Source organism: Natator depressus, chromosome 25 (assembly GCF_965152275.1).
Source record: "Natator depressus isolate rNatDep1 chromosome 25, rNatDep2.hap1, whole genome shotgun sequence".
Classification (NCBI taxonomy): domain Eukaryota; kingdom Metazoa; phylum Chordata; order Testudines; family Cheloniidae; genus Natator; species Natator depressus.
In genome coordinates this window covers 5889965-5953040 of record NC_134258.1, presented here as the reverse complement: position 1 = coordinate 5953040, position 63076 = coordinate 5889965, and the positions used below count along the sequence as shown (strand labels likewise).

General features: G+C 50.9%; 1 protein-coding gene across 2 annotated transcripts; it reads left to right on the top strand.

Moving 5' to 3' along the window:
• The first annotated feature begins 3980 nt into the window (after nucleotides 1–3980).
• MOB3A (MOB kinase activator 3A) lies at nucleotides 3981–28053 on the top strand. Of its 2 annotated transcripts, none has more exons than XM_074939201.1 (4): nucleotides 3981–4101; nucleotides 19653–20224; nucleotides 25785–25987; nucleotides 27046–28053. In XM_074939201.1, exons 2-4 carry the CDS (start codon nucleotides 19807–19809, stop codon nucleotides 27073–27075), a joined length of 651 nt encoding a protein of 216 aa, XP_074795302.1. In that variant the 5' UTR covers nucleotides 3981–4101; nucleotides 19653–19806; the 3' UTR covers nucleotides 27076–28053. The 2 variants fall into 2 exon arrangements, with proteins under 2 accessions (XP_074795302.1, XP_074795301.1); XM_074939200.1 differs by having other exon boundaries at nucleotides 3999–4135.
• Nucleotides 28054–63076: the final 35023 nt, after the last annotated feature.

Below are 63076 nucleotides of genomic sequence, written 5' to 3'. Positions count from 1 at the left end.
AGCAGTCCTACTGCTCCGTCCGCTGAAAGCAGTATGGCGCCCGCACGGAAAAAAGGCGCGAAACGATTGTCTGCCGTTGCTTTCACGGAGGGAGGAGCGACTGACGACATGTACCCAAAACCATCCGCGACAATGTTTTTGCCCCATCAGGCGTTGGGAACTTAACCCAGAATTCCAATGGGCGGCGGAGACTGCGGGAACTGTGGGATAGCTACCCACAGTGCAGCACTCCGAAAGTCGACGCTAGCCTCGGTACTGTGGATGCACTCCGCCGACTTAATGTGCTTAGTGCATTAGTGTGGGGACACACACAATTGACTAAAAAGAAAAGGAGAACTTGTGGCACCTTAGAGACTAACACATTTATTTGAGCACAAGCGAGCTGTAGCTCACGAAAGCTTATGCTCAAATAAATTTGTTAGTCTCTAAGGTGCCACAAGTCCTCCTTCTCTTTTTGCGGATACAGACTAACACGGCTGCTACTCTGAAACAACACAATTGACTGTATAAAATCGTTTTCTAAAAAACTGACTTCTATACATTCAACCTAATTTCGTAGTGTAGACATACCCTCAGTTCCAAAGAGACTAAGCCCCAGATCCATAAAGGTATTTAGGCTCCTAACTTCTATTGAAATCAATGAAAGTTAGGAGCTTAAATACTTTTGCAGATCCGGGCTAAAGTCTCCTTCCCAGGGTGTTCTTTCCTGAGACATTCTCCTCAAAAAAGAATGCTTTTGCTTATTTTGCTTATGTGCACCATCTGCTGGCCACAAGATAAATCTAAAAGGTACCCTGCAAGAATGTTTGAAAGCCTGCATGTAAACTCCTAGGCTGCTAAGGTGGAAGCACACGTCACACGTCTCCGGAAGTATAATTTTCTCGGGACTGGACTTCCAAAGATGTCTGGGATTTGATGTCACAAGGTGTTAATCAGAGATCAGGCTGCGACCAAGTCCTGTCACGTGTGGATTATGCTGCAATCTCAACTCTTTTCACACAGACATTCATTCCCCACCTTATAGTGAAAGAGAAACTCAGCAACATTCATAGGGAGATGACAACATCTGTCTGGAATCATTTAAAAACCCACCGCTACTTGTTATATTGTATCTAGTGCTGTTTATTCCTAGATAGCAAAGTTCTTTACAAAACCGGCTGGGTTATTATCTCCATTTTATAGGTGGGCAAACTGAGTGTGGAGAGAAGTTAGAATGACACCAAGTTCACACAGCTTGTCAGTGGCAGAGCAGGAATAGAGCCTAGGTCTAGCCACTGGGACATGTTGCCCCTTGGATGTCCTGGTAGAAAGTAGGTTTATGGTGTTTACTGTACTTTGGTCAGAACCCAAAGTAGTTCATAATCATGAAACAGAATCTCGGATGGGTGCGTTCGCAGTGCTGATGTTCTGTACAATACCAGTACAGCCTCTGTGGATGCAGTTATCCTGGTCTGGAAGTGCAGTATAGCTTATTCCTCTTCGTCTACAGGAACGGCTACAGAGTATAAGCACATTTATAACAATATAACTGCATCCACACAAGGGGAGGTGAACTGCTTTAACTATATGATATAGTGAAGTGGTACAATTTTTGTGAGTAGACAAGGTCTTAGAACAGACGTGGGCAAACTACGGCCCACGGAGGCCTGCCCTTGAGCCCCCGGCCAGGGGGGCTAGCCTCCGGCCCCGCCCCCACTTTCCCCCCTCCCCCACAGCTACGCCGCCGTGCGGGCAGTGCTCTGGGCCACGGGGCCACGAGCTCCTGCAGGGCAGCACGGTAGCGTGTCTGGCTCCGGCCGAGCGGCACGGCTGCCAGACATGCTGCTCTGAGCGGCATGGTAAGGGAGGTCGGGAGGAGGTTGGATAAGGGGCAGGAGGTCCCGGGGGGGCAGTCAGGGGACAGAGAGCAGAGGGCGGTTGGATGGGGCGGAGGTTATGGGGGTGGGGGTCGGTCAGGGGATGAGGAACAGGGTGGGGGTTGGATAAGCGTGGGAGTCTCAGGGGGTGGGGGTGTGGATGGGGGCGGGGCAGTCAAGGGATTGGGGGGTTGGATAGGGGGTGGGGTCCCGGGGGAGCAGTTAGGGTCAGGGGGTCTCGGGAGGAAGTGGTCAGGGGACGGGGGGGCGGCTGGATAGGTGGTGGGATCCTGGGGAGCAGGGGTGTGGATAGGGGTCGGGGCAGTCAGGGGACAGGGAGCGGGAGGGTTGGATAGGGGTTGGGGTCCCGGGGGAATGGTTAGGGTCGGGGGAGTCTCGGGAGGAGGTGGTCAGGGGACAAGGAGCAGGGGGAGATTGGATGGGTCAGGGGTTCTGGGGGGGGCAGACAGGGGGGAGGGGAAGTGGGAGGGGTTGGATAGGGGGCGGGGGCCAGGCTGTTTGGGGAGGCACAGCCTTCCCTACCTGGCCCTCCATACAGTTTTGCAACCCCGATGTGGCCCTCAGGCCAAAAAGTTTGCCCACCTGTGTCTTAGAAGGACAGAGGCCTGGTCTGCATTTAGAAATTATGCCAGCAATAGTTATTTTGGTTAAGAGTGTGAAAAAATCACACTGCTAATTGACATAGCTAAGCCAGCTAAAGTCCCAGTGTAGGCAAAAAAGTCCGTTTGCTGGAATACTTTATTACATTTAGGGAACTCACGGCTGCTACTCTGAAACCTGGTATAAGCAAAGGAACTCTTTTGCTCTTATAAGCTGCGTCTCCACTAGGAGAGTTTGTCGGAATAGTTATACTGGGGCATAGCTATATTGGCAAACCCTTCCTAGGGTAGACAAGACCAGATTCAGATTTCAGTGACACTGGTGCAAATCCCAATGCACTGGAGTCATCAGGTTTACAGCTAAATTAGAATGTGGACCAGGATCTTTACTGAGCCTTGTGAGATTGTTTCACAGAAGATGATATACAATGCTGAAAATCTCCTAAAAACTTCCACACACACCCCTTCTCCTCCTGGATTAGCAGTGCAGTTAGGGATTTGGAATGAACACAGGAGCTGCTTGGATTCTTTCCTCCAGGCGCCACCTTGGTGAGTTTATCCAAGGCCCCAGACACTGCAGTGACAATGTCACAATGTTGCATTGGTGGGGCACCACCCGGCATGGCAAGGGTTTCACGCCATGTCGTCCTCCATGAGAAAAGCGAGGCGATTGCACCCCTTTGCAATGCAGCGAGGGTCTGCGACGCGATTGCACCCCAGGGTAGGGTAACCATACGTCCCGTTTTGGCGGGGACGGTCCTGTTTTTAGGCCCTGTCCTGGCCGTCCCGACTTTTTTGACAAAACTGGTCGTTTGTCCCATTTGTTCCTGTCAACTGATCGTCAGCTGACAAGAGCAAACGGGACAAAGGCACAGTCTTGACAAAAGAGTGGGGTGGGCCCGTGGGACCCCTAGCGAGGTGCGGAGGAATGTGCCGGGGGTTGGGGGGCAAGAGTCAGCGCCAGCCCTGTGCTGGAGGGAGGGCTAGGGACAGCAGCTCAGGCCTGTCGACCTGCCCCACATGCAGGGGAGAGAGGGGGGGCCCCGGGCGGCCCCACGCGTGTGGGGGGGGGATGGCGGTGGCGGGGGGGGGGATGGGGCTGGCTCTGGGCACCGGGGGGGAGGGGACCTCAGCCTGGCCCAGTTGTGGGTGGGAGGCAGGGAGGGCTTGGGTTGGCCCTGCATCGGGGGGGGGGGCCTCGGGCCAGCTCGGGGGTGACCCCAAAGGGACCCCCCTGGCCATCACCCAGGAGAGGAGGGCAGGGGGATCCCCGCACAGGGGGCTGCCCGGGGAAGGGGCACAGAGCGTGAGGAAAGGGGGTGACATGGGGAGTGGGGCAGGGCAGGGCAGGCCAGGGGGGATCCAGTAGCTGCGGCCTCCCGAGCTGGAGGCGGTCAGCTGCCCCCCAGAGGGGGCCGCCCGGCTCCACGCCCCGGCAGCAGCAGGGGGAGGAGCCCGCGGGCGCAGAGGCGAGTGGGGCGGCCCGGTCCCTTTAAGAGGAAGTAGGGCCGGCCGGGCGCGCGGAGCCGGGCAGGGGAGTGGTGTGCGCGCGGCGGAGGCGAGTGCCGGAAAGTTACCGAGAGCCGAAGGAGAGAGCGGGACGGTGACCCCTCCGCCGGGGACAGGTGCGGGGGTCTCGGCGGAGGGATAATACGGAAGGTGGGAGCGGTAATGGGGTTGGGGAGGCTGGGGTCTCGGCGGAGGGATAATGGGGGGGGGGCTCTGAGTGGAGGTTGGGAGGGGACCTCTGGGGGGGGGCTCCTCCTGGGAGCTGAAAGAGGGGGCTTGGCAGAGGGGCCTGGAGGGAGGTAGCGAGGAGTCTGGGGACAAGGGACTGGGGGGGCTGGAGGGGAGTAATGGGGAGCTGGAGGTGGTGATGGGCAGCTGGGGGGTGAGGAGTGTGGGGAGAAGGGGCTGGAGGGGAGTAATGGGGAGCTGGGGCGTGAGGAGTGTGGGGAGAAAGGGCTGGAGGGGAGTAATGGGGAGCTGGGGGGTGGTGATGGGGAGCTGGGGCGTGAGGAGTGTGGGGAGAAGGGGCTGGAGGGGAGTAATGGGGAGCTGGGGCGTGAGGAGTGTGGGGAGAAAGGGCTGGAGGGGAGTAATGGGGAGCTGGGGGGAGGTGTTGGGGAGCTGGGGGGTGAGGAGTGTGGGGAGAAGGAGCTGGGGGGTGGTGATGGGGAGCTGGGGGGGTGAGGAGTGTGGGGAGAAGGAGCTGGGGGGTGGTGATGGGGAGCTGGGGGGGTGAGGAGTGTGGGGAGAAGGAGCTGGGGGGTGGTGATGGGGAGCTGGGGGGGTGAGGAGTGTGGGGAGAAGGAGCTGGGGGGTGGTGATGGGGAGTTGGGGGGGTGAGGAGTGTGGGGAGAAGGGGCTGGAGGGGAGTAATGGGGAGCTGGGGCGTGAGGAGTGTGGGGAGAAGGGGCTGGAGGGGAGTAATGGGGAGCTGGGGCGTGAGGAGTGTGGGGAGAAGGGGCTGGAGGGGAGTAATGGGGAGCTGGGGCGTGAGGAGTGTGGGGAGAAAGGGCTGGAGGGGAGTAATGGGGAGCTGGGGGGAGGTGTTGGGGAGCTGGGGGGTGAGGAGTGTGGGGAGAAGGAGCTGGGGGGTGGTGATGGGGAGCTGGGGGGGTGAGGAGTGTGGGGAGAAGGAGCTGGGGGGTGGTGATGGGGAGCTGGGGGGGTGAGGAGTGTGGGGAGAAGGAGCTGGGGGGTGGTGATGGGGAGCTGGGGGGGTGAGGAGTGTGGGGAGAAGGAGCTGGGGGGTGGTGATGGGGAGTTGGGGGGGTGAGGAGTGTGGGGAGAAGGAGCTGGGGGGTGGTGATGGGGAGCTGGGGGGGTGAGGAGTGTGGGGAGAAGGGGCTGGAGGGGAGTAATGGGGAGCTGGGGGGTGGTGATGGGGAGCTGGGGGGGTGAGGAGTCTGGGGAGAAGGAGCTGGGAGGATCCTGGAGAGGGTGATGAGGGGCTGGGAGGTGTTGTGGGGGGGGGTGAGGAGTCTGGAAAGGGGAAGCAGGGGAGTCCTGATGGCTGGGGGAAGGATTTAACCTTTCTGTGTGCAAAGCCCCCAGGGGTCAGTGCTGCCCAAGATGGGCTGGGGGTTGCTCTGCTGGGACTTCACTGGGCGGGCGGGGTGGGATAGCCAAGAGCTGCCAGTGTTTGAACTTTTGAGCAATCCCCTTTTTTGGGGAGCAAGAATAGGCTCTGGCTCACAGGTCTGCCAGGAAGGGAAGTGGGCGGGGTGGGCTGCATTACTGTCCTGTCTCGAGGAAGTGGGTGGGGGAGGGTGAATAATTCCCATCTGCACGCAGGTACCTGGAGGATAAGTAGCAGTAGGGGTAAGTGCACTGAAGTTAGGTTCTCCTTGTTTGAGCCAATTGTGGCTGTAGGCCTTGAGAGCCAACAGTATTTAAACGTACCCTAGGGGCTTCTGCCTGCACAGCTGGGTCAGTTAGGTGTACGAAGAAGTGTGATCCGTCACCTACGTAGCTGTGTAAGCAGAAGCCCCTAGTGTAGAGGTGGTTACACTAGGAAAAGCACAGGTTTGCCAGTATAAGCTGTGTCTGTGATAGGAGGGCTTTGCCACTCTAGTATACTGGTTTAGCTGTACCAGTAAAGCACTCCTAACGTATATGTGACCGTAAGTGATTGCTCCTGCCAACTTAAAGGCAGGTATTAACCACCTCCAAAGAAAATTCTTGCTGGATGTGGTATGGGATCTCTAGGCTAAAGGGTTTCTCAAAGCTTGAGGGGCTGAGGGGGTGTCCTCCACTGTCCAGCAAAGAAATTTGGGACAAGGCATGCTCTGTTGCCTTTCTCTTGAATGGGGTGAAGAAGGCAATGTGTTGAAAAGCTTCATTCCAGGCTGTGATGTCTTCTCTGCCAAGTTTCAGAGAAAGGGGGATTTTTATTGTAAGATAAAATTCCCCTGACCATCTGTTTTTCTTTATGATGGACCTAGTTGCTGCACGCACCCTGTCTTTCTTCTTCCTTGTGCAAGTTTCAGGCTCTATCTTGTTTATTAACCAGTTTCTTGGATACTGTAAATACCATATCTTAGTAGATTAATAAAACAGAAAGCGAATCCATCTCCTACTTGGTTGTGAGGAGTTGCAAACCTTTAAAGTAATAAAAAAGTGCCAAGTCTAAATTCCTGCCAAATTGGTTTGGGATCTGCCTTTTGTACTTTGGAGGGGCTCCAATCCCAGCTGGTGATTCTTGGCTTGCACTGAAAAGCTATGTCCGGATCCAGGCATAATACCAGTAAGCAGATCTGAACAGGAAGCCATTCCATCGCACTTGGAAATCAGATCGTAAGTGACTGACTTCATGCCAGAGTTGGGAATAGAACTCCGAATCCTCACTCCCTGCTTGTACCATAACTCACCTCAAACCTACTCACTTTTAGTGATGTCTGTCATAAACTTGTTCCGTAACTGGCTTGTGCTATCTACTAGTACAGAAATATCTTTTCCAGATGCTTTCTAGAGCCCATTTGGCTCCCTGACATTGATTCCTCCCTTCTGACCTGGGGCTTATCCCCAAACATTTAGAACAGATGTGGAGTACCTCACAGAAACTTGTTTGCCTGGCTTGTGCCGTTTCAAGGAAATCTGTGCTGTGCTGATATAGCCACTATTTTGTAACTACAGAAAAACTTCTCCATTAATCAGGCCAGAGATTTCTATGGCAACAGTATACAGAGAAAAAAGTTATCCTTGTTAGTGGTGGAAGTATACACTCCTGTCTATAGTTGTATCCATTTCTGCAATGATCCCAAGTTCTGTACTCCTGAAAATAAATCCCAGACTTTCAAGAAGATTAATTTGTCTTATAAGACAGTGATGCATTTTGTGATACTTGTGCCATAGATGCTGCTGTAACTGGTAATTAGTGAATTCATAACCAGCTTTGTTGGAGGTTTAGGAGATTATTTTAGAAATTTGTGATATCCAGCTAATGCTTTCACTAAAGAATGCACCTTAGGCTGGGTGTTTACCTTCTGTTCTCTAGATAACTCTGTCTCCATGGGACATCTGTGGCTTTTGTTTTCAGTTGTGTCTGTACCTCCTGCTGGAGCTGCTGCTGTGTTAAAAGAATCACCTTATTCATGATGGAAATGATAGCGGACTCTTGGTTGAATCTGATTTCTTTTAATGTGTCTGAGGTGGATTAGGGGCCTGTTGGGGGAACAATCCACTAGAAAGAACAGGCACAATGGAGGCCATAAGAACTCTTTCTACTTTGCAAAGGGATGCATAGTTAAGTCTTCAGAGCTGCAGCAGAGGAGCATACAGTGGCTCTGTCTTAAGTTGAGTGTTTTGGAAATCATGCTGCTGCTCTGGCTTCTGAGCCTATGGACTGGAGATAAGAGGCCTGAGTCTCCACTGCCTTGCACCTTGTGCAGCTACTTACACCTGTGCAAAGTGGGTGTAAAAGGCAGCCAAACTGGAATAGTGGTTCTTGCTTTGCAAAGATATACACGGCTGCAGTAAGTGCTGGATTCTCAGTTCCCTCAGGGCTTGTCTACAGTAAGAACTATATCAAGTTAGTTAAAATGGTGTAAATCCACAATGCAGACATCACTAGGATGTGCTGCACCCATCTTACCAAGGCAGACCTTACAGTGGTGTACTAAATTAAGCAATAACAATGTAAGCCCTACTTTGCACAAGTGCAGAGCATTTAAATGATAGGTTTGCAGTGGTGTAACTACACTGTACATTGGCAAACGCTAAAATCCTTTTACACCACTCTGGCAGCATAAAGAGGGCTTTAAGTGGGCCTAAATAGAGTCCCACGAATACCTCTTGTGCAGGTAGCCTCGCTGTCTGGAGTAGAGTTGGCGTAAGGGCTCTACATCATCCCTGCATCTAGCCCCTAACAGAGGGGGGTAAAGTGGTGGGTGGGGGGGTGTGTGTGTGTGTGGCTAGAGTGTGCTGCACTGTGGCTATTTTCCCCCACAGAGCTCATAGGGCAGCACAGAAGCACAGCATAATCTAGAGCTGCCCCAAAGCTGCTCTGACTTAATCAGAGTTGGGCAAGACCCATCTGGCTTTAGAATACACGGAGTGCAAGATGTCTGAAAGACACCTTTAATTCTTCTCTGTTCCAAATGCAGGAATAAAATACATGGGAATTGGGCCTTAGATGTGAGGCAATGGAGTATCGGTCACAAAAATGGAGCTTCTCCCATAAGCAGAAAGCAACATGTGGTCTACTGCAGCCTTGTTTACACTCGGAAATTTTCACAAAAACTTTCCCGCTGGTGCTACTGTTTTGGGGGACTTTTTTCATGTCAAACTGTATGATAGACAATCTTCAGCTCTTCACTGCTGCAAAGCCTGAGATCCCCTTAAGGCTAGGGTGACCAGATGTCCCTTTTTAAAGGGACAGTCCTGTTTTTTTGGAACTTTTTCTTATATAGGTGCCTATTACCCCCCCACCCGCACCCCCTGTTCCATTTTTTCACAGTTGCTATCTGGTCACCCTACTTAAGGCCTGTTACTTGTCACCAGGCAGATGAGAAAGGTTAATGCAGTGGTTTTCAACCTTTTTTTCGTTTGCGGACCCCTAAAAAAATTTCAAATGGCGGTGCAGACCCCCTTTGAAATCTTAGACATAGTCTGCATATCTCCAGGGGTCTGTGGACCCAACAGGTTGAAAACCACTGGGCTAATGCATATGATCACTGCCACACCTAGTTCTAAAGGGCAAGGAGAAGGGCTGGCTTCACAACTCTCTGTTATGGAGACATGAACCCTACTGCTTTGGCATCAAAAGCATTATATTAACATGAGAGAGAGAGAGAGAGGTGAGGCTCAAAGCCAGCCTTTCATTCTGAGCCTGGTGTCTGCTAAGGAAACTCTTGTAGAATTTCCCATAACCCTGGTTCCACTCCATTGACATTCACAATGTTTGAACTTGTAATATAGTCTGGCTCTCCACATAGTCCGAAGCATTGTGTTGATTAGACCAGCGTAGAATGAGAATTTTACACTGGAGAAGTGTCAGCCAAGTTCATTTTATTCTTTTTTTTTTTTTTTTGAAGAAAAAAACATTAGGTAGATACTACTTTGCTGTTTCCCTTTTTGCAAGGACAGTGCAGAGTGATTCATATCACTAGGAATAAATGGGCTGCTCTGACATTATTTTCTTTCCTCTTAAATCCCTTCAGTCGGGGACTAAGCCAGGCTGAAGGAGAAGAGGCATTGTTGCTGCACAGAACTTTTTGAAAAGCGGTGTCGTCATACCTTTAAGAGAAAAAAAAAAATCATTCTTATTGTACAGGAAGCCACCTGCCTGCTGCAGCTTGCCCTAGAAATACATGTCTACACAGTGAACCTAGAATAGCTTCTGGAGTCATGAACCAGCTCGTCAGTTTTATTCAGCATCTATGAAGCTAAAAGCCAATCAGCTCTGCCTTCACATGCAGTCGTGTCCCAGTCACTGTGCACAGAGCATTCTTACACATAAAGGGAGTTATACCTTCCAAAAGCCTCAGCAAGGGACTTCTGTGTCTATCTAAAGGAAACAAAGGTCACTTTAAAAAAATCCTCTTTCTACTTGGCCTTAAATAAATAACAATTGCAGTGTGAGCAATCATAACTTTGTGATGTTAGGGGGAGACTTTCAAAGGTCCATTTTAAGTCCTTTTGTGCCTTTTGAAAAATCTTCCCTTAAAGGCAGGAAATGTGGCTCGTCCTGTGGCACTGGGATCATCTTTGGTCACCAAATTGAACACCCTGGAGACTGAATTACTTTCTCTGCCCACCACTGGAGGGGGACAGCCTGAGTGGTGGAAGTACAAGCTTCCCCTTATGCCAGGGGTGGGCAAACTTTTTGGTCCGAGGGCCACATCTGAGTATAGAAATTGTATGGCGGGCCATGAATATTCATGAGGTTGGGGTGTGGGAGGGGGTGAGGGCTCTGGCTGGGGGTGTGGGCTCCAGGGTAGGGCCAGAAATGAGGAGTTCAGAGGGTGAGCGGGGGATCAGGGCTGAGGCAGGGGATTGGAGAAATGTCGGGGGAGGGCTCTAGCTGGAGGTGCAGGCTCTGGGGTGGGGCTGAGGATGAGGGGTTTGGGGTGCAGGAGGGTGCTCTGGGCTGGGACCAAGGGGTTCAGAGGGCAGGAGGGGGATCAGGGCTGGGGTTGGGGAATGGCGGGGTGGCTCAGGGGTGCAGGCTCCGAGCAGCGCTTACATCAAGCAGCTCCTGGAAGCAGCAGCATGTCCCCCCTCCGGCTCCTATGTGGAGGCGTAGCCAGGTGGCTCTGCTGCGCACTGCCCCATTCACAGGCGCTGCTCCTGCAGCACCCATTGGCCGTGGTTCCCGGCCAATGGGAGCTGCAGGGGCAGTGCTTGGGGCGGGGGCAGCAGGCAGAGCAGAGCCCCCTGGCTGCCCATATGCGTAGGAGCCGGAGGAGGGGACATGCCACTGCTTCTAGGAGCGCCCCCTGACCCTGCTTTCCTGCTGGAGCAGGGCAAGCTCCAGACCCCGCTCCCCAGCAGGAGCTCAAGGGACGGATTAAAATGACTGGCGGGCCGGATCCTGCCCCCGGGCTATAGTTTGCCCACCCCTGCCTTATGCTGTCACACCTGACAGTCCAGTCCCCATGGACCATTCTGTCCTTACCCTCTCTTCTGAGGGTACCAATTTGTGACGTGAAACCTGTTGTGCTAATAACTGAGCTGAGACCTCACCCAGCTCATTTCACATAGACCACTCAACATACACCAGATTGTAATTGCTTTGATTACTGTCAGCCTGGTCTGGATTCAAGCCAGGAATTTAGAATTGAATGGATGTGCTGTCTCATTACCGTCCCATGAACTGTCTTGTCTCTTCTCCCGCACTTTTGATAGCTTAACACTGAATTATTATTTGATGGGATTCCTACTGTCCATTCATGCTAGATCTAAATGCTGATAAATTGCATTTATTCTTCTGATGGGGTTTTCTGAAGCTGTTGCTCTTCGCTACAGTGTGCAGCTATGAAGTTCTGCCACAGGGTGTTAGTTACTAGTAGTCCTCCTAGCCCCTCTATGGGTTAATTGGTCAGATCTGACTTTTTTTCCCCTTCCCCTTGCTATTACCAAAACTAAATAGATTTTAAAAAATAGTTTGAATACATTGTTATTTGGTCGCCTTTCAGGGGGGGAAGAAAAACACAAATTAAAGCTCAGTATGATTATTTTATGCAATATGGTACTGCTTCCTCTTACGTTCAGCTGGGTCAGTTCTGCATTCTTGTGGTTTAAAGGCATGAAAATGGACTGCCCTGATCCTGACCAAGGCTCTTCCTTGGAAACCCCAGAATAAGCATGTGGCTTGCATGAGTTCTTGCTTAGAAATGTCCGAGACAACATTGCTCAGATTTAAATCGCTGAACTCGCATTGCAAAGAGAGGGCGGGGAGACAAGTAGTACAATCCTGGAACTTGTTCTGGACTGATTATGAAAGGGCTATTTGTTTAATCCTTAGGACTGATGATTAGAGATCTGTGTTTCAAAATGGCTTCATTATATTTGTCATTAATGCCTCTCAGAAACCAGATCGATGAAAGGAAAACCTAGGAAGTTGTCCCATTGAACGAAGGCATAAACACTCTCTTTTGTTAGATGTATGCATCTGGGCTGGGATCAGCAGGGGTTATACAGGTAGAAATTCTGCTGTGTGTTTTCAGTATAACACTTTCAAAAGCTCTCCAAAACTTTTTAATTTTTTAATGTACCTAGTGCTCTTTTGCCCTCCAGAGCAGATACTTCGGATTGTCTCCAGCAAGATACATGAGGAAACTGAAAGCAGTAATGTTTGGGACCGTACAAGGCTACCAGTGAGAACTTCTCTAGCTCTTACATGCATTAGCAACATGTCTGTAAACTGCTGTTAGTATCTTGATGCTGCCTTGGAAAGGAAAGACATGGCTTCTGTTAATGTCTTAAAGATTACTGCCAATATAATATTAGGACAGTCTTTTTTTTTTTTTTTTAAAGAATTTGGATATACCATATGAATGTTTTTACTAAAATAGAAACAAAAGCAGACTGAGCAGTTTTATAGGAAAATGCTGGAGATCTCCAATTAAAAGTAGGTGACTGAATCCCTGCCAGACAGGAAATTAATCTAAGCAGAGATGTTGCTCAAGAAGAGCTATGAATGGTCAGACTACACAATTTTTACATGCTTTCTGCCTGGCAATTTTGACACTCCATTGATCTGGTGTACTCTTCATTTTGTGACTAAAAGAAAAGGAGGACTTGTGGCATCTTAGACTGACTTTTATTTGAGCATAAGCTTTCATGAGCTACAGCTCACTTCATTGGATGCATTCAGTGGAAAATACAGTGGGGAGATTTATGTCCCTAGAGAACATGAAACAATGGGTGTTACCATACACACTGTAACGAGAGTGATCACTTAAGGTGAGATATTACCAGCAGGGGTTTCCTACTGTGTATTTGTGTATTTTTTTTCAAGTGCATCCTTACGGTTATGCTAATTTTTCATGTGTGTACTTTTTATTTTATTTTAAACCCATTCCAAAGAGCAGTTTCAGGACTTCCTCTCTGCTCAGCATACTCATACAGCGGAGAAATGAGACCGATATTTTATCCCTTGAGCAGACTATCACAAAAACCACATGCAGTCTTCATGCAGAAAGTATTAATTGGGTTAAATTTTTTAAAATGGCTGGTGGGTGTGTGTGAGAGAGAAGCCTCTGTTCTAGGTGCCTAACTACAATCTCCCCTTGGGTCAGTTTACTAGAAGGACTGAGCAGTGGCAGCTCTTATTGACTGTATCTGGCGTTGAGTGCTCAGCGCCTCTGGAAGATCAAGCCCAGGGTTTGTCAAATTGGACATCCAGTGACCCTGGCCACTCTTGCAAATGTTGGCCTTGGTGTCTAGTTTGGCATCTAACTAAAACTACCAGTAACCTTTTCAAGCTTCCTCTTGTTCTAACTTTAAAATATTTGAAAAATCTCTCTCCTTCGACCAATTATTATTGTCTACCCTGAAATGCCTTTTTCCCCATCCACCCTGACAGTTTGAAGTTGCCATGACACACTTATGTGTATTTTTGTTCATTCACTACCATGATCAGTACAGCTTTGCAAACAGTGTTTTGACTTCCTTCTGTCTCAGTCATCCCTCTGGAAGAGCTGTGAAAAATCTGGTCTTGGTTTGCCTGGTTGGGAAATTTACCACAATGCTGTAGAATGATCAGAAGCATATAACCTAGTCCATGTGTGGGTCTTGTATAAATGTTAAAATAAATCCTACAATATTATTGTTTCTTAGTACAGCGGAGTAGCTTCTGTGAAAGGAAACATGTACTGTAAATGTATTACTCACCAGGATTTACTTGCAGGGTTTTCACATGAGTAAGGCAGCAGGATGTGAGCTGCCTAAGCTGTCGGGTCACTTGGCAAGGAAGTGGCTGCATATGTTTCTGACCCCTCCCTATCTGCAACCCACAATCTAGCTGGCACTACAGGCACCACATGAAATACTTCTTTTTAAATGAAGAAGCTTTAAACTTTGGCCTTTGGAAACACTGGTATAAGGTTGTACAGCAGGCCCAACAAACTATCACAAACAGTATAATTTGAGGAGCCGGAAAATGCAGATAGGAACCTGCTGGTTTTAATCTGTTGATTGCATTTATTCTGGCACTTGTTAAAGCCCTAAAGTAAATCCTGTGTGAGGATTGGAAGATGGCACTGCATGTCACTCTGGATGGTGTTTCAGGAACTGAAGAAAATAAAGACTCTATGCAGAGAAGTCATCTCTGTGTACGCGTAGGTTTTCTGAAAGAGGATTGTGGGGGAGAGGGAATAACTTCCTGAGTTTTCTTAGTCGTGGGGAGAGGTTGGCTAGAGATACCTCATTCCCTTTTTAAAATGGAAGAGGTATTTTCTACAGTGTAATCTGTGTATTCAGATGTGGCATGAATGTTTGCTATTGACAAGTCATGATGACAGTCCATGATACAAAATTACTAAAGATAGTTAAGACCCGGGCAAACTGTGAAGAGCTACAAAAGGATCTCTCAAAATTGGGTGACTGGGCAACGAAATGGCAGATGAAATTTAATGTTGATAAATGCAAATGCATGTTGGAAAGCATAATCCCAACTATACATATAAAATGATGGGGTCTAAATTAGCTGTTACTGCTGAAGAAAGAGATCTTAGAGTCATTGTGGATAGTTCTCTGAAAACATCCACTCAATGTGTGGCGGTAGTCAAAGCAAACAGAATGCTGGGAATAATTAAGAAAGGTATAGATAACAGGACAGGAAATACTGTGTTGCCTCTATATAGATCCATGGTACGCCCACATCTTGAATACTGCGTGCAGATGTGGTTGCTCCATCTCAAAAAAAGATATATTGGAATTGGAAAAGGTTCAGAAAAGGGCAACAAAAATGATTAGGGGTATGGAACGGCTTCCATATGAGGAGAGATTAATAAGACTAGGACTTTTCAGCTGGGAAAAGAGACTGCTAAGGGGAGATATGATTGAGGTCTATAAAATCATGACTGGTGTAGAGAAAGTAGTTAAGGAAGTGTTTACTACTTCTCATAACACAAGAACTAGGGGTCACCAAATGAAATTAATAGGCAGCAGGCTTAAAACAAGTAAAAGGAAGTATTTAACTATTTCTTCACAGAACGCACAGTCAACCTGTGGAACTCCTTGCCAGAGGATGTTGTGAAGGCCAAGACCATAACAGGGTTCAAAAAAGAACTAGATACATTCGTGGAGGATAGCTCCATCAATGGCTGTTAGCCAGGATGGGCAGGAATGGTGTCCCTAGGCTCTGTTTGCCAGAAGCTGGGAATGAGCAGCGGGGTGGATCTCTCCTCATACAAGAATGAGCGACAGGGGATGGATCGCTTGATGATTACCTGTTCTGTTCATTCCCTCTGGGGCACCTGGCATTGGCCACTGTTGGAAGACTGGATACTGGGCTAGATGGACCTTTGGTCTGACCCAGTAGGGCCATTCTTATGTTTTTAAGTCGACAGAAAATGGTGATTGTTTGCCACACAAACACACTCTTGCCCAGCTTGGAGAAAATGACAGGGAAAGAAGTAATGGGAAACTAGTGAAATATGCTTTGCATGCTCTCTCAGTTAGAAACATATTTTAGAATAAGGCAGTACTGAAAGTTATTCTCTCATATCAATTTTACCCCCCTGTAACTCCCACTGACTTAAGTGAAGTGACTCCTGACTTCCACTGCATAAGTGAGAAGAAAATTGGGCCTAAAATTTTTTAACAAGTGCTTTTCCTCATCACTATGGCCTCGAGTCTTTTAAATCTCTCCCCACACTTCCCCTTTCCCAATAAATATCTGGCTCTGAGAAAATAGAAGACGTACGGATTCTGTGGCTGACCAAAGCAGCATCTGCCATTGGTTGAAGATTGTGTAATAGTTATCAAAGTTTCTGGGAGATTCATTTTCTCCCATCGTTCATTGCTCGTTTGTTTTATAACAGTGACCCATCATCAGCATGGAGCTGATCTCATATCCCTGGATATAAAGGTAGGACTATTCCTCCAGAGACAGAAGTTTTGTCCTCCATGGTACAGGAAGTTGCTGTGTTACTAACATGCTCTTGTGAGACTAGTGGGGATACTCCTACTTGATAGCCAGTGGTGTGGACTTCTGGGTGGGAGTAACCTTTGGATGAAAAAGAAGCCGGGGAGAAAAGCAGCACTGGCCGCAAAGCATACTTTCTGCTTCTTGCCAATCATCGGTTCAGCTGAATTGCAAGTCACCCTCGCACAAATCCTAACCCCTAGTGATCTTTCCTTTCTGTTCTGTGTTTTACTGCTGTTTGAGCTGTGACTTGTGTGGGGAGGGTGGAAGAAGAAAAAACTTACGATCACCATTTTATATCCTCTTTCAACTCATGTCAGATGCTGCTTTGGTCAGCCACAGAACCTGTATGTCTTACGTTTTCCAGAGCCAGATATTGCCCATAGCTGCATTTTTCTTAACCAAGTTAGATGTCAGAACCATAGCTGAATGCGTTACATCCTGCTGTACTTCAGCTGAAGTTTCCATTTTGCTAATATCTTAAACTCTTAAGGCTGCTGCTAATTTTATTTAATGTGTGGCTGATCACAGTAGCAAGTTTATCATGTAGTCTTACGGATCATGTGCAATAGGAAGAGGAAACTATTTGTGGAAAGAAAATTGCAGTGCTAATGTAACGCAACATCCCTGAATACTGTTCACTGTGCTCCCGTGCTAGCCTTAGAAATTATAGGGCCAGATCCCTAGCTGGTGTAAATTGGCAGATACCGTCAATGGAGCCATACTGATTTATACCAGCTGAAGAGCTGGCTGTATACTTCTTGTTAAATATGCTAATGATTCCTCAGTGAAAAGGAGGCACTTCTTCAAACTCTGGACGCAGGAAAAGTGAGAGTTAAAACTTTGGTTATATATAAAAATATAAGCCAGGTGCACAGATGTCTCAAGAGATTGGAGGAGACCAAACCTTACTCTGCAGTCACTTGCTGTAATCCAGCCCAGGTTAGATTTGACCAAAAGTCATTGCCCTCTTTTGACTGGCATTCTTGGACACGGCTGCATCACAAACCACCCCCACACCTGAGCGCCTTGGCAGTTGTAGCAGGAAAGCCAAGAATTGCATGGGCCATGGAGACTAATCTTCACTCTAAGCCCTGAGTTTCAGAGGTCAGGACTGCGATACAGGGAAGCTTGTCCAGCTTCTACCCATGCTGAGGTTTGCTTAGAGGGCTTCAGTTTCCAGGGAGGTGACTCGTGGAACTTTCACAAGTTTTACATCCCCTTTAAAAAAAACAAATCAAAACCTGAAACATATAAGGGCTTAGTTACCCAAGTAATGCTGCCTATTTTAAAAAAAAAAAAAAAAAGTTGGGGTGTTTTTTTTTTTTTTTGTTTGTTTGTGGTTTTTTTGCTAACTAGTTCCTCAGCTGTGAAAACTCCCTCTCTGTAGGTCTGGGTTGGCTTTTATGAAACTTCCTGTGACAATTACTCTTAGAAAATTCTTAGTGTCCACTCCACTGGCAAAGTGTGGACAGGCCTTGAGAGTGCTTCTCCATATGGTTTTGGTAGTTCATTTCAATCCTCTCCTGCCATGCCCCCTGCTGTGCTGGTAATGAGCAGAGACCTATGTGTGGCCTTTAATTACTTGCCAGCCAAAACCTTCTTATGGGAAGTAAATAAAAAGGCCCATTACACATAATACCAGCATAACTGAGTGACTCGACTGAAGTCAATGGGATTACTATGGTGTAAAGACAAGGTAAATGAGAGCAGAGTCAGAACATTCAAAGGCCTCTTTCTTGTGTTTGGCTGGAGCCTGGAACCAAAGGAGTATACCGTTAATACTCGTGCAGTAGTACAGCTTTCCTTTGAGACTCCAAAGTGAGGAAATCGTGCATGCTGCTATTTCTCTGGAACTGATTTCCTCCTGGAAGTGGCTTCAGACCGTGAACCTGCCCTTTACATTGTTAGGTATTTTTGCCTCTGTTTTGGATATGTTACAGAAGAATTATGTGAGATCAATAGTGCATCTAAGCTGAATGGGCACAGCCCCTTGTGTTTCCGCTTCATAGAAGAAGTGAAGCATTTTGTTGCAGGATGTGGTGAGGGTATGACTCGGCTCTTGCTAACCATAGCTACTGTCTCGCTGCATTTTGCTGTCAGTGTCCCCTCTTGTTACGACTTTCAAAATTTTTCTTTGTGATATCAAAATGCATCTTAAGCTTTATTTTTTCCCTATATCCTTGGCCCTTCACTGTTGGTCTTAAACTAGTCAAGCAAATATCAGTAGCTCCAGGGGTTCATGCAAACACCTCTCAGTATTGGTTTGTGCAGGGTACACATTCCCAAGGCAAAACTTGGTCAAAAGCGCAGAGCTTCACTTGGTTTCAACTGGGCCAGGCTCATTTGATCATGAGTGACTCTCTCAATGAACCTGGCTGGAATTTTGAGTTGGTACCAACTCAAAAATGGGGGTGGGTGGGTGGGTGGATGTGGGCACCCTGCCCCCTCCTTTCTCGTCGGGGTGACTTTGTGAACATGTGGCACGGCTCCAGAACTGAACTTCATGGATTGCTGGCAACATGGGTTGTTAGCCATGGGGTTCTCGTGTATTTTTGTAGTGTGGAACACGTCTTAATAGCGTCTCAGGGCCATTTCTCCTCCCATTACACAACTGTAAAAACCTCAGGCAATGATGGCCATTACTTACACGGGAAAGTAACATTAGGAAAGTGTTTGTGTTCTTCGTTCTCCTTAATGCAGTGTAGCAGATGCTCTAGCACCATATGAGCAGCCAGCTCTCCTCAGATGGCTAATGTCTCCAAGAACCACTGTGGAGCTACGCAATGCTTCTGTTGCAGGCTGACTTAAAATGGCCTGTCTTTGTGGGGCTGGTCAGCACCTTCCACATTACAACACCAAAAATCACGTGTCTGTTTCACAAGAGGAATCCCGTCATTCGGGGTCAGATTCTGATACCCTGGCTAATGTAGAGCGTGGTCCCAGTGATTTTAATGAGATTGCTTCTGGAGTCAGTACTCCCCAATGTCTTTAAGGGTGTTAGAGTTTAGCCTTTGTTGAGGAGCCAGCCTGAAACCAATCTCCTCGCTATAAGTCCATGGACACAGCTGTTGTGGCTACTATTTTGCTCATTTCTGCCTAGTAGCAAAATAATGCAGTGCCAGTTTCTGAATGTTTTCATAAAACAATGTAGCTACCTTGCTATCATAGTGGTAGAGTCTTGGTGTCTTATAGTAATAACAGTAATAATCTGCTTCTTCACCCACAGTAACTTGGCAAACTGGGTATAAACCTTCTCTCACTTAATGTTTTGTGTAGAAGTAATTGAAGACCTGATCTGCAACACTTTCCTTACAGTGACAGCGGCTGAATGAGGAACCTCTTTGAGAACTTGACCCTCACTCTTCTACCTTTTACACTTCCCTTAAAGAAACCTAGTCCTAAGAGGAGAGGGTAGGGGGAAACGAAGCATATTTGGCTTTTGTTTCAGTTCTGAGTTTGAAGTGTATGTCCATACCTTCCCCCTAAGGCATTCAAACAAATTCACTCCTTCTGAACAAAGTTTCTTGTTGAAAAAGCTGACCATCTAACTACTGTAAATTCTCTGTGTTGCAGATTAGAAGGTACTTGGAGAGCCAGAGGAGCTCAGAGGTATTTCTGTGAAGATAGAGGCCCTTACAACCTTGCCATTGGAAACTGTCCAGCAGCCTTGTGTCTCTAGCTGTCTTCACTGAAGACTTGCAAAAGAGAAGAGGAAAAAAGAAGAAAAATGTCCAACCCTTTAAAGCAAGTGTTCAATAAGGACAAAACCTTTCGGCCCAAACGCAAGTTTGAGCCTGGGACGCAGCGGTTTGAGCTGCACAAGAGGGCTCAAGCCTCTCTCAATGCAGGGCTGGACTTGAAGCTGGCCGTCCAGCTGCCATCTGGTGAGGAACAGAATGACTGGGTGGCGGTGCATGTGGTGGACTTCTTCAATCGCATCAATCTGATCTACGGCACCATCAGTGACTATTGCACAGAACAGTCCTGTCCGATCATGTCTGGGGGACCCAAGTACGAGTACAGGTGGCAGGACGAGCACAAGTACCGGAAACCCACTGCCCTATCAGCTCCCAAGTACTTGAACCTCTTGATGGACTGGATTGAGGTGCAGATCAACAATGAGGACATTTTTCCCACCAATGTTGGTAAGTTCAGTTCTGATTTGTGGGGAAATTAATTGGACTGACATAAGATAAATTGATTTAAATCAGAGCAATTTACATCACCAAACAGAAAACCTTGAGTTAAATAATCCGTGTTAAGGAACTTTTTCCATCGGTACTTCCTTTGTTTTCTAAAGAGAGGTGCATTCTCATTGGTTGATATAACCATTAAAACATGTCAATTTACAACTAAATAGAGTGTTTACGCTAGATTTGGTACATCTTTTTGCTACATAGGAGGGTACACTAACTCTATACATTTATTTAAGCAATTATATTGCTTAATATTTTCAGATTCTTATTATTTGTACAGTTTTAGTACGTTAGAAAATGGTGAATATGTTGCTTATTTACAACATAATTAACTTATTGGTCACGATTTGTGGCAAGCTGCACTAGGATCATAACTGGAATTTAATTGAACACACAATGGCATATAATATTCATTTTTATTAAACAAAACTACCTTAAATGTTTTGGATACACAAACTTCACTGTTTTTTCATGAGCCGGAGAGGAAGTTTCCATGCTGGGTGGAGTCATAAATACTCATAATTTGAGAACTGAGGTCAGGTGGGGAGAAGCTATAAAATAGGAGTATGAGATCATCCAGGTGGCTCAGTGGATGACCCTGATGAGATACAGTGTTGGAAGCAGGGTCCCAGCCCCTGTGATGACTTTGACAGTCTCTTGCACCCAGTGGCACAGGTCCTCGGTCCTCCACAGGATCAAGCTCTTAATACAGCACATGACCTGTTGTGCCACATTGGTAAAGCTTGACCTCAAAAGTTTCCCCATCTTTCTTTATGTAGAAAAGCAGCTTTTAACTCAGAGTTTGTGATTAGAAGCTCAGGGATTCAGCATATTTATATTTTATTTAAATGTTTTAAGAGATTATAATTTTTCTGTTAAATTCAGATTTCATTTTAAACAAGTTTATTTTTAAAAAGAAAAACTTATTCTAATTTAAATAACAAAATAAAAAATAACCAATTTCTTTTTCAGAAAAATCTACTTTTATCCACCAGTACAATCTCTTGCCCCTTCTATTTCCCTGTTCCTTTTCCAGTAGGCACTTGTTTTATGACAGTGGTTTTCAACATGGGGTTCACAGACCTCTGGGGGTTCTGCAGACTATGTCTAAGATTTCCAAACGGGTCTGGACCTCCATTTGAATTGTTTTAGGGGTCTGCAAATGAGAAAAGATTGAAAACCACTAGTTTATGGCATTGGATATTGCAGAGATCCTTGAGATGATAGGTGAATTACTTCCTCTAGTACTGACTGGCAATTTGCAGAGGGCTGCAAACTCTTGAAAGTGGCCACTGATTTTGGATACCTTCACGCCCAGCCTGGGACACTGTCAGGCCTAACTCTTTTTTTTTTTTTTTTTTTTTCTTTTTTTAAAGAAGTGCCAAGTACCTGCAGTTACCATAGATTTCTGGTAGAGTGATGGATGCTTAGTACTTCTGGAAAATTAGGCCTAAATTGTTTCAGGCGAGGCACTCCAAGTCAGAGGGTGCTCTTGGAATACTCACACGGCACATCAAAGATTATGTGGCTGCTGTGAGAACGGGAGGAGTCACTCCACACTACAGAGGTTGGGCTGCTGGACTTGGTTTCTCATTCTGAACAGTAGTTTAGGACCGGTGCCTGTACAATACCTGGCTTTAGGGCATGTGATTGTGCCTCCATGGCTAGTCTCGATGGCAATTGCCTGCAACTTGCTACTAAAAGCTTATTCTTTAGCTCATGTAGTAGGGCCTTGTATTTTTGTTGCTGAAGGTTCTTGGTTGGCTCCCTCAAGATTGACTTCTGTGTATGGGGTTCATGGCTCTTGGAAAATCTTACTCATTCTGCCAAAGTATTTTTAGGACTGCCAGGTTGAGATAACAGAATTTTAAAATACATCCATTCTGACTGACACCTGGTTGAGAAGATGGAGCTGCTGGTTGACAGCAGAAAACAGCTTGCAAAATTTCTGAAGTTATGGCTGTCCCATCTAGTGAAGGAAAATGTCCATGACTTGCAGAAGAGGTTTGCAGTCTTGGGCTATGTGGACTAGAGAGTTGTGACCTTACCCTCTCAGGTAGACTGTGCTGCAGTAATCCAGGTTCGCCTGCTGTACTTCAGGACCATTCAGAAGCACAGTACAGAATGTGGTGGCCCATCAGCTTAGTGGAGCAGATCTGAGTGATGAGCACATCATGCCCATGCTCTGTGAACTACACTTGCTTCTGGCTGCAATTCAAGGTGTTGATTCCAGTTCATACCTGCCCTGGGACTTGGTCACCTGAGGGATTCTTCTCTCTCCTTATGGACCATTGCAATAACTGAGATGTTTCTGACAACAGTCCCAAGCCTTTGGGATTGGTCATGCAGGGTGTTTTCACCATAGGGCTCCAATCAGTGATGCTTTTTACTCCCTAGAGCAGCCCATAAGTGCCTGCACTTACTGACTTAATACTCTGGTGCAAGACACGTCTTATTGGCTGAGCCCTTTTTTGCCTGCAGACCTGTGCCAAGTTACATGTGGCTGGTTGGGTGGTTCAGGAGTTGTTTGTGATCAGAATGAGGTGTGTCTCTTCTTTTATTTCCAGCTATGATCTCTTTCAACCTCCCATTGCTTAAAAACGAAGGCCAGAGGGCCTTATTCTCATTTGTACTAAGAAGGCTCCTTCACACCTCTCTGTCAGTATCAAGAGGCTCTAGAGTGTGTGTAATGGTAACCTATGTCCCTCTTATGCTGCCGGAGGAGTTTAAAGAGGCCTTGGTGTAAACAAGATTTGGAGCCCAAAATGTGCAAACTTGGGTGCCAAAAAATAGGCTCATGAAGCTATATTTATGCATCTAAACAAGTGGGCTGACTCTCAGCAGTGTTGACCGCCACAGGTCCCATTGTAGTCAATGAGAACAAGAGATGCTCTGCTCCTAAATTTAGCCTTTCAAGTGTTGGCCTAATGCTTTATACCCATGGAGCTCTGAGACTTCAGCTTCTCTCTGGTATGGTATAAACCTTTTGTCTCCATCTCTTGCAGCTTGTGAAATAATGGACCTTTCTGAAAGCTCTCTCAGCAGTCTGGGGCTGAATACAGGGCATCTTGGACAAGTGTAATTCAGCCCTTGCTCCTTGAGTTTGCACGTGATTGTGTGCTGGAGCAGAGGCTTGCTCAGCTTTTGGCGTAGTGTCAGCCTTCTGCTGCTGTGAATGACCCCAGGTGATCTTTCAGGCAAAGCCCTAAGGCAGTGGTTTTCAAACTGCGGATTGCGACCCAGTACTGGGTCGCGGAATGGAAGGCGCTGGGTCGCAGCAGCGCTGGTCAGCACCACCGACCGGGCCGTTAAAAGTCCCGTTGGCGGTGCTGCCTGGCTAAGGCAGGCTAGTTCCTATATTTTCTGACACCGCGCTGCACCCCGGAAGCGGCCAGCTGCGGTCTGGCTCGTAGGCGAGGGGGGCATGGGGCTCCACGCGCTGCCCCTGCCCTGAGCACCGGCTCTGCACTCCCATTGGCCAGTAACCAGCCAATGGGAGGTGGGGGGGCAGTGCCTGCAGATGAAAGCCACGCAGAGCCACTTGCGCACCTCTGCCTAGGAGCCGGACCTGCTGCTGGCTGCTTCCGGGGCGCAGTGCGGCCTGCGGTGCCAGGACAGGCAGGAAGCCTGCCTTAGCAACCCCACTGCGCTGCTGACCAGGAGCAGCCCAATTTAAGCCCCAACCCTGCGCCCCAATCCCCTGGCCCAGCCCTGAGCCCCCCACCAAACTCAGAGTCCCTTCCTGCACCCCAAACCCCTCATCCCCAGCTCCACCCCAGAGCCTGCACCCCCTAGACCAGAGCCCTGACCCCCCTGCACCCCAACCCCCAGCCCTGAGCCCTCACACACCCTGAACCCCTCATTCTTGGCCCACCCTACAGCCCTCACCCCGCACCCCAACCCGCTGAGCCCCTCCCAAACCCCTCATCCCCTGCTCCGTTGGGTTGCGGGCATCAACAATTTTCTTCAACTGGGTCGCCAGAAAAAAAGTTTAAAAACTACTGGCCTAAGGCAATTCAGTTCAGCTCTCGGATAGTCTGGGTGATGAAAGGTCTGCGCTGGGGGAGGGGAAGCAAGCAGTGGAGGAGAGGGGATGTTGCACAAGGAAGAAAAAATAATAGTTCCCTGACCCTTTGTCCTAGTGCCTGATTTGATAACGAAACCTGTTTGCCCTGTCTGGTCAGGCAGCACATGGTCACGGTTCTGCCAAATGAAGTAGAACCGGATGACAGCTGCGTGGGTGTTTGTGTGGGAGACCAACTAACAAATGGGACAGGGGAGTAGGAGCTGGTTATCCACTTGAGATCCCGCAGGATCCCATCCACTCCTGCGCTACCGCTCGGTGTATATAGAGAATGCCAAGCTATCCTTATCAAAGCGCTAATGAAAAGGAGCAATCTGATTGTGTGCAGAAAGTGTCCACCATTACTCAGACCCCATCTGCACACACAGAACGACAATACTTAAATGTGGTGACATTCGGGGAGAGAATAAGACCGTAAACCACCTTCTCTTTGGGAACCTACAACAGTACCTGTATCAATTGCCAAAATCCTTGCTGTGTGTTCATCTGGGTAACCACAGGAGGTTCTGGGGTGTGGTCCCTTTATATAGGGTTCTTCAGCAAGGACCTCTTTTGGACTGAGTGATTGCTGGAACATCTGTTTCATTTAGAGGGGGAAGCTTACACCATCAGGGGAGTTTTCTGTCTTGTTTAGCGTTTTCTAGCTTTGCTTATAATACCAGATTCACTAACTTAACACAGACTGAAAATTAATTTCATGCAGAACACTTGCGGGCAGGGGAAGAAGGGTATTTAACAAATACCCTTCACCTCTTTGCTTCTCCACATACAAGGAGGAGGTATCTATGTAGACTTTAAACTCAAGTCATTTTGTTATTACTAGGAAGACCAGCTGATCAAAACTACTGTATTGTAGATTGCAAATGTAGTTGTTAGAATGAAAAACACACAAACCAAATGTCGAATGTGAAAAGGGGCCTATAAATGACTGAGCGTAGTATTATCATAATTTTAACTCTTGTTAACCTGAAGGATCCCAAAGGGTTTGTCAACTTTAATAAACTATATATAGGAGCCACTCCTCCCAGAATGCAGTCACTTCTAGAGTGGAGTATGGTGGTCTAGTGTCTGCATAATTTTTGTTAAAATGTCCCAACAGGAACTGAAGGAAACTATATCAAATTGAAACTGCAGATGGAAATCTATATGTGCACTAATCTAGTTTGTATTCAGGTCTCTCACACAGTAGCATCAATTAATGCAGGACCCAATAGCATAGGTTAATAACATCAATTTTGGAAAAACTGGTCCAAAATTTAGATAGGATGGAATGCAGTCTGTGAATTACTCCAGAGGAAACTGTTCTTGCATCACTTCAATACACACTGGACTGTTTCTTTTTATGCTTTAGGAAGACTGCATGGCACCGTGGTCCTGGGGAAAGTGCATTTCAATAAATCATGGTGCTTGTATGTCTTCTTGCAGGTACTCCGTTCCCCAAGAACTTCCTTCAGGTAGTGAAGAAGATTCTATCCAGGCTCTTCCGGGTCTTTGTTCACGTCTACATCCACCATTTTGACAGGATCAGCCATATGGGGTCAGAGGCCCACGTGAACACCTGCTACAAGCACTTTTACTATTTTGTGAAAGAGTTCAATCTAATAGACACCAAGGAGTTAGAACCTCTGGTGAGTGAATTTGGCTGGATTATAGCTATGAATGGCCACGGAGTGGTGGTCTCAAACAGAACTCTGGGATTCTGACTCCCAGTCCCTGATCGTTGGATTCAGTTTGAGAGATTCTGAGCTCTGAAGAGGGTGACTGAAACTCCATCGTACCTCTTCCATTCCCCCTCCCTTTACAGCTCAAAAACCTGTTCTTACCTTGCCCTCTTCAATTTTGGCCCAGATCCCATGGTAACCCATGCAGCGGAGCAGGGCCATTACACCCACAGAGAGGGAACCTGCCACGTTTGTAGATTCTGCCCAGTCACCTCCTTGTGCTTCAGGCTGCCATTTTATCTTTTCTCCCACCACCATCACTCCCCACTGTCTGGTCCATGGCTGAGTCACATGCATCTGCAGTTCCTCAGTTCAGGAGCCGTGCACCCCTGCCAGCAAAGTTGCAATTGAAGTCCAAGGATCTACCCCGATGCCTTATCACTGTATTGCTAGCACATTGCTGCACGTGACAGAAAGGCAGTGTGGTCGGATGCTGGTCACAAGTCATGAGCCCTTGGTCCTAGTCCCAGTTGTCGGTGACGAGCTGTGTGACTTGGAGTGCGTGTGTGCTCATGCTAAATCACCTCCCCAATCACCTCCCCGGTTTTTATTTCCCCTTCTGTAAAATGAGCACAGCGATGCTCACCAACTTCATAAAGAGTGTGGAGGATGCAAAGTGCCATAGAAGTACTCGGTATTTGCATTAGTCTGGGATGGTGGATGATGGTTATTCTATAGCTGTATGTAGCCAGACAGATTTAAATCTGGTGGGGCAGCTGAGGAGGTCTCCTGCCTGTCAGTGAATAGGAATATGAGGGCAGAGGTTAAAGGTGACACTGAATTTCTACCCCATGTGAGTGTTCAAACTGGAATGCTGTTTTTTTTTTTGTTTTGTTTGGTTTTTTTTAATTAATGATGCTATGGAAACAATGTTCCAAACTTCGAGCCTTTCCTACGGAAATTTCTCTTGCCTGGGCATTGTGCTTCTTACCACTAACTTCCCTGTCTTGTGTGTCCTTTGATAGAAGGAAATGACCTCCCGGATGTGCCACTGAGCTTTGGACCTTCTTGCCCTCACCCAGGCCAAGCCTCCTCAGGACTGCTGAACCCCTTCACTGCAACGGAGATGCCGCTCAAGGGACAATCAGAGACCTTTCATAGAAATCTATTTTTATTCAGCTTTCAAGTTAAAATGGAGACTGCAGAAATATTTTTTTAAAGATGCCTTAGATAACTAGTTTTTATGGTAATTTCTGTAATTGTTTGCCACTAGATGGAAATACATCATTTTTAGTCAGTGTTTTTTTTAGAGGGGGAATAAGCATTATGACCAAAACCACCTGAAGTTTCATCTCACTGGCTGCCTTGGTGGGTGGCCCTAACTAAGCCTGGTCAGACCACAGACTTTGTTGCTTCAAATGTTTTTTAAGATGGACTGGCTTTCAACATAGCCAGGGTATGGAGTTGGCCTTGAGACCATAGTGGTGCATGACACTGGCTATACTATATACTCAGTGCCCAAGTGTGTGGGGGAGGAAGGCTCACCTGCATCCTGAAGGTAGGGTAGGAAGTGCTTTGTTAAGGCCTCTTGGCGGGACACTGCAGACCCTGCAGCTATTCCACTAGCTGAGAATTAATTATAACTTAAATGTGCATATAGACTTGGCTCCTTCCATACTTCTCCAGCCCTTGTATCTAACTGCCTTTCACTCCACGATTAGGCCTTTCTCTCTGAAAATGTCTTCTGTTCCTTTCTCTGACTTCACAGCTAGACCACACCTTTCACTGCTTGGGGAAATAGATGCTAATCTCACTCTGTTTATTTCTCTGCTAATCTTTTGAGATCATTGCTCACCAAGGCCTGTCTCCTAGTTCTAAAGCCGGAGAATACTAAGGTTTTCACCTTTCAAAACACATTGTGTTGAGGGTAGAGTTGCTATATTAGGGTGCTGTCTATGCTGGGGAACTAATCTACTTGGATAGATTTCACCTGACTTTCCTGTTACATCCACTTTTAGGTCTCTCTCCACCTAGCTGTAGGTTCTATTCATGGGGGGGGGGGCTTAAGGGGGAGGAGGGAGTTAAAATACTTTTGCTTTTCCTACTGAAAGGAGATATGGGGGGTGGGACCAGGGAAGGCTGCTGGTACAGAAGCTAGTGGAGTTTTTTCCAGGCACACCAGCATTTAGCCTGTCCAAGGGCTGCAGCTTGGGCAAGTTTTTTCTTGAAGCCCAAAGTCTAGAGCTAATCTGATTTAAAATGAAGCAAATTGAGGTCACCTTTTCCTGTAATGAGGCCTCCAGGTCCCAGAGTGCAATTCTCCATCTTGAGCCAAGCAAAGACTGCTACAGCTCGGAGGGAGGGGTATGTACTGGATAGGCCTCACCTTGGGTGAGTGACTGCATTTGGCCCATCCTTGTCTGCTGCAGAACCATGTGAGATGCATCTCCACTTGGCGATGGAAGCCCTCTGTCAGTTTTAGCTGGAGTATCGAAGAGAAGCCAAGTTCTGCTACTCCAGAAACCAAATCACTTGTTTAGTCCCCCCCCCACCACCACCACCACTATCCCCAGATAAATCGTAGTGCTAGTCAGGGTGTGGGAACTCTGCAGGTGTTGCACTGCCCTGGACTTCATTTACTGGCCCTGGCTTGGTACTCTCTAAATTCTGTAAGTGTCCTCCGCCCCTCTCTTCCTGAACACCATTTGCCAATCCTTTTCTCCCAGCCAGCTACCTTAATGGACAAAGTTTCTTGTGCAGAGCCACAGTCCGCTGGCCTGCATACTACCTGCAGGGGGGTTAACTTTGGCCTGTAACTCCCAAATGCAGAGACTTCAGAACACTGATTTCTCTGTGTGATAAAGGAGGGGCTGCCTTGGATTTGGGGTGAAGGGTGGGGGGTTGCAAAAATAAGGGTTTTTTTTTTGTGAGCAGTGACCAAGTTGCTACCACTAGCCACTTTCCTCTAAGGAAACAATCCTGTGGTCTGAGTCTTTGTACTTATGTGAGTCACATCTCGTACCGTGCCCTGGACGCTGTTTCTAACACATACCACTATCATTCTGTGAAACAGACACAATAAATTATGTTGTATTTATGTGTTGGGTGCTGATTGCGAACAGCTTCTCCCTGTTAGAAGTTCTTTGGACAGACCACCAAAAAAATGTTTTGTATCAAGAAATAATCTTGAAATGCCACCAGCGTGAGGACAGGGTAGGTGGGTGGGGTGGCTGCCGTTTCCTAGCCTTTCTAAAAAGCATCTCTCTTCCTGGCCCTCGTTACTAGCTGAGCACCTCACCCTTATTAATGTATTTACCCTCCCTGCCAGGGAGGCAGCGCTATCATCCCTGTTATACAGATGGGCACCTGAGGCACAGCAAGACTAAGTGACTTGCCCAAGGTCACACAAGGCATTGTGGGTTGGAGGCAGGAATCGAACACAGGTCTTGAAAGTACTAACCTAATGCCCTTACCCCTGGGCCATCCTTCCTCTGGTCTAATATTCCTGGAGAAATGAGCTGCATTATCAACCTGCCAGGAGCCTGAGGGGCTGTACCTAACTTATGCAGATACATTTCCTATTTTTGCATGGTGGTGGAGCGCATGGTCATGTAAAACTGGCTTGTGCTTCTATATCTGTAGTTCATGGGCTCTCGAACAGGAGGGCATGAACAAGTTTCAGTGCATGAGGCCACGTTTCATGGTGGAGGTCGGCTCCCAATACTGCTTTCTGTCATAGTATGGGGTCACTGAGTGGAACAGAATGAGCTACTGGTGTAGATGGATGACTAGAGACCCCCACAGTTCAGCATTATGGTCCTGCAACAGTCGAAGGATAAAAAGTAAATACAGCTCAGATTGGCCCTTGGACTGTGCCTAGCTCCTTCACCCACCCGCTCCCAGCTTCAGGTATTTGGGGCCCTTTTCAGAGGTGCTGAAGAACCATAACCTAAATTAGTCAGTTGGAGCTGTGAAAAATCAGGGATTTGATCCTACGGGCCTCAGCACCTTTATCTACTTCTGCGGGAGTTGGCCATTGAGCACACCTCTTCGGTATTTAGCCTGCTGGAGAGGGGATTTCAGAGAACCATCCACTGTGTGCTAGAGGAAAAGGGTTTCCTTTGTCCCAGGATATAATCAAATCCTTGCTTGTCTAACATGAAGTCTGTCTACCAGTCATACCTGTTGGAAATAGAAATTCGATTGTACACAGAGGTTGCCCTGCTCGTGCATGGGGGGAAATGGCGCAGAGATGCTCTTAAAACTGAATTGGATGTTCTGCCGGAAGGCACTAGTAAAGTCTCTACACGGGTCACCCTAGGCATGTGTGAATTTGAAAAGGTCTCCAAAACTGTGTTAATGTCCTGCACAGAAGACATGGAGTTCTGTGAGTTGCCTCTAGAGGGTACTGCTTTCCTGCAGTGTAGCAGATGAGATCTAGCTCCAGTGTGTGGCCTAGGCCAGTGTCTTCAAACTTTTTTTCTGGCGACCCAGTGGAAGAAAATTGTTGATGCCCACGACCCAGTGGATCTGGGGATGAGGGGCTCAGGGCTGGGGCAGAGTGTGTGTGTGTGGGGGGGGCTCTGGGGTTTGGCCAGGATGAGGGGTTTGGGGTGCAGGAGGAGGCTCTGGGTTTGGGGGGACTGAGGGCTGGGGCAGAGGGTTGGGGTGCAGGAGGGTTCTGAGCTGGGGGTGCAGACTCAGGTAGGGCATGGGATGAGGCATTTGGGGTGCAGGAAGGGGCTCAAGGTTTGGGGGGCTCAGGGCTGGGGCACAGGGTTGGGGCATGGGCTTACCTCGGGCGGCTCCCGGACAGCGTCGCAGTGGGGGTGCAGAGGCAGGCTTCTTGCCTGTCCTGGCACCGTGGGCCGCGCTGCTCCCCGGAAGTGGCCAGCAGCAGGTCCGGCTCCTAGGCGGAGGTGCGCAAGTGGCTCCGTGTGGCTCTTGCCCGCAAGCACCCGCCCCCCCCCCCCAGCTTCCATTGGTCCGGGAACCGGCCAGTAGGAGTGTGGGCCAGTGCTTGGGGCGAGGGCAGCGCACGGGGTCCGTGGCCCCCCCGCGTAGGAGCTGGACCTGCTGCTGGCCGCTTCCGGGGTGCAGCGCGGTGTCAGAACAGGTAGGAACTAGCCTGCCTTAGCCAGGCAGCACCCCCCAACGGGACTTTTAACGACTTGGTCGGGGTGCGGACCAGAGCCCCCGCAACCCAGCGCCTTCCATCCCGCGACCCAGTACTGGGTTGGGACCTGCAATTTGAAAGCCACTACTCTAGCCTCACCAAGCAACCCTACAATAACACACCAGCACTCGTGACCTGACCAACCCTACAATAACACACCAGCTTGCACCACTCTAGTCTCACCAAGTCACCCCACACACATGACCAACCCCACAATCCCACACAGTCTCTATTACACAAACACGTAGGAAGCCTGGCAATCTACCACTGTTAGATGCAATGCGGTGCAAAGCGGTCACAATAGCCCCGAGGGAATTCTCTGAGCGCAGGGGCAGCATTGCGCTGGCAGGGGCATCCCTACACCACTCGCTCACCATCACAGTCCCAGCATACGGGCAGGGGCAAAAGGGCAGGTAGCCAGAATGCTTTGTCCTCAGGTTGCTCTCTAGCCCATAGGCAGTCTGGGGAAGGCGGCTGAAATTTGTGTTGGGGGCCAGTTAGGGTGACCAGACAACAAGTGTGATAAATCGGGACAGAGGGTGGGGGCGTAATAGGAGCCGATATAAGAAAAAGACCCAAAAATTGGGACTGTCCCTATAAAATCGGGACATCTGGTCACCCTAGGGCCAGTCCAGCCCCAGGCATCTGGGAGGTGTAAAGGTGGCCTCAGGGCACCATTGCACATGCTCTTTGCCTCTCAGGAAGTGCCACCCAGAACCAGGCCAAATACGGAGAGTAAATCAGGGCCCTGTTCGCCTCTTGCCTGGCTGACACAAACAAGGAGGCGACGGCCCGGCCTGGTCTCTGTTGCGCCCCCGTCCATGCCAGCCAGGGAGCACTGACAGCTCTGGCATTACTACAGCTCCACAGAGTCTAACTGAGAACAGAGTTGATGCTCCTCGGTCCTGGGAAGCTGGGAACATCACGCCCGGCTGGACGGTGTGCTGAGGCACGGCCTGCAGTGGGACAGCAGGGCAGGGACAAGCCGATGGGATTGACATTCTGGGCTAACGGCCCAACAGGGTTTTGATTTTCCTCCCCATGTCACAGGAGAGAGAAATAAATCTACACAGAAGGAAACAAATCTGGCAGCTACTGTAGAAGCCCTAAGGTTTGACACAACAAACTGGCCAGGGAACGATTTTCCTAATTCCTCCTCCGTTGCCCCCCAGCTCTGCGGGCAGATCCCTGACAAGCCCTGATTAGCCTCTGAACAGTTACCACTTTGTTCCTGGTGTCATAGAATCCTAGAATCTCAGGGTTGGAAGGGACCTCAGGAGGTCATCTAGTCCAACCCCCTGCTCAAAGCAGGACCAACACCAACTAAATCATCCCAGCCAGGGCTTTGTCAAGCCTGACCTTAAAAACCTCAAAGGAAGGAGATGCCACCACCTCCCTAAGTAACCCATTCCAGTGTTTCACCACCCTCCTAGTGAAAAAGTTTTTCTTAACATCCAATCTAAATTTCCCCCACTGTAACTTCAGACCATTACTCCTCGTTCTGTCATCTGGTACCACTGAGAACAATCTAGATCCATCCTCTTTGGAACCCCCTTTCAGGTAGTCGAAAGCAGCTACCAAATGCCCCCTCATTCTTCTCTTCTGCAGACTAAACAATCCCAGTTCCCTCAGTCTCTCCTCATAAGTCATGTGTTCCAGACCCCTAATCATTTTTGTTGCCCTCCGCTGGATGCTTTCCAATTTTTCCACATCCTTCTTGTAGTGTGGGGCCCAAAACTGGACACAGTACTCCAGATGAGGCCTCACCAATGTCGAATAGAGGGGAACAATCATGTCCTTCGATCTGCTGGCAATGCCTCTACTTATACAGCCCCAAAACCCCGTTAGCCTTCTTGGCAACAAGGGCCCACTGTTGACTCATATCCAGCTTCTCGTTCACTGTAACCCCTAGGTCCTTTTCTGCAGAACTGCTGCCCAGCCATTCGGTCCCTAGTCTGTCGCAGTGCATGGGATTCTTGCGTCCTAAGTGTCACGTAGCAAACACTGAAATATCAGCGGTGCTGGTGCTGGGTTTCTGGCATTCGGCTTCCGCAGTGGATGGAGAGCCCATGTGTGCTTAGCCAGACGGTAAACGGGCTGGAGCTGTGAGTTGATCAGCACTAAGCTAACCAGCAATAGCTGGTCACATCCATCCTGTGGCTGTGTAGAAGGGCATGATGGAGAGGAAGCTGGTTAGGGTATTAGCATGGGCTTTGAGAGACTCAGGTTTGGTCCCCTGCTCTGCCACAGACTCCCTATGAAACGCTTAGGTGCAGATCCTTAAAGGGATTTAGGTACCTAGCTCCATTCATGCCAATGGGAGTTAGGTGCCTACATCCCTTTGAGAATTTGGGGCTTAGCTTCTCTGTGCCTCAGGTCCCCATCTGTGAAATAGCACTGCCCTGTGCTCAGACCTTACAGCAAGGGGGCTCAGATACGTCCCTAGAATAGACCAGACAATGGATTTATAACTAGTGTCACCCTCTTGCCTACTCTGGTGGTGCATGATGGGTCCTAAATGCCCTGGGCTAGGAGTTAATTTGCAGCAGGCTTTTACCGGGTTAAGCGAGAGGAAAAAATACCAGGGAACCCACTTGCTACCGTGATGTTGATTATTTGTATTACCACGATGCCGAAAGCCCACAGCCGAGCTTGTGGCCCCATGGGGCTAATACGTAGTGGCACGTACAGCACCTAGCGCCATGGGGGACTCAACCTTGGGTAGGGCTCGGCCCCACTGAAATACAAGCAGTAATAATAATCCAACCCCAAATGAATCCTCCAAGGCAGCACCCCCAGAGGATGCATCTATCCATCCCCACACACAATCTATCTATCTCCATACACCCCATCTATCTATCTAGCTAGCTAGCTAGCTGTCTATCCCTGTACACCCCATCTATCTATCTATCTATCTATCTATCTATTCCTGTACACATCCCTCAGTCTATCCATCCCCATACACCTATATCTAGCTAGCTACCAAGGAATTTAGAACCCCAGATTTCCAACTCAAGAGTCTTAATTCCACTTGCAGCTGATCTGCAAGATGTACAAACTCTGGCACCGAGGCCTTGTATGTGGGGATGGGGAATCAACGAGGCATTGGGGGAGGAAGCAGGGTGATATTGGGCATAACCATTCATGACCAATCAGGAAAGAGTGGGTAATTTTGACTGCAGCCCCCCCTATCCCTGCCAACATAATGCTCCAAAGTGAGTCACTTTTCACCCTTTTGTTTGATCACCGAGATAAAATATAACAGAGTCTCCCTCCCAAGCGCAGCCTCCACCCCGCCCCGTGCTGCCCCAGGACAGTGCTCATTGCCAGGCAGAGGCAGCCAGGTGACACAGGGCCTTTCTGTGCAAGCGTCAGGAGTTCACGCTGCTGAGCAGCTCCCCCCGGTGTGGCTCCAGACCCAAGCAGCCCACTTGCTCTGTGATCCACGTGGGGCGGTTCTGATCCCGATGACACCAGTGCAAATGAGTTGTTGGCTCGGCTGAAGTCACTGGGTCGCACTAGGGCCAAAGCAGAGCTCCCCTGTCTCCCTGGGTCCCCCAGGGAATGAGTGCAAAGGACGGGCCGGGGTGGCTCGGAGGGAGGAACACAACCCTCCTGGTTTCATTCTTGGCATTAAACATGGCTGGAGAGATGGGGGAAGTGACCCATTGCAGCGAGGGAAGGAAAGCGCATGGAGGAGGCTACAGCCTCCACTTACCCATGGGGGCACAGGGATACACCCCCACCCCCCCAAAACACAGACACAGCTGCATGCCCTGCCAGTATTGTGTGGTGCTGAGCCAGGGTCCGGGCTGGGGTTGCACAGATCCTTGTCTCCCTGGGAGAGGGAGGTCAGGGGAGAGGGCAAAGGTGGAAGGGGAAGCAACAGTAAACAAATGTCACAGTGCCAGGCCAGGCGAGGGGAAATGTCCACAAAGGAAGGGGGCCGGTTAGAGAGGTGCCCCAGATAAGCTCAGAGTCAGCTGGCTGGATCCTCAGGAGAAAGGCTTGAGGAGGGAGATGGATGCAGAGATCTCCTGCTCCCAGCAGGATTCATTCGAGACCTGCAGCGTCCTAGGATCCCCTCGCGCTTTACAGCTCCCAGCACTGAAATGCAGCCACCTCTAGGGCAGAGCGCCGAAGCCACGCAGCAACACGCTGCCGAGTTTTGGCTCACAAGGGCACAATGCGCCAGCTGCCTACTCCAGGAGTGTCCCCTTACCAAGGGGTGACATGGATGGGAAAGTCGTCCTGATCCCTGGGATAAGAACACGCGACTGCAGCGACCCCAAGCCACATTCGGTGGAGGTAGAGGCTTCCTCTCCTCCCCAGCAAGCTCCCCTCTGCAGCTGCAAACTCTCCCCTCCCCACATGGAGGAGGATTGCTGAGTGCTGGGGGGGGGGGCAGGTGGAAGAGCCCTGAGGGGCCCTAAGTGTCTGTTGTGCTTCGCACAGATCCTCCCTGCTCTCCCCGATGACAGAACGAGGAGGATGAAACACAAGGCGACCTCTAGCTCCCTAGGAGGGGACCCCACACAGCAGAAGCACATGCCCCATGGCTGCAGCCCCCCTGTAGGCCAGATCGCGCGTCCGTGTCTGCTAAACAGTTTAGATTTGACTATACCCCGTAATCGTCTTGTTACAGATTTGTTGTAGCGCAGTGGTTAGAACAGACGGGGCTGGGAGGGTGTGTGGGCAGTGGAATCAGGAGGCAGGACGCCTGGGTTCTTTGCCCAGCTCTGGGAGAGTGTGCGGTCTAGCGGTTAGAGCAGGTGGGGCTGAGAGGCAGAACTCCTGGGTTCAGTGCCAGCTCAGTCATTAGCGCATTGTGTCACCTCGGACAAGTCACGTCTCTTCCTGTGTACAAAGGGGGTGGTGCCTTCCCTCCCCCCCGCCCCCCCCGAAGCACTGTGCGGCAACGTGTGAACCGGCTGTGCCATGCCAGCTCTCACTACCGGGTGTCCGGGCACCATCACGTGCCTTTCGCCAAGGGAGGCTGTGATGCTGCGCCCAGAGGGGCCAGTGCAGAGAGACAGGCATGTGTCCCCCCCCAGGGCTGAGCCTGCTGCCTCCAGAGCGAAATCGAGCCTGTGGTGGTCGTGTGAGGTGCCACCCACTGCCCCCCCCCACTGCGGTGAGCCTCCCCCCATCACACCCCAGCCTCACATCAGCCTGCTGGGAAGGGGTCACCCAGAGCCTTGAGGACCGTGCACTGCCTGGGTAGTCCTGCCTCAATGGGTGGGAGTAACTTTCCTTCCTGCGGGGTTGGGTTTGCTCCAGTCTGACGCAGGGACCTGCAGTTTCAGGCAGCAGCTGGTGGGCACCTTTTCAAAGCTGCTTCTGCAGCGTTTCGGTCAGTGACTCCCGAAGGCAACCAGGCCCCGAGGCACAAAGGGCGCTGGGCTCCTAACTCCCATTGGTTTCAAGTTCAGCCCTCTGTGGAGCTGGGCCTCGGCCACTGTGGGCATTGAGAGCCGTGGTAGCCATCTGGGGCCCCGAGAAAGACCCTGCTTTCAGGCCCCTGCCCCGAGGCAGAGAGGAGTCCCAGTACGTGTGTGCTGGCTGCACCAAGGCCCTGGGGTGTGAGGGCAGGGGAGTTTCAGGGGAAAGGAAGGAGACTCAGATTAGTCATAGGGCTGGCCGGCCAAAAAACAAGAATTCCGTGTTGCAAAAATGAATAAATAAAAAAATCAAGGTTTTGATATTTGTTTCCATTCTGACTCGGAAAGAAAGCCAAACCTCCTGAAACAGCCCCCGAAATAGCCTCACGTCTAGGGTCAGGTCACTCACCTGGGAGACTGGCAGGGCTTAACGCTGTCTGAAAAAAGTGAGGGCTGCCTATCATAACCTGGGGGGAGCAGCAGCTTTGGTAAGCCAGTGCTTAAAGTGCATGCCAGCTGGTTTCTATGGCCTGGTCTGCAGCTCCTTGCTGCTCCTCACACTTTAACCACATGAGAGACCTGGGTTCAAGTCTATGGCAAATCGGGGACTTGAACCTGCATCTCCCACATTGTAAGTGAGAGCCCTAATTATCGAGCTATTGCAAATCAGCATTTTATGATGAAAGACTCCAAAAGTTCCCGACTAGTGCTAATTGGTAATGACACTGTAACACACTGGGGACCACTTAGCAATGCCTGGTTATCACTACACTGCACACTACAGTTGCCTGGAACTTCAAGGCAACAGCAAAGACACCTGCCTTGTACAAAAGCCCAGTCCCTGATGCTAAAGGAGAATCTCCATTAGCAGTATAGGGCATATGACACACAGTCAGGACTCTTAGGTTCCATTCCTGTGCATGACCTTGGGGAACTCTTCACCGCTTATTGCCTCGGTTTCCCTCTCAATAGAACAGGGCTATTGATCTTTCAGCTCTGAGGATTTGATTTACAAAGTAGACCTATTGTTCAGACTATTTTTGCCAGGCCTACCGGTGGTGGGACGGGTAATTGAGACAACACGACAAACCCCTTCTCCTAGGAAACCGCCAGGGGACCTTTAGTGTCCGGACAGTGGGAGCATTTCCAGCTGGCAGTGATTGACCGTTTCATTTCTGTTAATCTTGGGGCTTGTCCCTCCCCCTCCTCCACTCCCCAGAAACCTAACCCATGAGCTAATGTACTTGATTGTGACACCCCCGCGCAGCAAGGAGTCACAAGCGTGTGCTGCAGAATGCACGGCGCACACAATAAGAGTCATTGCTCAGAACAGGTACCCACACGACCTGGGTAACTATCCCCAGTGCCACATGACGAGCTGTGCTTGCCCAACGCCGAGCCAGAGCCGAGGCAGGGCGTCACGCTGACGTTGCTGGGAGAAGCTTCTCCGGCGTGCTTTCCCTTGGCTGGGAGAACCAGTTGCCCCAGTGTGCTGATGGGCTTGTGAATCATCCATGTCATCTCCCTCCCCCCTGCCCCGCCCCTCTTCAAATTTAAACAGCTGCTGCCCTCTGACCCTGCCTTGGTTTTAACCACACAGCAGCAGCCAGGCTCCAGCCATCGCTCACCCCACCCACCTTCCTGTGCCAGGAGGTCAGTGTGATTAATAGCGTCTCTGCCAGCCAGGGCAGCCCGGGCAGGATGCAGCTACCGGTGTTAGCAGCTCTCCTCTGAAACTGACTGAAGGCCTGGGGCTAGCGAGAGGGGCCCCTGGGACTCTCCTGTGCGAGGATGGGGCCGGGGCTCATTTCTCGTAGGAGGCTCTGTTGCCCTGGGGCTTCCCCCACCTTAGCCACCCAGCTCAGCTTTTGTAGGGGGAAAGGGGGCAAAACAAGATTATCCTTGGAGGACCAGCAATCCTCTCGGTCCCAGTGGATCTGGGCGTTAGTGCTTCCTCCCCCCATCCAATCCCTTTCAGTTTGGCCCACCCCCATTCTTTCTTGCATAGGGGACTCGGGCAGCAGCCAGGCCTCGGGGTCCCCTATCAGATTTCGGGATTGTCCCAGGAATCGAGGGCTCGCAGAGATCCAGTGTTCTACCACGTTGTTCACACAAGCCCTGTGACCTCCTGGCCCTGCTGGGTTAGAAGGAAAGCCACACTCTGTTGAGCAACCATGTTTGCAGAGCCAGGAATCTTCCCTCCTGCTTCTCACTGGCCTGCAGCTGGAGGGGAACCCGAGCCCTGCCTGCACAAGGCTCAGTACCTGTTGCATCCTGCACGTACAAGAGCTGATGAAAGCTTGGCAGCGAGACAGATAACAGGAAGATGGGTGGAATGTGAACAGTGGGCCGAGGGGAGGAGGGCGAGAGGCTGAGAGAAAACCAGGGGATGGGGCAGATCAGCTTTCATGTTTCTCAGAACTTAGTTCTTCCTGGCTGGGGCAGCTGCCTCTTGGTTCAAATGCAACCGCTTGGGTTTGGAAAGTGAGGGGGAGCTACTGCGTGGGAAGTTTTGTGCTGCACAAGCCCCGACGGAGTGGGGCACAGGCTGCTCCGGGACGGTAACACAGGATCTTTGCCCTGCAGTGCAAGTGACCTGGCTTTGATTCACCATGGGGGCCCCTTCCTGGGCAGGGGGCGGAGGGCGGAGGGATAGCTCAGTGGTTTGAGCATTGGTCTGCTAAACCCAGGGTTGTGAGTTCAATCCTTGAGGGGGCCATTGAGGGATCAGGGGCAAAAATTGGGGATTGGTCCTGCTTTGAGCAGGGGGTTGGACTAGGTGACCTCCTGAGGTCCCTTCCAACCTTGAGATTCTATGATTCTATGAACTAGAACCACAGAGTGCTGGAGAGAAGCTGTGCTCAGAGCGGGGGTGTAATCTCCAGCTCCTGGCACCCTCCCCCCACAACTCTGACCCAGCACCATGGACTCCCTGCCCCATGCACATGCCTTGGATTGCAGGCAGGAATGAACTTGGGCCAGCCAGGGCTACCTGGCTATTTTCAGCATGTTAGCTCAGAGAGCTCATGCTGGGATAGCTCCTCCAACTGGAAATGACACCTGCAGCTTCGGGGTGTGTCAGCCCTGGAGCTCAGGTGTTTTAACCAAGACTTGACCTGGGTACCCCCAGAGCTAAACGCTGTAGCTCCCTCGCCTCGGGGGTGTGAGACTCATATCGTCTGTGGGTTGGGCAGCAGGGAACCTGTAAAACAACTCACCGGGGGGCTGCACTGGGACACTGGCCACAGGTGCTCATCAGTTGCCAGGGATCTCTTTGGAAGTGATGTTTATGCAGGTGATATTGCCCTGATCCTGGATCAGCATTCACAGGGGAGCTGTGTGATCTCACGGGGCAACTCGGATTTACAGCAGCGTCTATGGGTAAAGAGAAAAGGAGGACTTGTGGCACCTTAGAGACTAACAAATTTATTTTGCTCAAATAAATGTGTTAGTCTCTAAGGTGCCACAAGTCCTCCTTTTCTTTTGCAGATACAGACTAACACGGCTGCTACTCTGAAACCTATGGGTAAGGAGCAGCCTTCATAGCCCCAGCCAGTTCATAGCCAGAGCCAGTCAGATGGTGGCTGGGACATGTGACCTCAAGATCCTAGCCAGGAGTCAAGAGACCTGGGTTCTATTCCTATCTCCGCCCCTGACCTGCTGTGTCACCTTGGGAAAGTCACTCCACCTCTCTGTGCCTCAGTTTCCTCCTCCCACCCTCTGCCTGTCTTGCCTATTAGGATTGTAAGTACATCGGGGCAGGGATTGTCTCCCACGCTGTGTCCATGGAATGCCCAGTACAATGGGGCCCTGAGGGGCTACCGTAATACACGTATTGAACAATAATTTGTGCCTCAGTTTCTCCAGCTGGGAAATGGAGACAATGTTGCCTGACCTGATGGGGCATGTAGCGGGGCAGTTATCCTACCCCTGGGGAGAAAGGTAGGCTGATTGGAAGAGGCAGCCACAGCTGTGGCCACACCCAGTCAGGCCACACCTGGCCCTGATCTAAGGGCTAAGAGAAGAGCTTGGTTCCTCTTACTCCAGCCTTGGAGTGGGAAGGACCTGGCTGCTTGAAGGAGCACAGGGTACCCAGAGCAGAGCAGTGCTGGGGAAGGGTGGGGAGTGCCCAGGCTGAGGCCTTGCTGAAGGCCAAAGGAGGTACTGAGGCTGCAGGGAGATAGCCGGGCCTAGAAAGACAGCAGGTCCAACCCCCTTGCCAGTGATGAGTGGCCATTACAGACTGCAGTTTGCCCCAAAGAATGGGGGCTAGATGACGACTGGCAGTAACCACTGAGGCAAGGTGGGCATAGAGGGTTGGGGGTTCCCCTGGGAGTGGAGACCCAGAGTGTGGGGGCACTGCTGTGGGGCAGTACCCCAAGGTAAGGGGCACCAGGGTCTGGGAGGGACAAGGGGCCTGAGGCAGGAGAGACACTGGCCAGCAGGAGGTGCTCTGGGTGCCGGAATTGAGCTAATCCCCGGAGCAACCAGCAGGAGGCGCTGCGGTGGTGAGTCAGCAAGCTGCTACAGGGCACCATGGGGGTTAACCAATGGCTGTAAAACACCGAGAGACGTGACAATAACTGCGTTCAGGGCAGATAACGCCTCCCCTCCCCCCGGCACCATCACTGATCTGAGGTGTTCCCCACGCAGAGCTCCTACGTGGAGGAGCTTGGGTTGCACACCCCCCCCCCAGCCAAAGGACGTGATGAAGAGCTGCCACAGTGCGTGCCCTGGGCCAGCTCTGTTTGGCTCAGCCCCATCAGTCTGGGGAGTTAATTACAGCCCTTCTCTATGACTGCAGGGGTCAGACGCTCCCACAGCCCAGGGCATCCATCGGCACTTGCTGGAGGCGACTTCGCTGAAAGTGGCTGAGATCTAGAATCTCCCAGCAAAGAGCTGTTGCAAACTCGGCCTTTGGAGCAACACGTTGCAACCCGGCCCCTTCCCCCGCAGGCACCTTGCCCGGCTCTGGGCTGCTTCTACTGAATGGGCCCGATCCTCCTCTCTTACCCCCCCCCCCGGGAGTCAGGAGTAACTGGGTTGCAGCAGCCTCCCAGTGGGAGGAGGGATAGCTCAGTGGTTTGAGCATTGGCCTGCTAAACCCAGGGTTGCAAGTTCAATCCTTGAGGGGGCCATTTGGGATCGGGGCAAAAATTGGGGATTGGTCCTGCTTTGAGCAGGGGGTTGGACTAGATGACCTCCTGAGGTCCCTTCCAACCCTGAGATTCTATGATAATGCTGAGCCAGCCAAGCCCGAGTTAAAGGTCTCATCCCAGCCCGTGTGGATAAGATTCAGGTGGGGTACGTGGAGCTTTGGCTGATCTGGGGCCTGAGCCCAAGAGCCTTTGTGGGACTCCCCTGGGGCAAAAGTGGGATAGAAGTCAGATTCACCCCATTATTATGGGTGGGATTTTTCCAAAGTGCCTAAGGGAGTTAGGAGCAAAAATCCCTTAGAAAGGCAATGGAACTTCTGTTCCTAACTCCCTTAACTGCTTGGGAAAATCCCAGCCTGTGATTTGCCTGTGCAAATCCCAGTGCAGCCACAGCAATTTCACTTCCCCCCGGCTGATGTTTCAGGAGCCTCTTCTCCCGGCCGCCTCCCCGGGCTGCACTGCCATGTGATGCACAGAGACTCCGGAGCGGGGATTCCAGCCGAGAGGGCCCATCGCGTCCCCCGCGGCAAGCTGGGGAATTCTGGCCAGTGGTGACAGCAGCTGACTCAGACAGGGAGGAGGGCGGTTTGCGGTTGGGTTACATCGGCTTCTGCGTGTGCTGGGTTGTGCCTCAGGATTGTGCCCTGCCCTGGAGTCCACCCCATCTCCCCCCTGCCCGTTCTGGAAAAATAACCGCCCAGCATCTCCTCCCCACCCTCCTCTGCCACTGGTGTTTGGCTCTCCCAAAGCAGAGCCTGTCAGTTACCCCCGAAGGAGAGGGCTGAACATCCCTGAGCTCTTATCTCCTGGAGATCTGACACCAGGAGCCTGGCGGGAAAGGGAAATCCACGGAAAATTCCTATGTTCTGGGAAGCCAGGAAACCTGGAATTCCCCTTTACGTGGGAGTGTGGCCAAGGGAGACACCTTTCAAATAGCATGCGTAGGGCGGAGTACTTCACCCCTTGCCTCGCTGTTGTGGGCAACGTCTGGGAGCCAGGGGGTTGTTTTAACACACTGGTCAGGAACAGGGGGTGTAAGGTACCCCCTGAGCAGTGAGTGAGCCGTTTTGGGAGTCTGTGCTAGTGTAACATACAGACTGAGTGGGGTCGGGGTCAGCATCCGCTCACTCCGCGCTCACGGGGACCCCTCCGGACGTGGTGGAGTGACATCTGGGGGACTGCTCCCAAAGTCGCAGGCTCAAGGCCTCAGCCAGGCGGATCCTCTTTGTTCATTCTGTGTTGGCCCCCCGCCCCGGGGTTTCCAGGCAGCACAGCGATTCAAGGGTTGTTAGCACCACGCGAAGCAGAGGCTGGGCAGAACTGACTGGTTACTAGAAATACGAGCTGAGCTTCTGCTTTCCTGTTCTGAGGAGCCCCGTCCCTGGCCGGGATCCCTGCCTGGGGAATCTCCCCCACGGTCCAGGGCGAGGAAGCAGAGTCCCTGAAGCTCCATGAGAAGAGAAACTTGGCAAACCTGACTTCCTCCTGTGGCCAAGGGCAGGTTCTTCCCTGCACGCTGGGAGAGGCCCCTGTGGCTCCGAGCATCCTTAACAGTAGCAGCCGGGTCAGTTCCCTTATGCCTAGGGTGACCAGCTGTCCCGTTTGTAAAGGGACAGTCCTGTTTTTGGGGACTTTTTCTTATATTGGCACCTATCACTCCCCACCCCCTCTCCCGTTTATTCCACAGTTGCTCTCTGGTCACCCTACTTATGCCCAGCACTGAGAGCGACCCTGAGCCTCCACAGGGTGCAGGAAAGGGGCGCAGAAGGGAAGTAGCTGCTCCCCTCAAAGGCTCCGGGCTTGTCTCCATGCACAGCAGGGCAGCTGTGCTGCCAAGGCACTTAGTGAAGCCGCTACCTACGCGGACAGGAGAAACCCTCCCTTCAGCAGAGCGCTGGCCCGCGGCCCTTGGCGGTGTGGATTTCCCACCCCGCTGAGCAACGTTGTTACACCGACATGGGTTTGTAGGGCAGACCAGGCCTAAGCAACCTCCCCCAGCCCAGCCCCAGGAGAACCATTACTCCTGGTCTTGCAGAGCCTGGCCAAGAGCGATTCACTGGCCGGCGCAGCTCCTCACGGCCAGAGCTGGTGTAGCAGTGCTGCCCCCCCCGCCACACACAACCGCCCCCCTCCCTTCCCGGACGCCTGCTCCACCCCTGCAGGAGCCTTCTTCTTGTGACTCAGCTTTAAAGAGCCCTCCTGGGTACGTCTACACTTCAAAGAGAAACCCGCGGCGCTGAGTCTCAGAGTCTGGGTCAATTGAGGCAGCCCTGCAGGGCAGAAAATACCAGTGTAGACATTCCCACTCAGGCCAGAGCCTGGGCTCCAGCAGCCGCCCCGGGTTACAGAGCCCGGGCTCCAGCCCGAGTCCAAAAGTCTACACTGCTCCTTTCAGCCCCGCAGCGCGAGCCCAAGAGAGGTAAGCAGGCTCTGAGATGCAGCTGCCCCCCCACCTTTGTAGTGTAGCCATCCCCTTGTAGTTGTGTCCCCCGCCCCCCCCGGCCAAATCTGCTGAGGATCTTGAGTCAGGTCTTCAGCACTGAGCCTGGTTCCTTACACCCCTTGTCTCCGGCTCGGTTTCATGCCACCTTACCTGGTGGCTGGGAGGGGCAGCCTGGCCCTCCCTTTCCTGTGGATTCCAGTCCAGGGTCCCCGAAGGGAGCAGCCACCGGCTGCTTCCTCCCATCCCTGGCTGCTTCCCTGGATTTCTTCCTATCTTGGCTCTGCCCAGGCCTTTCCAGCTCTGGCAGCGAGCGCTCTTGGGCTTTCCCCGTGGAGATCCAGTGCCTGCCCGTGTATCACAGGGACTCAATCCAAGCTTGCGGCTTCCCTGTGTCTCTCCTGGCTGCTGTCACCATTCCCAGCTCAGGAGAGGACTCGTAAGGCCAGCTCTGCCCCTTCCCCCGCCAGGGGCTTCCGGCCCAAGTCACTGTGCCTTAAACCTTTCCTTTACATTAGTCATCCAGCTCCTCCCCAGCTCAGTGTCTCTCATCAGTAATGCCCTGTAGCTGTCAGCAGTTATCCTAATTGAGCTCTCCCGCTTACTGTGACTCCTCAGCGCCAGTGTGGGGTATAGACCCCATCCCAGAGCCCTTGTCATGGACCAGGGCCCCCTGTGCAAGGCGCTGGAAAAACGCAGAACAAACAACAGAACGCCACTAGCCATCACCTTCAGCCCCCAACTAAAACCTCTCCAACGCATCATCAAGGATCTATAACCTATCCTGAAGGACGACCCATCGCTCTCACAGATCTTGGGAGACAGGCCAGTCCTTGCTTACAGACAGCCCCCCAACCTGAAGCAAATACTCACCAGCAACCACACAACAGAACCACTAACCCAGGAACCTATCCTTGCAACAAAGCCCGTTGCCAACTGTGCCCACATATCTATTCAGGAAACACCATCATAGGGCCTAATCACATCAGCCACACTATCAGAGGCTCGTTCACCTGCACATCCACCAATGTGATATATCCCATCATGTGCCAGCAATGCCCCTCTGCCATGTACATTGGTCAAACTGGACAGTCTCTACGTAAAAGAATAAATGGACACAAATCAGACGTCAAGAATTGTAACATTCAAAAACCAGTCGGAGAACACTTCAATCTCTTTGGTCACTCGATTACAGACCTAAAAGTGGCAATTCTTCAACAAAAGAACTTCAAAAACAGACTCCAAGGAGAGACTGCTGAATTGGAATTAATTTGCAAACTGGATACAATTAACTTAGGCTTGAATAAAGACTGGGAGTGGATGGGTCATTACACAAAGTAAAACTATTTTCCCATGTTTATTTCCTCCCCCCCCCACCCCCCCACTGTTCCTCAGACAGTCTTGTCAACTGCTGGAAATGGCCCACCTTGATTATCGCTATAAAAGGATTTTTCCCCCCGCCTCTGCTGCTGGTAATAGCTCACCTTACCTGATGAAGTGAGCCGTAGCTCACAAAAGCTTATGCTCTAATAAATTTGTTAGTCTCTAAGGTGCCACAAGTCCTCCATTTCTTTTTGAAGAACAAAGAGGCCATCCCTGCCCCAAGGACCTTATAATCTAAGTAGACACCAGATGGATACAGACAGGTGGAGGACACAAGGAAAACAGTGGGACACTATTGGTCAGCGTGATGAGCTGCAGTGTCAGCACAGCGGCTGCCTAACCAGGGTCAAGTGTTTTGTAGGCATCATGGTACAGGAGAGTTTTGAGGAGGAATTCGACGGTGGATAGAATCGTAGGACTGGAAGAGACCATCTAGTCCAATCCTCTGCACTCAAGGCAGGACTCAGTATTATCTAGACCATCCCTGACCAGTGTTTGTCCAGCCTGCTCTTAAAAATCCCCAATGGTGGAGATTCTACAACCTCCCTAGGCAATTTATTCCAGTGCTTCACCACCCTGACAGTTAGGAAGTTTTTCCTAATATTAAACCGTCCTTGCTGCAATTTAAGCCCATTGCTTCTTGTCCTATCCTCAGAGGTTAAGAAGAACAATTTTTCTCCCTCCTCCTTGTAACAACCTTTTATGTACTCGAAAACTGTTATCATGTCCCCTCTCAGTCTTCTCTTCTCCACACTAAACAAACCCAATTCTGTTAATCTTCCCTCAGAGGTCATGTTTTCTAGATCTTTCATCATTTTCGTTGCTCTTCTCTCGATTTTCTCCAATTTCTCCACATCTTTCCTGAAATGTGGCACCCAGAACTGGACACAATACTCCAGCTGAGGCATAATCAGCGCAGAGTAGAGCGGAAGAATTACTTCTCGTGTCTTGCTTACAATACTCCTGCTAATACATCCCAAAATGATGTTTGCTTCTTTTCCAACAGTGTTACACTGTTGACTCATTTAGCTTGTGATCCACTAGGACCCACAGATCCCTTTCTGCAGTACTCCTTCCTAGACATTCATTTCCCATTTGGGGGGAGGGGGGGGGACCATTGGCCTGCTAAACCCAGGGTTGTGAGCTCAATCTTTGAGGGGGCCATTTAGGGATCTGGGGCAAAAAAATTGGGGATTGGTCCTGCTTTGAGCAGGGGGTTGGACTAGATGACCTCCTGAGGTTCCTTCCAACCCTGATATTCCATGATTTTGTATGTGTGCAACTGCTTGTTCCTTCCTAAGTGGAGTACTTTGCATTTGTCCTTATTGAATTTCATCCTATTTACTTCAGACCATTTCTGCAGTTTGTCCAGATCATTTTGAATTTTAATTCTATCCTCCAAAGCACTTGCAACCCCTCCCAGCTTGGTATCGTCCGCAAACTTTATAAATGTACTCTCTATGCCATTATCTAAATCACTGATGAAGATATTGAACAGAACTGGACCCAGAACCAATCCCTGCGGGACCCCACTCATTATGTCCTTCCAGCATGACTGTGAACCACTGATAACTACTCTCTGGGAACAATTTTCCAACCAGTTATGCACCCACCTTATAGTAGCTCCATCTAGGTTATTTCCCGAGTTTGTTTATGAGAAGGTCATGCAAGACCGTACCAAAAGCCTTACTAAAGTCAAGATAGCCCACATCTACCGCTTCTGCCCTATGTACAAGGCTTGTTACTTTTGTCAAAGAAAGCTATCAGGTTGGTTTGACACAATTTGTTCTTGACAAATCCATGCTGACTGTTATTTATTGCCTTATTATCTTCTAGGTGTTTGGAAATTGATTGCTTAATTATTTGCTCTGTTATCTTTCCCGGTACAGAAGTTAAGCTGACTGGTCTGTAATTCCCCAGGTGTCCTTATTTCCCTTTTTATAGATGGGCACTAGATTTGCCCTTTCCCAGTCTTCTGGAATGTGTCCATCTTTCATGACTTTTCAAAAATAATTGCTAATGGCTCAGAGATCTCCTCAGTCAGCCCCCTCAGTATTTTAGGATGTATTTCATCAGGCCCTGGTGATCTGAAGACATTTAACTTGTCTAAGTAATTTTTGACTTGTTCTTTCCCTGTTTTAGACTTTGATCCTACCTCATTTTCACTAGCATTCACTATGTGAGACATCCAATCTCCACCAACCTTCTTGGTGAAAACCGAAACAAAGAAGTCATTACGCACATCTGCCATTTCCAGATTTTCTGTTATTGTCTTTCCCCCCTCATTGAGTAACGGGCCTACTCTGTCCTTAGTCTTCCTCTTGCTTCTAATGTATTTGTAGAATGTTTTCTTGTTTCCTTTTATGTCCCTAGCTAGTTTGATCTCATTTTGCGACTTGGCTTTTCTAATTTTATCCCTACATACTTATTTGTTTATATTCATCCTTTGTAATTTGACCGAGTTTCCACTTTTTGTAGGACTCTTTTTTTTGAGTTTTAAATCATTGAAGATCTCCTGGTTAAGCCAGGGTGGTCTCTTGCCATACTTCCCATCTTTCCTACGCAGTGGGATAATGATCCTTCCTTCCTTCCCCCACCCCGTGCTCAGCATCCACTCACAGGCCAGAGCTGTCCAGTGGAACTGGAGTCCAGTAGAACTGTGACAGACTCTGGAATGCAACTGGGGCCAGGCTAACCCCAGCCAAAGTCTGGCCTCTCAGCACTAGCCCTGACCTCTCAGCTTGCTCAGCAAAGATCTCTCCCCTACACCTCTGACTACGGCTGCCCTGCCTGTTCATGAAGCAACTGTGTTGGTAAAGGCCAGACACTTCCCAACCATTTGTCCCTAGGGAGGAACATTAACCCAGCGCTGTGGAAGGCGGACGTACTGACTCTGGCCCAGACCAGCCCAGGGCGGTTCAGCTCCCCAGTGGTGGGTAAGCAAGAAAGCTGGGATTGGGAAATCTAAACAGGCGGTGGACTTCCTCGCAGCTGGCCAAGTGAAACTGAAACTCACCGCAGAAGGAACTTTGCTGGTTGTAGTTTATGAGGGTGGTGAAGGGGGATTTCTACATCTGCTGCAGGGAGGATGTATTATACAGCGCATGGAATCAAGGTTTAAAGGAGAAACGCACCTAAGTTAGATCAGGGCAGCAGCAGCGTGAAGTAGCCGGAGGCCTGGCTTTAAAGGGATCTGTTTAGATCCCTCAGGAACTGGACTCCAGGGGTTATGTATTGAGCTCCCCTAACGTGCATTACTCAACACAAAATGAGGCGTGTAGCATGACTGGGGCAGCCGGTCTGCTAAGACATCGGGTGCTGAGGCAAGGTGACTGCTGGTTGGGACTAAGGTTACCACCTTGGAAACGCAAAAAAAGCCGCCCCCCTCCCCCCCCCACAATGCCAAGGCAAGCCCACCACAAGGCAACTCCGCATCTCCCCTATTCAACAGCCACAGATAGTATCTAGAGAGAGAACGCATACAGATCAGCTTGATAACATCATGTCTGCTCTCTCTCACACGCGCAGGATGCTCGTGTGATGATGGGTAGCCAGCTGCTGTATTTTCAACAGCTTTGATCTGTTATCGCTTAAACTGCGGAAGTGGGAACACTGCAGCCTCTTTGGCTGGACGAAGACACTTTTAACATGAGCTATCCCAGTGTACTGGGATAATAATGCAAATCTCTAGACCCATGGGGGGGGGGGGAAACCCTGGCAGATTAAATTATTTTTCTGGAACTCCATAAGAAACCTGGCCAGGCCGGTCAAATACCAGCCAGGTGGTAACCCTTGGGACTGAGGGACATCAGCGGAGCTGTGTAGAGGGGGAGTGGGTCAGGAGGACTAAAGGGGCTGCAGGTAGGGATTGAAGTGCATTGGCAAAGTGGTTGCAAGCAGGGGGCAGCAAACAGCAGGGGGTGCTGGAGACAGGGCGAGTAGAGGCTTTGCCCATGCACTGAGGCATGGAAAGTAAGGGGTTAACTGATGCCGCTCCAAAATCATCACATGCGTTGGCTAGCATCAGCTCATCAGTCTCCCCCTTCAATCTAATCCCCAGCTCCCCGTTTCATGTTAACTCAGTGTTTGCCTGTGTGCACCAGGCCGGATGCAACAGCTGCCTTGTGAGTCCCTCGTGGGGCTCTGATTTCCCGCGCCGAGGTGTTGGTCCGGTCTGGAGGGGGATAAAGACACTGCATGTGTCCTGGCTGAGCGAACTGGGGGCTCCAGGGCCGTCCAGCTGGTATCTTGCACCAGCACTAAATTCACATTGAAAGGCTAAGGTAACAAAAAGCAATCCCACCCTTTTGTTTGCTTCCCTGTCTCCCAAGAGATTGGGGGGGTGGGAGTGGGGGAGGTTGGTAGCCCTATCACACAAACACCCTGTTTAAAATAACCCTATAACCTCCCCTTTCCCCACCCCAAACCCTCATTGCAGCATCTGGCCATATTACAGCTCCACGGCTCAGCACCCCCGCCCCCCCACCCCTTCCAGCCTCGTAACTTTATTTCCCTGCAGAACATTTATGGGATGATTCTGAGACCACATGGCAAGGCACAGACCGCAGAGCTGGCTCAGGGGGGAGCTGCGGGGATGGGATCTCTTGCTGTGGTGGTGGTGGAGGACTTGGCGGGGAATCCCTCCAAGTGCCTGTTACACAATTTCCTGGAAAGCGGCAGAGCACTTTGGTTTGGGTTGAGTTGTATTTAACCCCAAATGCAGGGCAGGGGTTGCATCAGCTCCTTAGAAGATTTATAAGTCACAGCAGAGGCAAGGCTGTTTGCAGAGCTGGTCGTTGTTTGAGTTCTGGCCCATTACCCTATGGGAGTTTTGTTTCTTATGGAGGGGGAGGAGAAAGTTTCCCTTGTTCTTAGCCTATTGCCATTGTAAAGCATGTCTTATCTCCTGGGCACTACCCAAACACACCTCCTGCTTCACTGAAGGCCCATCAGAGTGCATGGCTGGGTTGTGTCTATTTGTGCACTAACTTTGCTACAAACAATTCTCTTAAAGGGACCCCGCAGAGGAGCACAATTAGATGGGTGCTCTGTCTACCTTGCTTTGCTGTGGCTAAAGGAGGCCTGGAAGAACTGCAGCTTCGGTTTGTTTGGCTTAGGCCACAGACCAGTGGCTCTCACTTCTTCCTTACCGTGACTCCACCTTAGGACAGACAGAATTTTAGGACCTCCCCCGCACACAGCCGTAAAGAAAGGGCAGGTGATGGCCATCCTCAAAAGTCACTTACTCAAACAATGCAGAATCTCAAGCTTTGTTTCTTGCTAGGGCTGGTGCAGATCTCCTTGGAGCCCACAGTGACGTGACTTGGGCCCCTTAGCAGATGGGGTGAGGAGTGTCAAATCTTTAGCAACTGTTTGGCCATTTGAATTAAATACACACACTAACGCCCTCCCCTCTTCCCCCCCCCCCCCCCTGCAATCCCATTAAGAAGTCAGAGTAAAAATCCCCACCCCTCTCAGTTCATCCGCTCTCACTTGCCTGGTGCTTGATGTCAAACTCTGTTGATAATAATCCTAGCTCTTATACGTTGCTTTGCAACAGCAGATCCAAAGTGCTTGACAAAGGAGGTCAGTATCATTAGCTCCATTGTACAGCTGGGGAAACTGAGGCAGAGGGCGAGGAAGTGACTTGACCCAGGTTATCCGGCAAGGCAGCGGCAGAGCTGGGTCTAGAGCCCAGCTGTCCGTTACCTACAGAATCTCTCCGGGAAAAGGAGTGTAGACCAGAGCTGAATTGCTAATATAAAAGCAAACAGGACAAAACTTAGCTTTTCCCCCTCCCCCTTTGCATCATAAAGCTGCACAAAAGAAGTCCAAGGGCACTGTTGTTTTCCACGGCTGCTTACCTCTGTGGCACGAGGTCCCCTGCTGTGTTTTGCGTCTGGCTGCGGCAGAACGTCTGCCAGCCCGGGGCGGGTGTTAACTCGTGAACTCTGTTCTCAGAACTCTGCTGCCATCACTGATGATTTCAACAATTTGTTGACATCCTGTCCCTGTGCTCCATGAACAGAAAACAGAGGGAGGGAGGGAGAAATAATTATGGATTGGCCAATAGAAATGAGCTGGGAAAGACATTTTCGCCTGACGCGTGTCATGTACAATGGGAGGTAAACTCAGCAATGTACCCAGAGGCTTTAAAAAGAGCAAAACCCACATCTTTTGCATCAAAGCAGAGGGACGGGCTAGTGGCCAGAACACAGCACTAGGAGCCAGGAAAAACAGCGTGGTGGTTGTTCTTCAGTATGTGTTTTGCCATGGCGCCTAGAAGCCCCAGACACGAGCCAGGACCCCAGTGTGCCAGGTGCTGTACAAACAGACCAAAAAGGCAGTGCTTGTTCTAAGATGCTTAAACTCTTAAAACATGAGACAACAGATGGATACAGATGGATGGGGGAGGACAAGAGAATAAGGGGACAGCTGCAGTCAGCATGGTCTCGGCCCACCAGCTCAGCGCATGGGACTATCCACCCTTCGTACTCCCCGGCACGTACTTCAGGAAGTGAGGGCAGCCTTACTGCCCACTGCTCGGGTTTTCCCTTGACCAGGTCCTGCTGGAAGGTGCTCCCCGGCCACCCTGCACCCCGGGCCCACCGGACTTTTTCATCGGGCCCCTGCCCTGTGAGTCCCCCCGGGTGTCCCACCCGTACACCATGAGCTGGCTGCACAACTTGTAGCCAGTTTATTTCTGGACCGTGCCAAGGAAACATCTATACACACTCGTGTGCCACATCCTTCATTTCCTCACCCTCCTGTCCCGCCCTGATGCGAAGTGGTGGGACCTATTGCCACCTTTTGAGGGTGAGGGACCCCAGTGGGCCAGCGTATACTCCACCCGAAGCCCGCCGGGGATATTATTTCGCGGCTCCTCCACAGAGCCGTGAGCATGGGCATGTTCTTGGCACGGTTCACCCCCGTCCCTAACGCCTGCCCCTTTTGCGGCATGAGGGAGACCCTGGCACACGTGTACTGGGAGTGTGCCAGGTTGTAGCCCCTATTCCGGCTCCTCCTGGACATCCTTTTACATTTCTGGCTGCCCTTTTCCCCTCCCCTTTTCCTAAACTCACACCCTATCCGTGGCCCCACAAAGTCACAGGACCTCTTTGTCCACCTCCTCCTAGCGCTGGCCGAAGTGGCTGTCTACAAGACCAGGGAGAGGAGGTTGGCTGAAGGGGTTTCCTGCGACTGTGGGGCCTATTTCCGATCCTGCCTTTGCTCACGTATCCGGGCAGAGTTCCTTTGGGCGGCGTCCATTGGCTCCCTTGTCACCTTCGAGGAGCAGAGGGCGCCATAGGCGCCGACTCCGTGGGTGCTCCGGGGCTGGGGAAAAATTGGTGGGTGTTCTGCACCCACCGGCAGCTCCCTGCCCTGCCCCAGCTCCGCCTCTGCCTCCTCCCCTGAGGGCGCCGCTGCATCTGGCTTCTCCCCCCTCCCTCCCAGCGCTCGCGCCGTGAAACAGCTGTTTCACGCGGCAAGCGCTGGGAAGGAGGGGGGAGGAGGAGGAATGCGGCGCACTCAGGGAAGAGGCCGGGGCAGGGATTTGGGGAGGGGTCCAATAGGGGCGGGACCGGGGGGGCACGAGCACCCACCAGTGCCAACGAAAGTTGGCGCCTGTGGTGGGCACTGTCCGGGGATCTCTGCTCGATGGTCCCCTTCAGGTGCCCTTTGTTTGACCCTTTGACCTTCACACCTGTCCCTGCTATATTTTTGGTTCTCCCCCATAATTATTTGAGTTCCTGGACCGTGTGGATTCTTCCCACGGGCTGGGGGAGGGTCCTTTAGCAGTAGGCTGGCTTCCAGTTGGTATGCTGGAGCCGGGAGAGCCAGGGGAGGGATGCAAAGAGAGGGGTGATGTGGTCAAGGCGACGAGCTTTGCAGTAGCATTCTGACTGGACATGTGCGGGGCAAAAGGGCGTTTGTCAAGGCCAGAGGGGGGCAGTAATCGAGACAGTGAGAGCCTGGCCGAGAATTTTAGGTGCATGGATGGACAGGAAAGGCTGGATCTTAGACATGCCCTGCAGAAAGGCTCTGCAAGAAACAGCCTAGCTGTGAGGACCTAGAGAAGGGTCTGCGGGGGTCTGAGCCAGCAGTTCTCAACCAGGGGTCCAAGGCCCGCTGGGGGGCTGCGAGCAGGTTTCAGGGAGTCCACCAAGACCTGCAGGAGTTTTTCAGGGCCAGCATTAGAGTTGCTGGGGCCCAGGGGGAAAAGCTGAAGCCTCGGGGGAGGGGGGCTCAGAAAGAAAAAGTTTGAGAACCCGCAGGATGGGCGTGAGTCCAGTGATCAAGAAAGCGGGGGGGAGACGGTCTGGGGGAAAGATGAAGAGCTCTGTTGGGGCTGAGCTAACAGCTAGACATCCCCAAGGAGCTGAGAGAGCCAGGCTGAGATTTTGCCTTGGACAGGAGGAGACAGGGCTTTAGCAGAGAGGTAGATCTGAGAGTCATCGGCCTGGAGGTGGTAGCTGGAATTGTGTTTGTGGAGGCGGCTGACCGGTAAAGGAGGCTGAGGATGGAGGACGGCTTTTGAGATCTTGCTTAAAAAGAGGTCTCCCGTTTCAGTGGAGCGCAAGGGATGGAATCGGAGGAGAGGAACCCCCGGCAGCAGGGATCGCATGCGGCGTCTACAACGGCTATAAAGGCACGTGACGTCAAGGGTGGCTATTTTTAAGATGGGAGACACTAGAGGCTGCTTGCGTTGTGAGGGGGAAAGCCCAGAGGAGAGTGAGTGTCTAAGGAGAAGAGCAAGGCAAGGGATGAGACTGGGGGGGAGGGAGATCAGGAGATGGGATCACTGGGGCAAACGGAGGGGTTGGGGAGAAGATCTGGGACAGGGCAAAGGAGAGAGCTGTAGGAGGGGGAAGTTCATGTTGTATTTTGTCAATTTTCTCTTTGAAGAAATAGGTGAGATCCTGTGCCAAGAGCCGGGGAGGGTTTGAGGAGTGAGGCAAAGGTGGCGAAAGGCGGCTGGGATTGAGGGTGTGGGGTTCAAGTCAGCTGGAGTCGAGTTCTTCTGCTAGGAAGATGGCAGAACAGAAGGAGGAGGGTTAATTTGTAGTGGAGGAAGTCAGCCTGGAGTGCTTAGATTCCTCTGGGTACCTGCCCCTTTACTTACCTGGCCTCCATCAGAAAGTTGCACCGGCGAAAGTTCTGCCAACACTACGATTTCGGTGGCGTGTATTCACACTCGGCCGCTTGTGCCCACGTGTTGTGTCCACGCTGTATCCACTTGTGTTGGCAGAAGTGCGGTACGCTCCAGCCCGGCGTTCCAGCCTCCTCCATCCTGCCAGCCGTCACGCTGCCGTGTGGGAACCTGTGACTGCACTCTGTGGGAACGGGCACCAACTTTCCTTGGCCCCGGTGGGTGCTCGCGCCTCCCCCCTCCTGGCCCCACCCCCTCCCTGCCCCTATTCGACCCCTCCCCAAATCCCCGCCCAGGCCCCAGCCCCGCCTCTTCCCCGAGCGCGCCACGTTCCTCCTCCTCCCCCCTCCCTCCCAGCGCTTGCCGCGAGAAACAGCTGTTTCGTGGCGCAAGCGCTGGGTGGGAGAGGGGGAGAAGCAGGACTCGGCGGTGCACTCAGGGGAGGAGGCGAAGGTGAGCTGAGGGGGCAGGTCGGGGAGCTGCCGGTGGGTGCAGAGCACCCACCAATTTTTCCCTGTGGGTGCTCCAGCCCCGGAGCACCCACGGAGTCGGCGCCTATGACTGTGGGAGGCCTGCACACCTCTCATGAAATCTTAGTGCTGCTGCCAAGTAGTGTTAGCCCTATTTTACAGCTGGGGAAACTGAGGCACGGAGGTTCTAATGTCAGTGGCAGCACTGGGAATAGGACCCCCCCGACTCCCACTTAAAAAACACAGCCCCCTCCTAACACTGATAATCCAGTGAGACACATGCCCCAGGTGTCCTCTCACACCTCCCCGCTCCATTTCTTTCTCAGAAGTGGCTACGCTCTCTGCCTGTTTCTCAGAAAGTGACCCCGAGGTGCAAACGGAGGCTCGGATTGGCAGGAGTCACAGGCCAGCAGCTTGGGCTCTCCATACATGGGAACGGAGGGAGCATGCCATGCTGCCAGGCCAATTGCCGCTGCATCTCGCCTGCCAGAGGCACCCCAAAATAGACAGGGGCTTACCTGCCAAAATAAATCAACCCCCCCCCAGCCAGCTGGCTCCCTGCCACACAAAGGCCGTTTCAGGTCAGCATTGCACAGAACCCAGCAACCAGCCGCCTTCTGAAGCCGCTCCAGCTTCATTCCAAATTGGTGTGTGTGGCTCCAAACCCCTCCATCCCTGCATCAGCCATCCTGGAACAACACACTGCACAACCGTCAATGGTGCCAGTAGGTAAGGAAGTGGAATTAAGAGCCGGGACCCCTGGGTTCTATTCCTGACTCTGCCCCTGATTCACTTTGTGGCCTTGAAGGAATCGTGTAGCTTCCCTCTACCTCAGTTTCTGCTTCTGTAAGGAAGCTGCGATCTACTTTGTAAAGCAGGCTGAGATCCTGCAGCGTGTTAGTACTTAGAACATACGGCCTTTGGGGCAGGACTATCTTTTTGTTCTGGATCTGTACAGTGCCTAGCGCAATGGATTCTGGTCCATGATTGGGCCTCATGGGTGCTACCACAACACAAATAATAATTACTGCTTCACTGCAACCTTTTTATCTTACACTGCAGTTCAATTATAAGCTAGACTAGACTGTAGGACAGGAGTGAGCAAACTATGGCCCGGGGGCTGCATCCAGCCCTTCAGATGTTTTAATCTGGCCCTTGAGCTCCCGCTGGGGAGCAGGGTCCATGGGCTTGCCCCGCTCTGCATGTACTGTTGCTCTGCGCGGCTCCTGGAAGCAGCGGCATGTCCCACTCCAGCTCCTACGCACAGGGGCAGCTAAGAGGCTCCACATGCTGTCCCCACCCCAAGCGCCGTTCCCACAGCTCCCATTGGCTGGAAACCATGGCCAATGGGAGCTGCACGGGCGGCGCCTGCGGATGGGGCAGCGTGCAGAGCTGCCTGGCCGTGCCTCTGCGTAGGAGCCGGAGAGGGACATTCCACTGTTTCTGGGAGCTGCTTGAGGTAAATGCCACCCAGAGGCTGCACCTCTGACGCTCTCTCATGCCCCTGCCCCTGCCCCAGCCCTGATCTCCCTCCTGCCTCCAAACCCTCATTCCCAGCCCCACCCCAGAGCCCACACCCCCAGCTGGAGCCATCACCCCCTCCTGCACCCCAACCCCCAATTTCATGAGCATTCTTGGCCCGCCACACTCGCTCCGTACCCAGATGTGGCCCCCTTTTTCGGGCCAAAAAGTTTGCCCACCCCTGCTCTAGGACCATCCCCACATGGCTCGCTATAAATTTGAAACAAGCTGCCAGTCTCTGTCCAGATATTCTAGCAGAGGTGCTGATCAAATTGCAGAAATACAGAGAAAGAGAGACTGTGTTTTGGGGCCTTATTTTCCCTTGCAATAACATGCACCCCCCCCGCCCCCAAATAAAGGTGGATTTAAGAAATCCCGCAGAAAGGGCAATGTATAGAGGCTCTGCAGGTTGCAATTAGACTCTTACTGCGTTTGATAGTGGAATGTATCAGGAACAACTCGGTTTCATACCTCCTTGCAGTCAAGCTTGAGAGCAGAGATCTATACCCTGCCTGTGAAGAACAGCTCGGTGAGTGGGAGGATTTACTGCCTGGGCCCCAGGGGGTGCAAGAGCTCTGGGCAATGCAGTGCGAACGTTGCAGGTAACCATAGGGGTGGGGCCGTGCTTTGTACACCCAAGAGAAGGGAGGTCAGTGTGTCTATTTTCCCCTTAATCCCTCGCAGTGCGGGTGATCCACCCACCCTACTATGCTGCCATCATTCAGTCCACACCAGTGCCCCGGCAGGGGCGATGGGCGACTCAGAGCAGGCCCGGTGGGCTGCATGTCCCAGGTCAGTGAGCAGTGCTGCCGTCAATGTGCTCTTGATGGAGGGGACAAGATTTTTCTTACAATAATTGTTAATGGGCTTACATTCCCGTTAAGTCTCACCACCTCCCTAGCAAGAGAGAGGAGCCAGTTGGAGCTGGCTTATCTTTATCTGCTTGATAAAGGTAGGCGTCAAACCCTCTCCCCCCACCGCAGGACTCACTCAGGGCGTCTCACTTCTGCATCAGCTGACCGAGCAACCTACTCCTCGGCTTTACCATGCTGCCAGGAAGCAGCCTCCACCTTGCCCAGGCGCAGCACATGCTCAATGCGCTTATTAGAGATTTGTATTATTGTAGTACCTGCGATTCCCCAGTCACGGCCCAGGATCTTATGGTGCTAGGTGCTGTACAAACACAGACTAAAGAGAGACCTTGTCCCAACGAGCTTATGATCCAAGTCATGCAAGAACCGAAATGGGGCCCAGCAGTCAGGCCCACCTAGGTACATTCTTATATTGCGCCCTCTCCTTTGGACTCTTGGCTAAGTACTAGTCATTATAGATTCTCCATTGCCAGCCATTTGCTGATCAGCCAGTGCCACTCCAAATAGCTTTTCCGGTGGCGCTTAGCACATAGGAGCTTTGAAACCTGGTGCTAAAGGGAAGGGACAAACAATTAAAAGTCACCCTGAGACCAGTGAGTGCTCGGGGGCTTTGCTGCAAAGATTCCAGGCCCAGTCCCACATCACTGAAGTCAGTGGGAGTTTTGCCACTCAGGGCTTGACTTCCAGAAACACTGAGCACATGAGTCCAGCAGCTCTGGAAGCCCTCCGGCAGCAGGAGCAGGCTCTGTCTTCTGATTAGAAAGGATCAGTCTGGAGAAGGGGTTGCTAAATGTATCGTCAACAGTGCTCGGATACCCCACAGATACCTCTGTCCAGGCTTGTAGCGTCGTGCATGGCCCAGACCTTAAAACAGGACCATTTGTCGTGTTGTGATAGACATTACAGATGACGATGAGCTGCTATCACACTCAGCCAACAACTTTAGAGAAATATTTCCCCTTTAACACAAGGCTCGGCTGTTCCCCTTGTGACGCTCTCAAACACTGATAAGGGCGAAGCTTGGCAAGGTCCTTTGGCTACACAGCAAATGACCTTACCTGCTCCGAATACCTGGCTGACGGATGCGTCAGTTAGGAGGCATGAAGGGTAATAAAGCTGTCTTTGTACGCGCAGCTTGACCAGCCTGGCCCATGTGACAGAGTTCGGCTGATTGTGCTTTGCAAATATTGTTTTTAAGATCAACTAAACATAAAGTTAGGGACTAGATGCTTCTATCAGTGAAAGGGAAGAGAAGCCGTCAGCATCTATGGGAATCTAAAAATGCAGGGAACAGGAATTACTGTTACACTAGCGCAGATTCGCTTCTCTATTGAATGCATCTTGCATTTGCTAATTGTGGCATTTAGCGTATACAGAAATTGGATCAAGTGAGGGACATCTCCAGGTCACCTTTAAATCCATCACTGTGTCTTGGGCAGCGCTGGCCCATGCACGCTCCCGTCCATGGACCTGCTGAGCTCACTGGTCCCTGGCAGAAGAGTTGAAAATTGGCAAAACTCAAGCTCCAAGGGACCTGTGCCGCAGCCATTGGAAAGCCGCAGTCAGTGGAGCGGAGATGAAGGGTGGCTGTCTACAAATGCAGCTAGAGGAGCAAGGAGGCTGTATGTTTGTGGAGTCACCCCTTGTCTGGGCAGCCTCCCAGATTGATGCCAGGCCATGCTGGTCTGGATCCCAGTAGCATCTAGGAGTTCCCATTCGTAGATTCCAAAGCCGGAAGGGACCCTTGTGATCATCCCGTCTGACCTCCTGTATAACACAGGCCAGAGAGCTTCCCCACTATAATTCCTATAGCAGATCTATGGTGCTAAGCACTCTACAAACACAGAATAAAATGACCGCAGAACACAAGCTTGATCAGGCACCAAAAGACACTAAAGTCTACACAGCATCCCTGGGATTTAAAGTTCTACCTTTCCGGGTCTAACCAGGCTGCCATGGTCCATACAATTAGTTCTTGCAGACTGTTAGGCTCCTGGGCTTTTAAGAAGGTAAAGTCAGCCTGAAACACAGTAAGGGACTTCGGTAACAAGACTGGCTGGAGAGGAGTGATGGAGTGATGCACGGATTGCTTGTGGGGGTTTTTTGGCTTTTTGTTTATTTTTTATATTTTTTCACCATCCATGCTGGTTGACATCACCACCAGCACCGACTGGCACGTCACTCTTGCCGGCCTGCCTTGCTCTGACGCGGACCGCCGCGCCACTGCTAGGCTTGACAAAGCGAAGAAGACGAGTTCAGCTGAGCGCACCCACGGAAAGTGCCTGCAGCGGCTTGGCTGAACTTCTGAGTAAAAGCTCAGCTGTGGTCAGTGTGACGGGTTCGGTCACAGAGACCCCCTTGGGACTGTCACCTGCTGTGCTGAGATTACCGCTGAGCCCATTTTCCCTGCCAGCTTGGGACTCCAGAACCCTGCCTTGTTGAGCCAGACACGCCAGCCCGCTGCAAACACAGACCCAGGGTCTGAACCATGTCCCCTAAAAGCTGCAGACTAAACTGAAAACAGCTCAGCAAGTACTCCTGTCTCCAGCACCCAGACACCCAGCTCCCAATGGGATCCAAACCCCAGATAAATCTGTTTCACTCTGTATAAAGCTTATACAGGGTAAACTCATAAATTGTCCACCATCTATAACACTGATAGAGCGATATGCACAGCTGTTTTCTCCCCCAGGTATTAATTACTTCCTCTGGGTTAATTAATAAGCAAAAGTGATTTTATTAAGTATAAAAAGTAGGATTTAAGTTGTTCCAAGTAATAACAGACAGAACAAAGTAAGTTACCAAGCAAAATAAAACAAAACACACAACTCTAAGCCTAATACATTAAGAAACTGATTACAGATAAAATCATAGAATATCAGGGTTGGAAGGGACCTCAGGAGATCATCTAGTACAACTCCCTGCTCAAAGCAGGGCTAATCCCCAATTTTTGCCCCAGATCCCTAAATGGCCCCCTCAAGGATTGAGCTTACAACCCTGGGTTTAGCAGGCCAATGTTCAAACCACTGAGCTACCCCTACCAGATCTCACTCTCGGAGATGTTCCAATAAGCTTCTTTCACAGACTAGACTCCTTCCTAGTCTGGGCCCAATCCTTTCCCCGGTACAGTTTTTGTTAGCTACATCTCAGGTGGTAACTAGGAGATTTCTCATGACTGGAACCTCCTTTGTTCTGTTCCACCCCCTTATATAGCTTTGGCACAAGGCGGGAATCTTTTGTCTCTCTGGGTCCCCACCCCTCCTTCTAAATGGAAAAGCACCAGGTTTAAGATGGATTCCAGTATCAGGTGACATGGTCACCTGTCCTGTGAGACCCCAAGCCTTCATTCTTCCTGGCCTGACTCACAGGAAGGCTTGCAAGTAAACAGAGCCATTTACAACCAATTGTCCTAGTTGATGGCAGCCATCAAGATTCTAAACCACCATTACTGGCCCACACTTTGCATAATTACAATAAGACCTTAGCATTATATTTTTAGTTTCAGATACAAGAATGATACATTTATGCAAATAGGATGACCACACTCCGTAGATTATAAGCTTTGTAATGATACCTTACAAGAGACCTTTTGCATGAAGCATATTCCAGTTACATTATATTCACACTCATTAGCATGTTTTCATAAAATCATATGGAGTGCAATGTCACAGTTGGTCTTTCTGGTGGTGCATCTTGGTGGTGGTGCACTTCCTGCAACAGTGGGGGGAGGTCTGTTGTGGGGGGGAGGTGCGAGGGGCAGGGGGATGGCTGTGGGGGTTTGTGGGGGGGGTGGAGGCCGCTGGTGAGGGGGCTGCAGCACACGGCTTGGGACGAGTCGGGGGGAGGATTGGGGATTGCCACAGATGGAGTGGGCCTGGGGGCTGTGGGGGTGGGGCTCCAGGGGGCTGTGGGGGCGGGATTGGAGTGGCACCGTAGCCACCATGTTTGGTCAGTGACTCTTGGGGCATTTCTGGTGGTGTGGTGCACCACCGGGGTGGGGAGGTTTGGGGGGCCGGTGGTATTATGGCTGCACTGGCAGTCGGCCGGTGGCGCTGTGGACGTGTGTGTGTGTGTGTGTGTGTGTGTGTGTGTGTGTTTAAATAAAAGCTCAGCTGTGGTGGTCTTTCTTGGTGGTGTTGGTGCGTCTTGGGTGGTGGCGCAGAGTGCACCTGTGTGGGGGGTCTTTTCATGGTCTGCGAGGGGCAGGGGGGGACACAGGCTGTGGGGGTTTGTGTGGGGGATGGGGCTGTGGGGTGGCAGGTCCACAGCCGGGTGGGGGGAGCTGCAGCACTGGCTCGGGGCAAGGAGGACAGTCGGTGGGGGGATTGGGGAGTGATGGCTGTTGGTCGGTCGCTGGGGGCTAGAGCAGGGCCGGCTGTCTCAGGGGCTGGGGGGGGGGCACAGCTGAGAGTGTGTGTGGGGAGGCCGTGGCACGGGCCTCACGCTGTGTGGGGGAGTGCAGTGCTGTTGCCCACTCCATGCTCAGGATGGCGTAGGTGTAGGGCAACTTTGGGGGCCGTGGTGGGCCCCTGTGGTCCACCTACCCTTTTTAATTACAACACTTAATAGTAACATCATGAGGTAAGTATCCGACGGGGTAGCCGTGTTAGCCTGGGTCTGTAAAAGCGGCAAAGAGTCCCGTGGCACCTTATAGACAAACAGACGTATCGGAGCATAAGCTTTCGTGGGCAAATACCCATGTCGTCGGATGCACGTAGTGGAAATTTCCAGAGGCAGGTAATAAGGTAAGTGATCGTTTACAGCACCGGCTCCAGCCAACGGGCCTGTGCCTTGGAGCCGGACCTGCTCCATCTGCTCAAGAAGAATGACCGGCTCCGTCTCATCAAATGCGTACGTTGCTGTACCCAGCTGGGTGCCAGTAAAGCTGTTGCAATGCTGCCATGCCGTCTAGCGTTTTTACTCTCCCGTTCCTACAGCTGGGTCTCTCACAGCCCCCAGAGACAGCGTGCATATGCAGAGCTATTCCAGCTATCAGCGACGAGATGGCTGTCCGTTCACGGCTGTTGTGTGCACGTGCTGGATCAGTGGGATGAGTTAAAATTGCATTTCCAACTGAGCAAAGATCAGCCGCAATGCTATGATGCAGAACTTCTGCATCAGATGTATTGTGGCCCTGTGAATAAACTGTATTTACAGTTTCTAACACCGATTCTGCATGAATTCTCCAGAATCAACAAACTGTTCCAACTGGAATCTGGTGGTAATGCCTTCAAGATGCTGGACCCCCTCCTGTCTTTCTTGCGGGGTCTTTTAGCGAGAACATTGTTTCCAAAGAGCATCCCTGTATTGGATGCTGAACTCCTGGAAGTCAATTTGAGTGACGCAGCGAGTCACTTGCCACTGTGCGCTGTTAATTTCGGCGCAGTGTCCACGATCGCTCTAGGAGATGCAATGCTTGACAAAGCTGTTCAAGAGGATATAAAGAGTACATGCTGAGAGTTCCTTCTTGAAGTGGCTAACAAGTGCAGTCGAGACAACGAGCGAA

Excerpts from the sequence above, each read along its gene's own strand:
- MOB3A (XM_074939201.1), top strand. The coding sequence starts at position 19,807 with ATGTCCAACCCTTTAAAGCAAGTGTTCAATAAGGACAAAACCTTTCGG. Across the intron at positions 20,225-25,784 it reads CATTTTTCCCACCAATGTTG|GTACTCCGTTCCCCAAGAAC; the intron begins GTAAGTTCAGTT and ends GTCTTCTTGCAG. Across the intron at positions 25,988-27,045 it reads CCAAGGAGTTAGAACCTCTG|AAGGAAATGACCTCCCGGAT; the intron begins GTGAGTGAATTT and ends GTCCTTTGATAG.